Below are 64,194 nucleotides of genomic sequence, written 5' to 3' on the forward strand. Positions count from 1 at the left end.
GTGAGATTTACAAGGAGTGAAAACAGTACACCTCTCTGAACAGTGTCTGGGAGGCTGTGGTTGCTGCTGCACGCAATGTTGATGGTGAACAGATCAAAACACTGACAGAATCCATGGATGGCAGGCTTTTGAGTGTCCTTGCAAAGAAAGGTGACTATATTGGTCGCTGATTTGTTTTTGTTTTGTTTTTGAATGTCAGAAATGTATATTTGTGAATGTGGAGATGTTATATTGGTTTCACTGGTAAAAATAAATAATTGAAATGGGTATACATTTGTTTTTTGTTAAGTTGCCTAATAATTATGCACAGTAATAGTCACCTGCACACACAGATATCCCCCTAAAATAGCTAAAACTAAAAACAAACTAAAAACTACTTCCAAAAACATTCAGCTTTGATATTAATGAGTTTTTTGGGTTCATTGAGAACATGGTTGTTGTTCAATAATAAAATTATTCCTCAAAAATACAACTTGCCTAATAATTCTGCACTCCCTGTGTAACCTTCTCATTTGTCATTATTGCCCCAGAATTCTGAGTAATTTTGATGTTAGTCCTGAGAACTAATCCTGATAATGCTGAACTGTTTATTAACTTACATTAGCTAGTTAACTGGCAACTTTGGCCTGAAAATGAAGAAATTCCTCATCCACGTTACTGACACATCCTGATGTGATACATATAACTGCATATACTTTTGTACACTTTGATGACAGAGTAACCGGAGAGACTTTAAAAGATGTGGCATATATAAACATCGCCAAAGTGGAAATCTGGCAGGCATGTCACTGTTTTTAGTGGTTAAAATACTGCAACAGTCCCAGAGGTGAATTTACAAGTGAATATTGTCAGTGTGCAATTAATAAACTCTATAAAGAATTTGCAGTTTGTTCTCACATATGTGTTGGAACAGTGGATTGCCCACCAGGGCTCCGCACTGGAACTGCAGTTGTGACTTTAAAATAACCTTGTATGATGTCACAGTGGCTTCATCCACCACTTTAATACTATACTCATATTCACAGCCTTCACTGTATCCATTGTATATGTATACATATATTGGCAGATCACTGGTAAAGTTATTGTCTCATCAAGAATGTGGTTTTGGCATCATCCCATAAAACCCAGTATTGTACGGTGGATAACTGCCACAAACTGGTGCTGTAGTAATGTGCACTCCTGTATTAACAGTGTGCTTGTCACTCATTGCACATCAGAAGAAAGGTTATACTTAAATGTACACATCAAATAAATAAATTCAATATTTATTTCATTTTCTAAGTTTTGAAATAATAACTAGCAAAATGTTTAATCGCTAAAAGACAGCCTCGGTATAACTCCACTCAAAGTTATTTGCTTTTTGGACCCTGCAGCTCTGCAAAATGAAAAAAGACCCCTCACAATGAACTGCTGTTTCTGCCTCACTATTTTTTCCTGTACCAACAAATACCACTTGATGTTGCTGAGCAACTAATGCCAGAAAAGAGGAAGCAAGCATATGAAAAAGGAATAGCACAGCAGAGGGAATGACAGTAAAAGGATAGCAAAGCAATAGCATATAAGGTTTTTAGATGAGCACAGCAAAAGGAATGCAATTCCTGCAAAATGGTAGGGTGAGAACAGAAGAAAGGGGAAATAGAGGAAGGAGTAAAAGAACAATTTGGGGAAAAAAAGGATATTGGTCTATTAAGCTTTGGCATGAAAAACACAATTCACATGCATACTCACTTTTTGTAGCTTTCAGAGCTATGGATGGTGCACTAATGTCTGCCTGTGTGATGTTTCTGGTAAGAAAAGAAGAGAGTCTTGACAAACTGAAGAGGATGTAAGAAGCATTGTAAGTTTTAATGCTTTTCTCAAATAGGGTATAGAGCACCAAATGCTAAACATGCAGTGCTGAGCAAGTCTTGAGCTAACCTATTTTCTTTATATTTTTATAGAGTTTGCATGTTTTATAATGAGCTTGAAAGTCAACTTTCTTCTTCAACACATCCTGGATTCTCCTAGGCAAGCTTTCTTGTACTCTCTTTAAGTAGTCTTCAGGAATAGCTCTCCAACATAGAAGGACAACCGAACCTCTTTTGTGCCTTTTGTTCTATTCTCTGTCGAGATTATCCCACATTGCTTCAACAATTACAAGATCCAGGCTCAAGTTTTCAGGTTATGGGTCTTCAGGAATTACCTTGTTGGCGAAAAACTGCTATTTTATGCCTGTTAACTGTGTTAGTTTTGATATATTTCATATATATCTAACATATATTAGTATTAACTGTACACACACTTAAGTAGCATCTTTATTGTGGAAAGTTATTTAAAGAAAATCAGTTTATTCCTTATTTCCTCTGATTGGAGATAAACACCTTTAATCAGCTTACAGTGTTTATGCTTGTGTGACATCAATCATGTTACAGAAAAGAACCCCGGTGACTCAGATGTCCCCCTGATTTGTACAAGTGCTGCTCTTGTGTTACCTTTCACTAAAAGAACACAAGACCCCTATAGATAGAGTTGGATGTCTCGAGACCAGTCTTGGTCTCGGTCTTGGTCTCGGTCTCGTCTCGACTTGGTCTTGGTCTTGTCTTGGTCTCGATACCCTCTGGTCTTGGTCTTGTCTTGGTCTCGATACCCTCTGGTCTTGGTCTTGTCTTGGTCTCGGATTAGGCGGTCTTGACTACAAGTCTACCTATAGCTCTATGAGATATCTCGAAACATTTTTATTTTTCATTAATGTGAACAAACACTTTTTTCTGACAGACACTTGTCATGGACAGGCTGTCTACGTCTTTTAAACCAGACTGGAGAAATCCATGGAGGCACATTGTTTTTATGGTATAAATTGGATGCAAAGCACTTTTTTTCAAATATTATGTCACTGTTGCCACTATGATGACAACAAGTTAAAATGTTGCATTGCACAGTAGAACTCTATAACTCCTTTGCATGAAGCAGCACATCATGCTTCGTGGTATGCTTCATCTCTCATGGGTGACTCAGTTTAACAACCACTCATTGATTTCTTGAAAACACATTCACAGGTTCACAGGTGATGAATCCTACAGCCTTTACTGCTCTGCTGACCTTTCCTTTGGCTTCACCATGAGCTTTATGTTATCAGTGGATTAAAGTTACTTATTTCAATTATTAGTCATGTTCATATGGAATCCACACATCGCTTTTGGTGCTTTTTTCAAACTTTTTGTATAAACTGTAATGAAACTTGCCTTGATGAGTAACGAACCTATCTCAAACATATCTTTCACAATTCTTTCACTGCAGTAGAGATCTGGTGCCATGAAATATCAGACACAAAGGATCTATAAAACTGCGGCTCTTATTGTCTGTGTACCATTATATACTTTACATGCCCCGATCATACCGCTGTGCCCTGCTTTGGAGTGTCTGATTTTTGGAAGTGAGACTGGCAGCTTCAGCTTGAACAAGGTAAGTACTAAACAGTTAAAAACACCGTCGACATCAGTGTTTAACTAACAGCCATGCTGCTACTTCAAATATCTGGAGGCTTTACAGATACCTAGTACCTCAGAAAAAACAGTCCATGCTGGAGTGAAAACGTGCCCATACTAAGATGTGTCCATGTGAAGTGCTCACACTTCCTTTGGACTTGGTGTGTTCTTATCATCCACGGCTTAACTATCTTTAAAAGTCGGCCCTTCCATGCTGAGCTAAAGCTCAAGAGTCCCCTTCTGAACAAAACCACTGGGAAAACAAAACAAAAAAACCCACTGTGGCTGCTGGTAAATCTTGTTTACTGAGACTCTGACTGGCCAGCTCCCCAGACTACTTATTAGATGCCCTACAAAGAAAACTAATGTAGATGAACATACACACACACACACACGCATTCACACACAAACATTTATCCCTCAGTGATGCATTAACCTTTAACCTCAGCTTACATCTGGTAAGCACACAGACATATGTGCAAACATTTCAGCTAATGTGAAATAACACTAATGGTGTCTCATACACCAGCTAAACGGCTGATACATTATGGACGTCTGTACTTCTGTGTTTTGCTGATGACCTTTGATAAGTCCAAAATAGAACTGAAGACCACAGGGAGATGAGAAGCAAAGAGAGTGTGAGACTGAGCTGTTTCAAGGTGTAAAAAACAGCGATCGGATGGAAGCTTTGAATTAGCAAAACAAATAGCACTATTCAGAGATGGAGCAATGAATGACGCAAAAGCATTGTACATAGATGTGTGTTAACAGCTTTGCACATGACAAACAGCAGAGCCTGGAGTTCCCAAACACAATCTTCTTAAAGAATATAGAAATAAGCCCATTGCTCTCCGAGCAGTAGCAGGTCTGTTTAATTTTAATTACTCGAACTTAACCGTCTGAACCGGCTCTGTTCTTGCTCCATTAAGACTCCATTATACTGGTGGGAACAGGCATCGCATCACTTCTGGTATTTCTTTTCTGTTCAACTACAGATTTAATTCCTTTAATTGTCCCAGGAAAAAAAAACTAGAGGTCGCATTTAATTAAGATGCAAACACGGATGCAAGCTGCTTTTCCTTTCACTGTCAGTGTTTCTTCATTTAAAAAAGAAGGGCTGAGAAAGTCTTTGTGGGGCTCATTGGTAAGCAGTGTTTATGGTGGTGTAGAGAAAACTGCTTCACTCCCCATTGCTGTAAAACTATGACCAACATTTCTGTCTGCTACTGAAGAAACACTGTGCTGCAGTCTGAATACAGCAAACCACCGGGAACAGCAGACTGCTGAAAAACATCCTTTAAGGAACTCTAAGGAATTAGAAGTAAAATATGAGGGGGTGAATAAGCAAAGGCCACAAAGCACAATGCTAATCTGATCTCACCTGGTGTAATCTAATTGGTTTGGTGGGGAAAACATGATCCAGACTTGTTCATGGTAAAGGTTTTACACATTTATTCTAAGAGCATTTGGGGGCATCACGAGTGAACCAGACACAAGCTTAGTGTCCACCTATGGTGTGTCCTAACTGTTTTGTTTTAAAAGCTTTATAAAGAGTCAATTAATATTTAACCTTTCATATTCCCGATGTTTGCACTTGATGAAGGTGGTTTCAGTTAGTATGGACTTCTCACTTCTTTGAACTACCTTCAAACTACCCTCAAATTACTATATTCCCCTGGAGATCTCAATGCTTTATTGCCTTTTTACCTTTTTTGGGTGCTATCTGTTTAAGTTGTCCTGTTGCTTTTGTCTGCTCAGTGTGTTTTATAAAGGTTTTTCTTTCTTTCTTTCTTTCAGGTAAAACTTCTGAAAACTAGAGTTTAATTTTAATGACACTGCCTCAGAGTATAAAAATGTAATATTTACAGCTTAAAATTAGATTTTTTGTTTTGTCTTGTCTTTTAAGCACGTTTAATAATATAATTCAGAAGTAAAACTATTTTTTCTGGTATTTTTGAAATCTCACTTTGGCATGAGGATAAGGAAACTAAAGTGTGTCTTATTCAGAGAGCTCAAGATTTTGCTTGAATGTTACTGTTGACTAAATCTGGGGGTGTTTTTTCCAGGTGAAAATAACAATAATAACTTTTTTAAGGCTTAGAGCTTGGGAAGTGAATGAAGAATGTTTTCTTCTTTTTATAGACCTCCTTCTATATATGTAAATACATATTAAGATGGGTGAAAGAAAGATAAGGTTGAATTGCATGTCTGTTTGATCTGTGTAGCAAATGAATCAAAATGACCTTATTTTAATCATCATGTACATTAGCCATAATCCTCTGCACAATTCTACTTAGCTACCCCGTAATTTGTAGCAGCATGAATAATAATAACACGATATTGGATGTGGCTTATTTGAATGAATTTCAGAATTAAACATTTCATCAGCTACACCAGCATCTACTGAACTGCATTCTGAGTAGGACAAACTGGAGATTTAAGTTAATTTTTTAAGGATTGACTGACCTTGTACGGATGAAGAGGAAAGGTGACCAATCAAAGTTGGCTGGGATCAACATTTCTAGCACAGAAATAATGTTGAGGCATCAACCAATCATAAGTCCCTGTGTTTACACAGTGTAACACTGCGCATCATTGCACAGTGGCAACAGTGTCACTGGTGACACTTTGTCTTTACTGTATGTCACTTTTTCTATTGTGCTTTCATCCTGGCGGCTCTTTGATGCTCAAAGCGAGCATGTCAGCATGCTTATGTTACATCATCTCTAATTTATATAGATAGCTATAAGATTATATCCCATTATATTTATCATCCCACTTTCGAGTGTTAGCACACCAAGAGGAGTCAATTACCTCTAATTACATAGTGATGTGAATGCCATTTTTATGCCATAAAACTGTGATGCTGCTAATAATTATACATGGCTGAAGTTATTACAATTTTTCTAGAGGCAATATGCAAATTCTGTGTGAATGCAATGTAATGCTTTTCTAGTCTTACTCTCTATTCAAATTGTTTTAGATCACAAGTCTAGACGCTATACACTAGGACTTTATCCACCTCTCATCCATTACCTAACAGGAGTCACTGTTTACCCTTTCCGTGTCTTTGGACTGTAGGAGGAAACCCATATAAACAACTAGAAACAGGTAGAAAATGCTGACTACACACAGAGAGGACAATTGAAACTGGAAGCTCATTGCTATGAGGTCAAAGTGCTAACCACTGCACCACCGTTACAATGCCCAGAAGTCTGTAATACTTTGTCTAATCTAAAGATAACATGGACGTGAAGGTTAAACCAAAGCAAAAGCCAGGCTATCACTAAAGTATTTAGCATTCATCACATGTGGACCATGAATGTTTGTGCAAGATTTCATGGAAATCCATCCACGAAATACGTATTAAGATCGGTCTAAGAAAGATAAGGTTGAATTGCATGTCTGTTTGATCTGTGTTGCAGCTGAATCAAAATAACCTTATTTTAATCATCATGTGCATGTACATTAGCCATAATCCTCCTTATTTAAAGGTTAAAGTTTGTACAAGTTCAAGTACAAATGTATTAAAGCATCGAACTGATGACCCTGTGAAGAACATTTTACTGATTTATGCTTTTAGTTTGCTTCAAAGTATGCTTCAGCATTCTCACCATGATCTCCAATTCATAAAATAGCAAGGATGAACTTTTCACTTTTAGTGCTTTGCTTTTTGAAATATTTATCTTAACGTGGGGAGCTGCAAACGTAGAAAGTGAGTGTGTGTAGCTGCTTCAATAAAAAAATAAGAAATTTAGAAATTTGAGAACAGAGCTCAAAAGCTTTCAAACATCCTGAAGAATAAAGGATGCTCGTAACAACCGGCTTGTTGTCTAGAAACATAGATCAGTGTAAGACAGTGAAGAGCGAGAGAAGCAGTCTGGATAGACTGAGACTGACAGAACTCAACGAGAACCCCCAACACAGTGTCACAAACCAGATGACCAGATCATCAACAGCCCTGCTGACTACCACTGCCAGCATGGCATTATATTGCTGCTTTCCTCTCATCACTGTACCCTGCACCAGCATCTCATCTCCCTACTGCTGCTTCAGTTATGAATATCTCAGACATGATATATTCGTGGAACTATATGAATGTAACCACAGAGCTGTGCAGTAACCAACTTTGTAAATAAAAATCTCTCAGCCCAGGTTTTAAATAAGAGTCATAAAGAAACAGTGGCCCTCATCTTCTCAAGAAAATGTAAGGAACCACAGTCTATTCTCAATGATGGCTTTTTATTATTACAAAGCCTGTTTTGCATCTGCTATTTCCTCCCCTAAAGTTTAGTATATCATATAAATGCATGAGGTGGGAGAAAAACACCTTCTTAGGCCGGAAAAGCTATTTTGCATCAAGTAGATATACTCTTTTAGCAAAGTCTGAGCCACAGTCTTACAGCCAACACAATACATATCTATTCCAGCATGATTTTTTATACATATATTTTAAGTGTGTGAGTCCCAGCTCTCAAGTATGATACCTGAACCAAAAGAACAGAAGTAGACAGTATGGACCAATACTAAGCTTCTCTTTATATATAAAAATAATTTGCATTATTATTTGTCCTGATGGCATTTAGGTAACCAGTATGGAGACATACTGGTGATACTGGTTAGTACTCATAAACAAATTCTCTGATGTTAGGTAAAATGAGTGTTTCAAAAAACTGTTTCTCTTTCTTTTTTTTTTCTTTTTTTCTCAAAAAAAAAAACTGTTTCTCTTAAAACACTGTTTCAAGTCAAATTAAATGGGTATTTTCTCATTGAAATCGCTCTTGCTCAAGAGCTATTTTCTAGTAAATCTCCCATTTTACTTTTCTAGTAAAGTGGGAATTTGTTATTTGAACATACAGTTATGTGAAAAAGAAAGTTTTCACAGGAGTTTTATGCATTATTGTGAAAAAGTAAATGCACCCTTGCTCTTTCCATAGTAATTAAAAGTCGCATCAAGTTGCAACCAGGTTCTGTTAATTAAATGCATTTGATTATTTGATCATCAGCAAGTGTGAGCACCTTTTGTTCGTTGGTCTGGAGCATGGAGTGTGTTAAAACAACACCACAATGTTCCCAGGAGTGGACATGCCAGCAATTCTAGCCCAAAGTCAGACCGTGTAGTGTTCTAAATTCAAGAGCTACAGCTCAGATGCTACAGGCATCAGTTAGCATGTTAAACATTAAAGATCATGACAAAAATATTAGAAAAAGACTGAATGGCTTGCTTAGGAGGGTTTCCATGTGAAAGCTTCTTCTTTCTAACAAGAGGATTGTAGGTTTGCAAAGTTACATCTGAACAACCCACAAAAGAATGACCTTTGGACAGACCAGACCAAAGCAGAGATGTTTAGCCGTAATGCATAGCACCATAATTACATATTACACAAACACCCAGCACCAAGTGCCACACACCAGGTAAAGGGTTGATCATTTGGGTGTGTTTTTGCAGCTGCAGGACCCAGGTACTCTGCAGCCATTGAGTTGACCAGAAACTTCTTTTTATGTCAAAGTATTCTAGTGTCAAATGTGAAGCCATCTGTCCAACAGCTAAAGCTTAGCCCAAATTGGGTCATGCTACAGGAAAATGATTCCAAGCACAGTATCTACACAAAAATGGCTGCAAAGGAGAACTGAGGTGCTGCAATGTCCCAATGCTCAATAATGTTGTAAAGAACAGTGGACCAAAATTCCCCCACAATGATGATATAGACAATGATTACTTAAAGCTGTTGTTGCTATGAGTGATTCTAAATCATGGGGTGTACTTAGATTCTCACAGGACTTCACGGAGTCCAGTAAAAACTTTCTTTTTCACTCATAATCCTCCATCCACTATATCCACAGATCTCTAGCTGAACCACATGTGTACAGATTCAGTGCACTGTATCTGAAATATTTAGATATTCAACATGGACAGATTTCTCCATTTACTGTTAAAGCTTCTCTCTCTGTCTCATCAGTTCAGTCGTGCATCTGCACTGCTTTCCTCAGCTTTTTATTTTTATTTAATTTCGCGTTTTTCCTTTCAACAAGTGCGCTGTGCACCACAACTGCATTTCCATATATATTTCCTACTGAACAATCATTCCCCCATCATTACTAAACTGATAAACCATTACCTCTTCAGCATTTGGATAATGATGTCACACCTGAAGCCCCCTGTCCCACAATGGCCTCATTAGCCATTTAAGACATTATCTGCGTGAAGGTTGTGTAAATGAAAAATGTGGTCGCTTTTCACAAGGCATTCAGCACAGGCAGATAGATAGAAGTGCAGTCACATGGTTGGAGCGCCTCCCCTGCAGCTTGCTGGAACTGAAATATTTGAATATTTCCCCCTGTCTCAAAACTTTTTTTTTCCTCGGCACTGCCCTCAGTCGGAGCGCTGTGTGTGATGTCGCTGAACGCGTGGTTGCAGTGCCGCGGTCGGAGCGCTCTCTCTGCGGTTCCACAGCAATAAAAAAAAGAAAGAAAAACGCGTGAGGTGAACAAAAGGACAGGAGCTCCATGATAAAGGACTGTATCTTGGAGAAAAGTGGCTGGCCGGAGCCCGTCAGCATGCGGGTCCTGTTGAGCGTCCTGTACCCGGTCCTTTCCCTCACCATCTTCGGATTGTATCCCTCTATGGTGAGTTTGATTTTTTGACACTTGTTCCGTTACAGAGCGAGGATGTCGTTTTCCGCGCACTAGCCTGCTAAGGGGTGAGGATGCACAACCTGTAGTTTCTCCACAGTAACGCTCGCACTGATAGATGCCACAGTTTGTTCTACGATGGTATGCCCAACTTCGCTCTAAAGTCGCAGTGCTTTAACGGGATTTAATGAGGTTCACGAATGTGCAGGAAGTACAGCACGTCGGTTTGGGTTTGGTGCGCATAGCTGCCCTTATTTCCATGAAAACTTTGAATAAATATAATGCCTGGAGCCATTCTCTAAAATGTAAACTGAAGCCGTCCCACATTTTTTCTAAATGCAGTGCTAGTTAGTAGAAAATGCGTATGGCTTATTACCAAATACACCGTGCGTTCTTTTCTTTCTTTTTTTAAATTCACCTGGGTCTGTTTTCCCAATAAGCCAAAAAAACGGCCACTTAGTTAATTTGTTCAATTTCTTTATGAAAATAAAAGGAAATCATTCTTTTGTGAATAATACATTTTGGTTCGTCACCCATCTTGGCCACTTGTGGATGTCATTTCGTTTGAAAGCTGAACAGGTTGTAATGCAGTTGTGAGAGAAGGTGCACAGCATTTCACCGTAAGCTATGGGCTGTTTCCTGTCTAATAGATGTGAAGCTTCAGCCCTAAGCCACCATCCGTGCCCTATATGGTGAATACTTCAGCAGCAAAATCTTCCACAAAGGAGCGTCTCGCTCTTTTGTCAGTGACGCTGTTTCTGTCAGGATTTGTTGGTTTGTCTTTGCGTTTAACCTTCAGAAAATTGGAGGAAAGTAGAATTTCAAGTGTAGTTTTTTTGCTCAAAAATTCAAGTCTGAAGCTCAGTTTATCGAGCTCAAGGTTTTCTGTGGAGCTGTCCACTCTGTGGTGCTGAAACTGTGGTTCTTCCCAACTGGAAAACCAGAAAATCGACTTCATCCAACATTTGTATGCAGTTTCCAAAAGCGCAATAAGAACACTCTATGCTTTATTCATAGGGGTGAGTTCCTTGATCCTTTACTAGTCTTGGAACAATTAGGTGATTAATCAATTAGCGCACAGACAGAAAATGAATAGGTGGCAGTTTTTTTAATGAGTTCATTCTTTATGTCATCAAGATGACAGTGTCTCCTGCATATACGTCCTCAAAATACTGCCTCATTTTTCTCCTTCACATGATTTCATGATTCCTCTGTTCTTCATCTCTAACTTTTATCTGTATACTTTATAAGTTAATCAGTTGATTAGCTCATCCCTGCTATATACTGCATATGTTTTCATTATTTCATCACTAGTGAACTCTGTAAATCTGCTCGTTGGTATTCTCTCTATATTTTAGACGTTTTTTCTGCAAAGGCAGTTGTGGTTTCCTCTGACTATCATTCAGTTCGCTCTCTATCTTTTATCTCTTTGTGATTAAATCGATGAGTACACCGTTGCCATTGAGGAGATATTGTGCTTGATCAAGAGCTGCATGCAAATTGCTTGCATGGCCCCAAAGGCCTTTCAGCTTCAGTGTTTAAAAATGATCTGGAAAGGGAAACCTTTTATGGTATTACACTAAGCTGGAAATTATTAAGCTGTCACTCACATGCTTTCAGACCTTATACATAATGCTTTCTTCAGTGTAGTAAGTGGTGGCAGCTGTTACTTCTTGGCATTTAAGTTTATTTGTTCATTCTGCCTTCATTACCCCTCAAATGTTCAGTTGGGCAACTTGAAAATAACCTTTTACAAACCAGACCTTGGACAAAGAGGCTAGAACTAAGGCTAATGGTATGAATTTTCCTTTGTTGCGGAGTGGCACAATCTGGTTTGGCAGATATTACCTCTGCAGTGTAGACAATGGATCCCTAAAGAGCTTTTGTGAGAAAATGAAATATTTGCATAGTGTAGTTTTCCCTTATGGTCTGTGCCAGCCGGGTAATTACACAGTGGCTGCTAACGGCACAGTGTTACTCTCATTATGATCAAAATGATGACTGGGATTTGTGTTTTATGATTACACGTGATAGTCTGCACCCAGAGGACGTATCGATTGAAGAAGAACGAGAGACGTAATTGACCTGAAGAGTCTGACATCAGTCCTGATACCAAAAATTAAACTGCCCACTTCAAATTCAACACCCATATCTTTCCTCATAGTCCAAGCTAATAGCAGCAATTTTGTCTATAAATAATCACACAGTGCTTTTATGTAAGGTGTTACGTGTTAACATGTTTTAGCGAGTGCTTAACACGATAGGCTTTTTTTTTCATGGCGAGGCTTAAAGTAATCAATGACTGACATGTCTTTTGCGACAAAAGGGGCAATGCTGTTTCCTGTGGAAAGTTTTTTCTTGGTGAGACAAAAACAGCAAATCCCTGTCAGTTTCCTTAGAATAATTAATTCTTCTTTGGATATAAATGACAAATGATGTGCACGACTGCACAAAACATAACTGGTGTGAATAATGTGAATTTTTCTGGGGATTTTGTTACAACACCAGTGGGATGGAGCTTTGTGTAGGCACTTGCCCTCTCTGGTAGCCATTGTGAGTAGGTGGCAGGCAGGAGTACACAACCTGCAGGAACGCACACACACACACACACACACACACACACACACACACACACACACACACACACACACACACACACACACACACACACACACACACACACAGAGTCCAAATAGTCCCTTTTATTAATATAAATGCCAGGTTTGTCAGTTTACAGAGATGCTGTTTTCAGCCTCAGTTTTGGCTGAAATGTTTCAGGTCACTTAATCAGGTTTTGATCACATATGAATAATATGAAATGAAAAATGATCATGGGTGCATGGGAGAGCATACTGTGACTGATCCAACACTGATCATTAATCATCTTAAACACAGAAAGGCATTTATGTAGCTATTGTTTTGCGGGGCTGAAGGAGGCTATCTGTCAGGAACTGATGTTGTCTCTTGCTTGTTTGAAATCAGTTTTTCAGCTTGGATTAGCATTTATATGGATGATACACTCCGGGAAATTTGTTGAGCACAGATGCCATATCAAAAGATGAGAGGTGCCATAGGCACACACCTACTCATATCCACACAGTGGTTAAACAATGGAGGTTTTACACTTCACATGACTATTTCCACCAGGAGCTAAATTAAAAATGACATCTTCTAACTATGTGTCAACATAAACCAACCAAACTGTTAGCCACAAGTCGGCACGCAAAGTCATTAGTCTGATGCTGCTTGTTTCATGATGGAAGCAGGAAGGAGGTTGTCAGGGCTCTTGGACTGGAAATAAAGAAAGCAAGTCACCGATGATGGATGGGGACAGTTTGTGCAAACAGCAGGATAAATATGAGGCACTTTTTGGACTAAGAGATGTTAGACCCTTTGAGTCACTGAGAGGTTGTAATGACTTTTCTGTCAGTTTTTAAAAAAAAATAAATAGTTTTGTACCTGTCTGTTGAGAAGTATGTGGCAGGCTGACGGAAGAATTCAGTTGACCTTGTGTTTGTAGCGGTTGAATTCATCCTTTTGTTTAGCAGCACGGTGTCTAAATACAGACAACTATAGACACCCACAAACAAGCCCTGAAGAAGTTTTTACTTTTGCACCTTTGCTTCTCCCTTTTCTGGCGACTGGCCATCATATTCACTCAAAAACAGATACTTACCAAGAGATTGCAGTTATGTGGGCAATTATCAATCGCTTAAAGTTTCCATCTTTTTTTATATAGGTGATGATTATAACTCTTGAAGTGACATTTCCTCGTTTTATTTTACTTGTAGTTTTTTTCCCCTCTCATCTGAGTGACTGCAGCTTAGTTAATAATAAGTCTAAGCATAATTACAGGAGTTGAAACATGATGTTGAAACTACCAGGGGCATAGTTACAGCCCTCTCACTGTTCCCCTTTTGATTACTATAATTACAGCCCAAGCGGTCTGTATATCAGCTGCATATTACTGGATAAGAGCTGAAAGGCTTAACATGAGAGGACTGGAAGACCTTTTTAGCCTGGAAAAATGGATCTTATACTTTCAGAGGTATTTAGAGCCAGATAAAGACAATAATTCCTGATGTCTTACTTAGATGCTGACAAACTGGAGCAGAGTTGAGTTTTTAGACTGATGTCAATAATTTAAATAGTCATTAGAGTCAAAGTAAACATGCATCAGAATGCATGAATTTCTTTCTAAGCGGTGTTTACCAGATGTGTTTCTAAAATGGGCCAATAATAGGATTGTTCTTAGTAGAGATAGGCATGTCTCCAAAAAGAACATTTTTGAAAGAGCAGGTTTGAAAGGTTGCCTCTGAACAAACCACAAGATATTTCAAAAGACATTTGGAACAACATCCTTGGGCAGAAAAGAGCAAAGTGGAGATGTTTTAATGTGCACCACCTCATACCAGCTGTCAAGCACCGTGGTGGAGGAGTAATGATTTGATGAGAATCTGGGCATATTGCAGTCGGTGACTAAGCCTTGAACTCCTCTGTATACCAGAATACCAATGCTACAGCCAACTGTGAGGCCATCTGTGACAGTTAAGGCGTGATCTAGAGTGGGTCTTGGAGGAAGACAGTGATCCCAAGCACAGCAGCAAAAATCCAACAGCATGGCTGAAAAAGAGAAGAATCAAAGTGTTGCAATGACCCAGTCAAAGTCCAAACCTCAACCAAACTGAAATGCTATGGTGGGACCTCGAGAGAGCTATGTGCAAACAAAAGCCCTTAAACCTCAATGAACTCAAGCATCCATCCATTCGCTTCCGCTTATCCTTTTCAGGATCGCAGAGGATGCTGGAGCCTATCCCAGCTGTCATAGGGCGAGAGGCGGGGTACACCCTGGACAGGTCGCCAGTCTGTCGCAGGGCCAACACACAGAGACAGACAACCATTCGCTCTCACATTCACTTCCACTTTCACACCTATGGGCAATTTAGGTTGATCAATTAACCTAACCCCACTAATTGCATGTCTTTGGACTGTGGGAGGAAGCCAGACTCAAGCACTCAAGCAATGCTGTAAAAAAAAAAAAACAGTCACAACAATCACTTTTAGTTTTTGCTGTTACGTTTAACAGGGTTCTACTAGCTTTTGAGTCAGGGCTTTATTTGGCTTAATATGTTTTCATATGACTGTTGCCTGCTACAACACAGCTGAAACTTTCATGGACCTCAAATGTGCATCATTATAAAGCCACTCATGTGCTTTACTGTCAGTGTTTATTTAATACACTTGTTCACAAGCGTTTTGCCCAGTACATAGGCACTGGAGCAGGAGGAATAAATGTGCCGTGAAATTGGTCTTTATATTTTTGGAACTTGAACTTGAACGGGTGCTAATGTTGGAATCCAACTGGGGACCTTTTGCTTTTTAGGTAGAGATGTAAACTACCTTACAGCCTTTTGTTCAAAGTGCAAAAGAGCTGCAAGATCAGTAACATTACAACAATGAATCTGTACATTCTTTAGTACTGAACAGAAAAGATAACAATCGTTTAAAAGGTATTTCCCCATTCATCAGGTATACGAGTTTGCTCTTGGTGCAGATGCTGTAACATCTAGAATCCAGAATGATGACTCCTTATGCACGAATGGGTCACACAGCAGGTTTCTGTAGTTGCTGTGGTGGTTTGAGTGCAGTTCCAGCTCCAGCATCAAAGATGGAGAAGTGAGGGTCACCGTTGAAGCCTCTAGGTGCCACCTTGTCTTCTGTGTATCAGAGGATTCCTTTCATGGGTTCCTCAGCAGCAGCCTCAGCAGCATTCTTAATGTTGCTGTACTTAGCGGGCTTTTCCAGATAGTGTGGTTGATGACAGACCCTTTGGGAAAAGATACATGGGAATTCATATCAGTCAGTTAACATTCAGCTTGTAGATAACCTTGCCAACAGCTTTGGTGGCTTCAGTGGAGGTGGGAATGATTTTATCGGAGACCGTCTCTCTGTATTTTACCAGATGAAGTTAAATTCCAAGCCTGATTCAGCATGTTTGTTATAGTCTGCAACCAATGTTGTGCATGTAACTGATAACAGATGTTGTAGAGCGCATTACAGCAGACAGGCACACAATCAGTGTTACATGCTTGCTCTTATAATATAATTCCAGAAACTCTTCAATATCAGTGACTGATCTTAGTACAGTTCAGTGTACTCATTTTTAACATGCAACAAAATACAGAGTTTAACAGGTTACGCTATAATAGGACAAAGATTGTTTAGGGTTAAGGTTAAGCAAAGAGTCATTTGAATTAATTGTGTACAAAATAGATCAGTACAAGTCCAAAGTCTGAAGTTTAACCATCAGGTATTGCTTTTTTTCTTCAAAATCATTTCTTTCTTCTTCCACTCGTCAGCACACACACCCAGCTTTCATAAGAGAGAATCTCACCAATTCCTTCATTGGCAGTGGCCTCAGACAACCTTAAAGAGTTTAAAAAGTATTTACCAAGCTACATACTGCTATACACTGGCAGTACTGTCCATATCTATATATGCTGCTTTATTGGAGCCAACTAGTATAAGCATATTCCCAAAAAGTTGTTAAGAGACATTTTAAGGAACTCATTAACTGAAGTAGAAATGTTGGAGTTCAGTTTAAGGAAAGTAGTTAGAGCAAATAAATTGCAACACAACTTCAAAGAACCGCCTGAAATGCACTGAACATACTAATATGATGGTTTTTGTGGGTAAAAGGCAGTTTTTAGACTTCGTGCTCTCTTGCTTTTACATCAGGATTTGGACCAGAGGCGGACATTTCTCTTCCCAAGGGGTCACATGAGAAACTGGGAGTGTTATGATGGGCTGCATCAATAAGCTGAACTCAGTTCTGCTCAATGTTAATTTTATCTCTTTATAAACAGTTACTGGTGAGAGTAGATGTTACAATAAGCAAATAAAAATATGAACTAAGCAAAATGTTCAAAATTTTGAAGACTTTTAACTTTATCCAGTGTGCTATTGCTATAGTTCTTGTAGTTTAATTACTTCATCTGCTGTTTTTCAGTTCCCTTTCCTTTGTTACTGAGTAAAATACAGTCTTTTTTGGGACTGAAAAGTTCATTGTCTGAACAATATCTGCCTTCCATTCTGCATCTGAGAGCTCTGGAAATCCATAATTTCTTTCTCACAAAACTGAGGTCCTATGCTCTTTTTAGTACTTTGCCCATCCTGAGCTACCTGACAGATATGTGGTGGCCTATGTCACCATGTTCAATCTCGTAGTGCAACAAAGTATTTGTGATTCTCTTGCCCTGATTAAGTTAATTTGTTAACATCAGCGACATGCACGACACATCCTGGTGTATAATAGAATTAAACAATACCAATTTCAGGGTTCACTTCAGTCCTTTTATCTTCTATTGTATCTGCTTCAAAAGTCCTACATTTTCCAGTCAGATTCAGACACCCAGCAGTTGTAAAACCTACTAGTTTGTCCCATTTCAGCCCAAGCCTGTCCATGCATGCAGTTGAACAAATTACTCCCTGTCCTATTCTCTTTCACTGATCACACTGCTGCTAGCTCTTCCTAAAATCAAATGTTTTATTCTCCTATGTACGAAGATGAGTAACTGGGTTGTGTAATGGACACTACATCACAGCTTTCATCCAGAGACGAGAAGAAAAAGACAACATTTTCAGCTAAAGCTCCTTGGACCACCTTGTTACGCTTTGCCTGGAGAGGCAAATACATTAGAAATTCTTCTTTTTTTTCTATTAGCACATCAGAGTCCACCAAATACTCTTTGATAAATTGACCGCTACATCCCTGCAGTGCAAAGCTTGGTAAAAAAAAAAAAATAGTGCTTGCTGCTTTTACAGTTTTGCTAGCAAAGATTCAGATCTCTATTTTTGCTCTACATTATTGGTCAACTTATTCTGCTTCTCTGTCTTTAGTCTTGTAATGGAGATCCAGATTGTAAAATCCTTAAACACACAATCACACAGCGTTACCTCTTGCTTCTTTGAGTGAGTACTTAGGCCAGTGTTTCTCAACCACTATCACATAGGTGTGCCATAAGAAATGATCAGGTGTGCCGATGAAGATTGTCTGGTTCCAGCGGTTAGTACTCTAAGCGACCAGTGTGGGTAGCGGGAGAACAATTACATTCTCTACCACTAGAGGGCAGTACAACTACCTGCTCTAATTCAAGGGGATGCCAACTGCCACTAAAACAGAAGAAGAAGAAGAAGAAGAAGACGATATTACATAATTGTCATCCTGTGAGTGAGAAAATACATTATAGCAATAGATAAATATTTGAGAAGAAAAATTAGTCAATATGACCTGGATGACCTGGAAGAAAATTCCGACCCAGATGAAGGCCCGAGCTTGAGTAGTGGTCAGCAGAAAGCAAAAAAGGTACACTGGGGACAAACCGAGCCAATTCCGCTATGCCTGGTGCACGTGGTTTATCAGTATGCTTTTTGTGACATTTTTGTTTGGTGGTGTGTTTTACAAAAAAAGCAGAAAAAAATAGTAAAGCATGTTATTGTTTTGATAAATATGCAAAATTACAGTTATTTGCTTGCATTCCTGATCAGAACCATTTGGGTTAGTGGTTGAATATTAAGCTTGATTAATTTCTGACTTTTTACAGGAATCCAGTGTGGCTGCTCAAATGTTGGTATGAAAACGTAGTTCAGTGAATTCACTTTTTTGTACGTTTTAAATATATTTCAAAATGATTTGAAATCATATAAATTTCTAAAGCACAGTATGGCGAGCTCTCACCTTCAAAATAAAAGCAACATAACCATATTGTGATTGGGATTTTCCACAAAACTGCAAATAACAGTATAGGCATTCTCTGATGGGGAGTTTTTAAAAGAGTGTTTGTTGACTGAAATGGGACAAACTGCTTGATGTATACTTATTTACATTTTAATCCTAATTTTCCTGACTACACACCGACTGGTTATGGAGAATCAGAAGACCAGATGTGGTCTAGGGGCTGCACAGCACCCAGGTCTAAATTTGTACTAGAAGAATCTGTGTTGTAGCTTCAGCATCCTACCCATCCTACTGACACCACCACCACCGTAGAGCATAATTAGGAGGCGAGAATTCAAAGGGTACTAAAGAGCAAGAATTCGTAAAATGTGACCATCTACAGATTCTGTGACATTAATATGGCAGCAGTGTCCTTTTTCAAAGATTCAACCTTCTTATGTAATACTAATGAGCATGCTCTCATTTTTACCCTTAGAAGCTGCCAAGACATGTAATTGCTAATGACACAGATTTGATTTGAACATCAATTAAATGGAGATTCTTTTTGTGGCAGACTGCTTTACAAGATTTACTACACATTAACTTTAAAATAATCCTCGTTGGGTCCTGAGACTGGATGTGAGTGGCATTTCAAAAAGGCTCCATAGCTTTAGCTCTTATGAATCAGCTGAATGTGGACACTCCTGACAAAGACCGAAAGAACAAAGATTCTAGTCTTGGCACCCAGCATCCGCATGCTTTTCTCAGCGTATCCCAAAATAAATTTACATGGGAGATCTCCTTAGTATTCTGCTTGTGTATGCATGTGCCATTCACAGTGGCCTGAAGCTGTCCACTGGCCTTACTTCACTGATAATGTTTGATGACCGTTTCATTATCATCCTCCGTGGTGCCTATGACTGACATGTCATCATATTCAGTAAGAAGACTCATCGAAGTACCCCCCCGGAGAAGAAGCACAGGCGTGTGAACAAGATAATGCTGTGGTTCATTCAGAGACTGTCTAGGGCAAAATGTGCAGAGCGCCTGCAAAATTATCTATTCAATCGTCTCTTCACTGGGGTCAGAAAAGGCAAGAAGGTAGCACGCCTCTAGAAAAAATAATCTCGCTGCCTTTCACTATAGTCACATCTGAGAGAAAAGATGGCTTTTGCTTTTTGCTGCGTCTTCTTTTCCTCCCTTTTTTACTCCACAGTATGCGGCATCTCTTTGTCACTATCTTTCCGAAACCCTTTTTTGGTTTTAGGATTATTGCTGCTCTTTCTCCTGTGTTTTGGGGCGTCACCATTTGTCAGCGCTGTTTTGGATGTCTGCATTAGACTGCTTACAGACTGCACATGCAAGTTCATCTTCCCGTGCCATTAGAGTTAAAATGTTAAGTCATTTAAGCCGTATGATCATCAGTTACAGCACCGACATGCGCATTCCACTCCACTTGCCTCCAATACCCTGGTGGCTTTTTGTTTGGACAGGCTGATAGATGACTGGAGAGATAGCATCTGTTTAGGTCTCTGTCTTGTCGCAGGCAGAACGGCAGCCTTATTGTGATATGAGATTTAGCTTTGCCGGTATCACTGGCAGCTAGATTTGTTTCTATACATATTTACGGGTCTTTTAATGTCACACAATGCCAGCTTTAATCTGAGTTTAAAGACAGGAAATGCAAAGAATATGGGAAACTTTTCAAACATGTATGTTTGCCGTAACTTCGTGGAATTCAAATGTTCGACAACATAATGGACAAAGACGAGCTGTAGTGACAACTAGTAAAGTTAAGGTGTGTGACAGTGAAGGGATTTCCAGTCTGTCACCTTCTTCTGTCAAGACTTCACACTGTGGAGATGGAAGTGCCACTTCAGACATTACCATCTGAGAATGAACCTCATATAGTCATAACTCCATATTTTACAGTACTGTGACAAACAAGTGATGACAGCTTATCAGAATTAGACTATTTGTGGCTTTTCTGCAGCTCTGACTGATACTGTTGAGGGAGTCAGTTACCTTGCTATTAATCTGTATTTATAACGCATTGATTTCTGCTGCTGTCAATGACAAGCTTTTAATTTTTTCAGCCCCAGCATCTCACCTGGTTTATTCCTCTGAGGGGTTGCTCACAGACTCATACTGCTAGAGCGTAGCAAATAGAATAAGCCATCATGAAAATGGCTAAAGAAATTATATCAAGAGACCAAAGCGATACACAGCAGGGGGAAGGGGGGTTCATTTAGTGCAGACAGTCAGCTATGGTATATAGACTTGCTGTGAATCTTGGCAGCGGCTAATACAGATCTACTCAGCACTGAACAAAATCATTCCGCTGCTAGAGCCCAGCTAGTTTTGCACACAAGGGTGCACTTGAAAAAGAGCTACAGTATCCTCTATCAAGTTATACCTGCTGTGACTTTATAGAAATGCTTGCAAAGAAAAAAAAAGTCCAGAATTCAACGTGCAAATTTATCCGGATAAACTGATCACAACTCACAAACAAGGGGAAAAATTTTTTAAATGCAAAAGAAAAGTGCAAGAGGGCAGAGACCAGATCAGGACAGAAATGCAATCATTAATGGAAGTGATTGAAATCTAATGACTCTAGCTAAGTCTCCCAAATCTTTTGAATTAAAAAGGTTAATGAAGAAACAGTTAAAGGCAAATGAGTAGTAGCCAAGGTGGAGGTTCAGTTAGGTGTGAAGCTGGCAGAATGTATGATTACACTATTCATGGTTATACCAACTAAACTCAAGATGAACTCTGTTAAGATGGAATCAGTTTTGCTCAAAATTATTTGATCTCTTTAAGTTTATTGGTCCAACCACAACAGTCCCAGTTTCCCATATGGCACTTGTTCATCCATGACTTGATATATTTACAGCACAAAGGGAGCAAGACAGAAACATTCACAGACAATGCAGAAAATACTTCAAGTAAGACAGGACTATCTACACTGAAGGCTAAATTGAGAAGAGGATATGGGGAATGCAATCAATAAAGTCCAACAGGGAGGTGTGTGGATCTGTCAGTTACCCATATACAGGGGTTAAGGTTAGAGGGTTAGGGAAAAGTGTGGACCGGCTCTCTATTTAAAGGGAATTTCTGATTCCAAGGGGTGTTCTTCCTTGGCAGGCCATGCAGAAACTGGTTAAAGCCAGTGCTAAGGTGAGTCTACCTCTGACAGTCTACCTCTGGATGCTGACCCCGCTAATCTTTTGGCGAAACTCTCCCAGAGTAGCCTTGCTGGTGAAGTCCAATGCATCAGTTCCTCTCCATGGCTGCAGCTCAGGAGGTAGAGCAGCTCTTTCACTATTTGACAGGTTGATAGTTCAATCCCTGGCTGCTCCAGTCTGCATCCTAGATCCTTGCACAATACTGAACTTCTACTGCTCTCTGTTATGTGTATCAGGGTATGAATGTTAGGAAGCAAGTACTTGGGCATTGAAAAAACTGCTTGCATAAATGGGGGGCAATGAAGTATGTTGTATTGAGTGCTTTTTGTAGGATAGAAACGCACAATACTATATGAGAACCAGTGTATTTGGCTAGCTTATTACTTTAGTGGCCAGGAAAAGAATAAGCCCCAGGGATCTGTTTCTTTTTAAAGGGAATCTATAAAGACCATTGAAGATATGTCATAATTATTTGGAATCATTTAACCTTAAAGGGTATCCAAAAGCAAAATGCAAGAGAATACTAAATATTAAAGGAAAACAGGGAGCATTAAACTAGTACTCAAGCAAAAAGTCACAAATGCTAAAAATGAATGGGGAACTCGTTATAAAGACAAAACAGAAGAGAAGCACGTAAAACCAGTCTAACGTAACCTTCGTAATCATAAAGTAATCAAGCAGGAAATAAACAAAAGATAACTGACACCAGAGGCTAACCTAAGAGTGATAACAGACAGTGTCGCACAGAAGACACAAACAGACAAACGAGGCCGAGGAAACACAAATAGGGAGATCTCACAAGGCTCAAATGACAACAAGAAGCCAAACAAACATCAGAACTCAATAATTTCACAAGAACTAAGACTCAGAATCACTAAAGTCAAAAATCATCATTAGAATGACAAACTAAAGCAAGAATCAAAATTCTAAAACTATTTGAAACACTAAATCCACAACTGAGAACCAAACAGAAACCCAAAACTCGAATACAGTGTATTAACCAAGAATCCAACAGCAAAGCCCTTGGACCATGAAAGGACAATACAATTACGCATTTCAACATACAAACTTGATTCTGGTGGTGCAAGGCAACAAACAGGCAATTACTTTTTTTCTCTTTGTGATTTCTCGTGAATTCCCCATGAGGTGTAGAACAAACTGTATGCACTAATGTGAGATGTGACTGGAGGTTTGTGTTGAATCATCTCCTTGTTTACTCACTCACTGTTCTGTATATAATGGACACACATTGGTTCACTCAGCAGCGACAAGTAAATTGAGATGTATTAACCATGATTAGTTTATATCATTACTGTTTGCAATTTGGTGGTCGCGTTGAGCTTTTGTAAAGCACAGTGTATTGTACTGAGGTATTTTAGGCAGATGACACTGACCTGCTTTTTCTGTGTATACATTAACCAATTACTATAAATATAAAGAATCATATTAGAAGGTTGTTGACCAGCATATGTTCAGCCTTTACTGAAAGCCTTGTTTTTCTCAAACTCACAAATGTCAGTCCCACAGTAAGAAAAGGGCAGGGGATCATTAACGTAATAACTAAGATTCATAATCTACATTACATTTTAAGAAATCCCACCATTCTTCCATGAGATTGTGAGATGTTTTGTGCTGAAATTATCAAACCATTGTAATTTCACAGCCCCTTGCATGAGCAGCAAGCTTTGTTTCAGCAGAAGATGCAGCTGTTCAGGACCGCTGGGCAAAAATAAATATTGGTAGCAATATAAGTGATAAACAAGCAGTTACAGTAAACTAGTCAATAAACCATAAAAACAACAGACAAAACAATCAACATGAAGCTGGTGAAATGACATCAGTATTGCATGTCATATTATGTGAGGGGTGCCTCCATTCTTTTCCTGTCATCGGCTTATTGCTTGTTGGCCTGATGACGGATCCAGTACTGTAAATGTCACTCTGGAATTCACTAAGACATAAAAGGTTTAGGGGCAAATTCACTGTTCATTCAGGCAGCCTGACACAAGTCCAACAATAAAGAGGACCAGAAGTGAGACTGATTTTGTGGGCGGCAATAAAAGCAACGAAAACAATTCATTCATTACTTAGGTGTTGTGTAATCTTTGAGTCAGTAAATCAAGACCAGCAAACATTGTTTACATCTATGTTGAATGAACACATTTGTAATAAAAGTTAAAATATTACGAGTTTTGATGATTGCTGATCTGACTTGGAGACAGGTACATAGTTGTTAAATGGGTCCAGTAAAGGTTTGTTCTTTCATTTCACTGTGTTATTATGTCATGATGTGTTTTCTGCATTGAAACACTCTTCTACATGTTGTGTTTTAGTGCAGAAACTTCCAAATCTCCCAGGAAGCAGGAAGCTGTAGTAAACAGTCTAAATCTGTCAGTAGACACAATAAAATGTCAAAAGGGGCTTTCTTTCAAATGACATGAACCGAGATTTGCTATTTATTAAGGACTTTCTTTGGATTTGTGAGGTCACTCAGAGAGTAGGAGGCTATAGAGACAGTTTCATATTGAAACATATTATTTAAAAGCTCAGATATTATTGAAAATCCTCAATCTTAGTCACATAGAAAAATAAATGTTTATAACAGGTTTGTTAAAAATTGAGTGCTTTCACAAAATCGTCTGTGCCTATGTTAGCATGTGTCATAGGTTTTTACTCCGGTTTGTTATAAATCATGGAGAAATAACAAACTCTGGGCTTGCTTGCTGGTTTCGACTGTAAACATATTGAAAGCTGGCACAAAATAGTGTCTGTTGGCAACCTAACTCCAGAAATATTGATGACTGCTGTAAATCATCCTTTCAAAAATCCATGAGTCAAACCTTGGCAAAGACACATAGGGAGATCAAGTATGAGAACAACTGCAGGAAACAGTTGTTCTCATACTGTGTCTTGTGTGCGTGTTAAATACTGCATGTGACCACTCATGCAATTCTGCGCTCATGTCTATGATTCCTGCAAGGAGAGCGATACCTCGCTGGATGAGCGGGCAGAGCTTTCGGCTGCTGGATGCTGTTTTGTAAGGATGATAAATGACTGAGCTTTGGTGTGCAGAGCTGTGAAACCCCATGTAGCCTTGGAGCAAGATCTTCTTGTATTTAGTGTTTTGGAGGAAGAATATATCGGAAAATTAGTGTTTGCCTCATCGGCTACACGGCAGCACAAGTAAAACACAATGTCACTGTGCTGAACAAGCTAAAAACATCGTCCCTTATTAATGATACGGCACCCCTGGTGTCGTTGCCCACCTCTCAATTTTAAATACACGTAGACGTTGAGGCCTATCAGGAGGGGCTATGCGCTTACCTGCTGCTCTCTGGCAGGTAGCTCCATGCGCTCCTGGGTTTTAAATGCACCTTAGAACACACATGCATCAACACTACAATGAGCGGGTGGAGGGAGGTTTGGAGTCTTCACACACTCCCATTCTCTGCGGCCTGCTGGAGCGGGGGGGCTGGGAGGAGGAGTTGGCCATCCAACTGGGATCTGGAGTGTGGGGCCTCCCTGCTGCTGCGGAGTCGGGGCGGTCTGCCTCTCCCCACTGCAGGGAAAAGGGTAACACCACCTGGGTCTGGGTGCAGTTCCCCCCTCCAGGGGCAAGGGTACCTAGACCCGGTTTGTAGAGTACGCTTGGGGAGTGTGATCGTGTGTACAGCGTCTCTTTATGTCTGTCTCCACGTTGGTTGAGTGTGGAGTAAGTGCATATGAGAGCATGAGGGTGGGAATGGATGTTTGTATCTGTGTGTGCCTGTATGTCTGTGTCTATATGTCAGGTTGGGTATCAGACGCCACCTCTCTGGGGACATCTCAGGCCCTCCAAGGTATGGAGGCCTATCTCCCCCCACCACCACTTCCCCTGCCGGTGGCAGACGCCCTCAGACATCAGTGCATTGGTGGTTCTTGGTGTCCGGGGATGGGCGTCCACAGGTGTACACACAGGGGACTCACACACACATACACCCTTTTGGGCTCCTTCCTCAAAGCACACTGTGCACTGTCGATCTTACGTGCTGCACAATAATGTTTATTATTTAGTATTTACTGTTATATTCCCATAAATCATCATGATGTTGTTTATTGTATTGCTCTCGTTTTCTTCTGCTTGTTTTCTTTTTTCTTTCTCAACAGGTGATCCAGGTGATTGATATATGTATTTTTTTCTCAGCTTATTCTGTTGGTTTTTGTTTTTTGCCCTTTATCCCCGTCCCTCTTCTCCGCAGTTTTTCCCCCTCTTCCTTTCTCCCCTTTCTTTTCCTCATTCAAGTCTGTCCCGTATCTAGCAAGTGAAAATAAAAAATAAATAAAATAAACAAATCAAATAGAATCAAATAGACCATCCCAGGCTGGGATGGTCAATTTGGTAAAGTAAATAAAGTAAATCCGTTGGGCATCTTTCTTTGCCTTTAGACAATAATTCTGATGGCAAAAGAACCAAACGGGACAGGCAAAAAAAACCCAACATTTTAATGATACGGCAGTAGCTCGCCAGGTTTAGATATGTACATCGTGTTGGACGTTACTGTAAAAGATTTGTCTTGCATTAGTAGGCAGCTTTAATAAATCAATATTTAGCAATCAATAGTTAAGCATCAGTGAGATGGACTGCACTGCCCTAGTTTTTTAATGTTTTTGCTTTTGCAACTTTTTGCAATTTTCTTTCATTTTTCCTCAGTACATTTTGAATGCCTACCTGTTTATTCCTCATCTCAGCATTTTGTGCTTACTGTACAAAGTACTTCTTTGTCAGCAATGTTCTGTTTTCTTTCCCTTTTTCAGATGTTGTTTACCTACATAACCACCTCTTCAACTCTTCTGTCTATTCATATCCCTCCTCTTCCCATTTTTTTTTCTTCAGATGTCAGATTACAGTGAATGAGAAGGTTTACAAGCACATAAATATTTATATCATTACAAATGCATCTTCTGGCTCCTCTGTCTGTTTGCTTTACTGGAGAGTCAGCTAAATCTCTATAGCTAGAGAGTGCATGGCCCCGAGTCCTATGAATAATTGAAAAAAGGTACTTGAAGCTACGTAAGTTACACACAGTTCAAAGCTGTCAGAGTTTCATAGATGACTTTTAGATCTGTTGTGTTACTTTATTAAGAGTATTTGATTCTGGTCATATATTATGCATTATACTGAGATATTCCCATAGTTTAAACATGATAACATAACAGTTCAGTAAAAACTTACTTAAAAGTTGGGGAATAGTGTCAAAAAATGTATCCACGCAGAGATTAAACAAGAAAAGACCGAAGGGATTGCTGACAAATCGATGTGTTAGAAGCTATTCTGACAGATGTGGTGAAAAGTATTGCACTCAACACAGGTTAATTGACATCCTTGAATTGCCTTATCCAATCATGGCAAGCATGACAGCAGGCTAGTAAGGGCTTAAGTTTCTCCACACATTGATGTTGACGTGTGCACAGGCGCAGGAGCAATACTCTGAATACTGTACTGTGTGTATAGGAACCTTGCAGAATAGAGGCCTTTCTTGACCTTTCCAAAAAAACAGAGTTGCTATGTGTGCTCTAAATGTAAGTTACTAATGTTTAGCAGTTTTATTTACTAGCTTACTGCTACCAATAGTGACCAAACCCAGTATCAAGATTAATTCCAAAGCTAAACAGCATTTCTTTTTGATTTTCAGGTGTTATTAAATTCAGAGTGGATTACTATACTACACACCAGCGTAGCCAACACAAGCTTTAGGTGTGCGACACCTGCTCAGACTGGCCAGACAAACTGCACATCCCCAAAAAATAAAAGTCACAAATCTGATTACTGATATTGGTCCATAAAATCACAGAAAGTGCAAAAGACTGATTTAGCAGCTTTAGTTGATGAAGCAATGGACACATGCCTCTTAAACTACCTCTTGTAAAATTATAAAGTAATATTTAATATTTTTAGGCTTTCTCTCATTCCCTTTCATTCTACAACTACCTGCACTTGATTACAAACTTACATTTCTATAAATGTTCGTAAAAATCAAGCTGAGCGTCACTTCGGGCAAGTCATGTAGTCATGTATCATATACTGCATGGGACATAGGTAGTTACAACAAGTGAAGGATGTCAGACCTTAGTCTATACATATTCCATATATATACTAGAGTATATGTAATATATTATCCATCCTTAGACTCTACATATATTTGTTGGGTCTTACAGACTATCGGTCCAAAGGAGGGCTGGCAGGTGTACAGCTCAGCCCAGGATGCTGATGGGCGCTGCATCTGCACAGTGGTGGCACCAGAACAAAGCCTGTGCTCTAGAGACGCCAAGAGCAGACAGCTCCGCCAGCTACTAGAGAAGGTAAACACACGATTTTACCACACACCTGCACACACACGTTGTTTTATAAAGGATAGGAATAAAGACGTAACAAGTCTCTATAAGCTTTATTTTCCTTTCATCTCCCGATACAAGGTATTTTATTGTGAAATTTAACTGAAGTGGGGTGCTGCTAGGCCTTTCCAGGATTTTTTTTTCTCTTTTCAACAATAGCCCATTACAAATTTCAGGCACACACAGGCTCACCAGGGAAACCCATCAAAGTGCCTTTCAGTTAGCTGCGCTGGCTGGAAAGAAGGAAAGAACAGAAGACGTCATATATTTACTTTACAACCATATCATGGACTGTAGCTAGCGTCTCAGTTTGTGCATTGGAACCCCCGTTCCAGTTTTAACGTGGCTTCTTTTATTCTAGGTGCAGAACATGTCTCAGTCCATTGAGGTGCTGAACCTGCGCACTCAGAGGGATTTCCAGTATGTCATGAAGATGGAAAACCAGATGAAGGGTCTGAGAACCAAGTTCAGACAGATTGAGGATGACAGGAAATCCATCATAGCCAGAAATTTCCAGGTGTTTTATTTTTACCTGGTTAATGTTCAGTGGATCTTTGTGTTTTGTTTTCATTTATGTGAATTAGTTGTTTTTATGCCTTTCTGTACCATGAATCTGTTAAAGTGTAAACAGGCTCAGTATCTTTTCTCATGCAAGTCTTTACATAAGTTCAATCTAACAGTTCTTTTAACTTAATATATTTCAAAGAAGAGAAAACCAAGAAATACTAAGTCATGAAAGGGTTTACTAATTGAGTTAATTGACACTGTGAATAGAAAGCCACTGTTGTCCGAGGCTTAATTTAGTGCAGTTGGCTAATAACTACCCTACAGATTCCCTTGAATTTTCACCATAATAATAAAAATGTATAGCATATTTACCACAAACCCTTCAGAAATCATTCAGAAAGGGTTCAAATCTTAGATTTCTTTTCGCTGCTGTCACTGCCCCGTGTGGATTGTACTGGACAGCTGGTAGGGGAGTAGGATTATTTCTGGTGTGGCAAATTGTCTGACACCAAATGAACTGAAAGATTCGCAACAAGCAGCTGGAAAATCAGAAATTGAGCTGTTGGTTGACCACCAACAAATTCCAATGTCATTGTATCATTGCAAATAGGAAATTGGTCCATTTCCTTGTGTTTAATAGTACTAGATGTCAGTGCTAGCATTACTTTATTCTTTCATGTAAGGCTGACTGTTCTACTACAGTACAATAAAACTCTACCATGGACATTTCCTGACATACAGTAATTTCGTTTCTTCCTAACTTTTGCACCTATCCGCGATCTCCCACCTCTTCCCCTTTGTTTCTCATCTCTGCTGCTGTCATTTCTGTAGGAGCTTAAGGACAAGATGGACGAGCTGAAGCCGTTGATCCCTGTGTTGGAGCAGTATAAGATGGATGCTGCACTCATCTCTCAGTTCAAGGATGAGATCAGAAACCTGTCTGCGGTGTTGACAGGCATACAGGAGGAACTTGGGGCGTATGACTACGATGATCTTTATCAGCGAGTCCTGCGACTAGACAGTCGGCTCCGCAGCTGTATGGGCAAGCTGAGTGAGTAGTGTGCACTGCATTTTGCTGATAGTACAAAAAGTTTGAATTCTTCTTGTTATCACAATAAACTAAAATAAGAAGCCACATGTGTACTGAGAAAACTGTGCTCATCTAAAAATAATACTACTGTGTGTGGTAAAAACAATGGCATTAGTATGTTGTAACAAGTTCACATAGGAGTATTGATGTTATAGGTGTTGCCATTAGGGCTGCCACAAACGATTATTTTGATAGTCGACTAGTCACCGATTATTTTTGCGATTAGTCGACTAATCAGATCATCATCCATTGGACGTACAGCGTACAGCTTATTGCACCAGCAGCATCTGGTCTTATATAACTATCATTAGCTTACAGCTTGAAGTGTTTGTGCTAACTAAAAATAAAGACAAGATGGTAGTTTATTAATTTTTAATGAAATTTGCAGATTGTTTCGGTGAAGTTTAATAAACTCCTTGCTTTCTAAAATATAACAGGACACCAGAGTATATTCTCCAGCGTCTCACACTTCTGATAATCAGCTGTCTGCTTGACAGTTTTAGCTGTGCAAAAACTATAACTTTAATCTCAGCCAAACCGATTTACTCAGGAACAAATAAAATACTAAAAGCCAAACAATAACATTTTTAAGTTATCTAAGTGACTTATATATATGTTTAACCTGACTAGCGAAAGACGGCGGTGGGTTTGAAAACGATTTGCCGGGAGTCCGGTGTTCTCACGGCTCTAGTTAGCCTTGCCCCCGCCTAGCTAACGAGCTAGTGGGTAACAGACGTCTCCGAAAACGTCGGAGTGCTTTTGAAAATATGTGGTGTCTTGATAAACTGAGCAGATATTTGAGGTTTACACAGCTACATTCAAGCCTGAAAATATGTTAAACGTTTATTTTGTGACCCAGAAAGAATAATAAGAGTAAAGTTAAAACTAACTAGCTGCCGCCATTGTTGACAACTGCGCTGGGCTGCGCTATGAATTCTGGGACACAGCTTCTTCTTCTTCGGGGTTTAACGGCAGCTGGCATCCTTGTACATGCAGTGCTGCCATCTTCTGTTTCAGTCCGTTATTACACTCTTAAATCCTACTACCGGTACTCATTCCTGCGTCCTTTGTGATCTTACAAAGCTTCAAACGATGCGTCGACTATTAAATTAGTCGTCGACGATTTTAATAGTCGACATAATCGTGACTAGTCGACTAATCGTGGCAGCCCTAGTTGCCATCATGGTGTACTTGTGAGTAATCCTGCTAAAGAAATTAACCACCTAGGGAAATGCACAGTGCTGTGCTTAAGTCTAGAGCCATCGCTCATTTCTGTGTATGTTGCTAGGACAACAGGAAAATAGTGCAGCAACTTATTCAAACATGTGGAAAACAAAAGTAACTAGTTCTATTTGGTATGACCACCTTCATTTTTCATCACAGTCTGAACTGTCTTAGACAAGTTTTATTGTAACTTCTTTAAGTAGTCTTCTTGAACTAATACTGTTACTGTTTATGAGAAAGACCCGAGATGCAAGCACAGGCTGTGATGCGAGTGAACTTTATTCCAAAAGGTGAAAATGCAAGCAGAAGCAGAGAATGTCCAGGACAGAACTAAGAACACAGCCCATTCTCACTCCTGACGCATAATATACCAACGATTTGTCACATTCCAAGGCGTTCCATGGAAATGCGAAAGGTGACCTTCTGTGTTCCTATGCTACGCGCTGGATTGTGGATGAAATCGAACAGAATGACACTCCCGCAGTAAAACACGTTCCAGCCGTGTAACCCTAACCATAACCTTATCCCTAATCTTAACCACCACATTAATCGTGTTAGATAGTGTTTTCCAAAGTGATTTAAGTAACAGAAACGTAAATGTGTAGATTCATTTCTCTCATGTTTCCTCATTTTTCCGAACTCGTAAAATAGGGACCTGTTGGGTGACCGTAAGCGCAATATACCGATGATTTGTCACCTAGCGTAAAATGTTACGCTTTGGGAGTGAGAACGTGTTGACAGACTGACAGAAATCAGAGACAAGATACTGACAGGGAACAGAGGGAACATACGGGCAGGGATGACTAGACTAGACTAAAGAGAAGAAGCTCAGAACCAAAACCGAAGAACTAGGAAAATTTTACCAGAATACATAACCAGAATAAACAAGAACATAAGATAATGTTAATTAATACAAAACACACAGTTACATTGTGTGTTTTCTTATGCAGACATGCTTTTACAGCAGTTTTAGAATCACTGTCATGTTGAAAAATGAAGCCTTTACCATTTAGATGTTTTCCAGATGGATCAAAATCCAGCATCACTTGCCTGCATCAATGATTGCATCAGTTCTGAAAAAATCCCCAAGACCACTGAAATGCAGCCCAAATGACAGAGCCCCCACGGTGTTTTACAGATAGCTGTACCTCTCTTCTGATCTCCTCCATATATATTGACAACATATTGAACCAAAAATGTGGATTCATCACTCCATCACCTGTTGCGTGAGATTTTCAGTCCAGTTTTTGTGTAACGTGGCATACTGCATTTTCCTTCATTAAGAAAGGCAGTCACTCTTCCACTGAGACCATTGGTGATGAGGCTTCACCAAACAGTAGATGGATCAGCTGAACTGCCAGACGCAACTTGAGGGTTGTATCCTGAAACCCTAGAAAATCAGTGAGGTGCAGGAAATGGACTGAAAATGAGTGGGGGGAAAAAACAGCCAATGTCCAAAGAAAACCTCCCGAAGGCTTTAAGAGAATCTGGATTAAATTGTTCAAGATCACTTAAAAATGACACAAACATCTGGCTCTTTGGAAGCAAAATATATAAAAAATGAGCAGTGGCTTTACACTTGCACACAGTTTCACAAAGTACCTTAATATAATATAATTAATATAACCAAAGCTTCAAAATCTTTGAATGTCCAACTTCAGATACTTTTACTTTTCTTTGCTTATTTCTTGTTACATCTCAGAGTGACAAATGTTGCTCTGAGATATAACAACTGTGAGAAATAAAAAACCTTGTGAATGTCAGTGTGTTTCATCTAGAATTCATGCTGGTGAAAGACATTTTTTAAGGACTGCTGTAATGTTTGGCCTTTAACATTAAATGTTCTAAAATCTCTAACTGAGGGAAGTGAGAGTAATGTGCCATGCCTAATTTCTTCCTAATGGGCCAAAAAGGAAGCACTTTGTGCCTTTAATATCTACAAGCACAGTTTCTCCCGGGAAGTTAAGCTATTAATTAGTGCAGTAGGCAACATTCAAATTACATGGTGACTTTCAGGGATCTGTTTTCTTATGCTTTGAGTGGGGGGGCAAAGTGAACAAGCAGAAGATGGATTTCTTAATATGATGGCAATTTTAATGACACTTGTTCCGTACTTGAAGATCAACCATCCATTACTAATTGTGCTTAAATCAAGCCTGTTATAACTTACCAAAATAACAGGTGGAGGAGGTCTGCATAGAGAAAGAGATGTGTACATTTTTAATCTTCAGATACTCTAAAGAACTGTGCACTAGACATAAGTTGAGTTTCCTTTAGCTACAAACATCAGTTGTGTAATTCTGTTTTAAGTTAAATTAAGCATCTTGCTTCCACTGCTACCTTAGTATGCACGGAGGGCACACTCTGTGGTGGAACAGGCATGAAATTGGCTTCAGAAATCTAGTTAGAGACAAAAAGCACCACAGCACATCTTATCGCTGCATTTCTTTATTAACAGCGTGTGGGAAATTAATGAAAATCACTGGACCTGTTACAATAAAGACATCTGGAACCCGGTTTGGGGCATGGATGACTGATCCTCTCGCATCAACCAGAAACAACAGGGTGAGTTATGAGAGCATGAGGGTGCGATGCATTTAATATCAGCGATGTGCTCTGTTGTTAAAGTGGGCAGAATATCACAGCAATTTAAGAAGAGGCTTGCATTTATAGATGGGGTTTTGATTTATTTATTTATTTTTGGGAGGGGTGATTTTAAAAAGATGTACGATGTGGGTTTTTTTAATAATATCAAGAATGATTCAGATTTGATTTTGTATTGCTGATGGCTGATTCTAACCATCTGTCCTCTCCATCATCTCTTGTTAGGTTTGGTATATGGACAGCTACAGCAATAGCAAGATTGTACGTGAATACAAGACAATGGAAGACTTTGTAGCAGGGGTGGTTTCTCGAACCTACAGCCTCCCCTTTAAATGGGAGGGAACAAATCACATGGTCTACAATGGATCGCTTTATTACAACAAGTACCAGAGCAACATCATTGTCAAGTATAACTTCGAGACGGGCAGCGTGCTGGCCCAGCGAGCTTTGGAATTTGCCGGCTTCTACAACATGTACCCATATACGTGGGGGGGATACTCTGACATCGACGTCATGGCTGATGAACTGGGAATGTGGGTTGTGTACGCAACCAATCAAAATGCTGGAAATGTTGTCATCTCTCAGATCGACCCTGACACTCTGCAGGTCCTAAAGACTTGGACCACCGAATATTCCAAAAGGAACGCAGGTGAATCTTTCATGATCTGCGGGACACTTTATATTACTAATTCTCACCTGTCGGGAGCAAAGGTTTACTACGCTTACTCTACCAAGACTTCAACCTATGAATACATAGACATTCCTTTCCACAACCAGTACTTTCACATCTCCATGCTCGACTACAATGCCAGAGAGAGGGCGCTGTACGCTTGGAATAATGGGCATCAGGTAATATTTAATGTGACCCTTTTTCATGTCATAAAAACTGATGATGATTCTTAAGTGTGATACTTTTCAACTACAACTACAGCACCATCGTTTGTGATACAAGGACCTCCTTATTGACCATGTTTTCTTCTATTTGAAATGGACTGTGGTTTCTTTACTTCGCATTACTTGAACTTTTCTAATTTTTGCCTCTGGATTCTTGGCTGACTTGAGCATGGACTTTAATGCTTTACTGAAAAACATGCTATACAGTTTATACACATTTCCGTTGCTGCTGATCAGACTAGTATGCCTTATTTGCTAAGTGTCAGGTCTGCCAGCACAAGACGCTTTTGCATGAATGTTAACATTTTGTCCACAGTGATTTGCTATGACATGACTGTGTTTTGTTGCAAAATTGTTACTTGCTTTACATACAGTGTTTGCTTTCTTTGTCTTATTAAAATTCTATTTAAAAGTATTTAAACCTTGAAAGTAACGTATTAATGATTGTAAAATGTAGTTGCCATTCTTTTAAAGATGGCCCTGTAAGATATTATTGTTATGTATGTCTCTGTGGAAGAACATTTGTAGTTTTTATAAAACCAAAACCATGAGACGATATCGGCGCATTTTCATTAAAACGAATTATTGTACATTTCATTCAAATTATTTTGTCTGCTAAAAATGAATATCGCCCCTGATCTGATGAAGAAGCAGTCAGCACCCTAGTCTAGTCATTCGGCTTATTCCAATCAGGAAACGATGCATCCCACAGTGGAAGCCATTTGCCTTGTTTGGTTTGTGTCCATCATAGGCATGCAGTATTCATATTAGCATATGAGCACTCATCTAAAAGAGTTTGAGGTATGCTGCAGATGACTCTCCCTTTTGAAACCCAACCTGTATCATCTTAAACAGGACAATTTGATCAAATGACTTCTCCTAAAAGGTGATGGAAAAATAGAAGTATAGTACTGCACACAAGTCTTAACCTTCCTGCCTTCTTGGGACCTTTTTGTGCCACTGCTATGTGTTAAATGGCTGCCATTTCCACTGTGTTCAGTGGAATATAACCAAACTTGCCACAGGATAGTTTTTACCTGTCAATGTTAATATTCCAGTGTGAATTCCTTAAATCAGCCTAAAATGGCTGAGCAGCAGAAATCCCCACACCCATCACCCTGGGGACCATTTTCTGCCCATTGACTTCCATTATAAACGCTATTTTTCAACCCCAAATTATCATCATATGATTTTATTTTTTCTTCTTTTCTTGGATGTCAATGAAGACTCAGGGCCTTGAAGTTTTAATTTTTAAATTGCAAAAAAAATGCAAAAAAAATAATGGCAGGTCAAAATGTATGTTGGTGCCAATCTTTGGTCCATCTAAAGGCCTACTTATAATGACAATCACATATTACTTCAACTGGTTTTTTGTGGAAATATTTAGTTTCGTTTTTTGGTTTTTGGGGCTTATAACACAGGGCGCTCATGTAATAACACTGGGATTTGAAGGGTTAAAACAACGAAAATATAATTAAAACTTTACATGAATATTTCAGGGAGAAGTAGTTTTACAAGGTTGGCTAATTTAAAGTGGAATAAAATATGGATATATGGTCTTTTTATGGCGTGGCTGAGAATGGTCCCTAGGGTGATGGGTGTGAGTTTTTTAAAGGATGGCAGGAGGGTTAAGCCGTACCTCATTTCTTTATACTGTATTTTTTAAATATACATGGAAATACAGAGTATAAGGCAAAAACAGTTTGTACAATTCTTAAAACCTTGAAATTCAACGACCATCTTTATTCTTTATATTCTGAACTTTCTTAGTCTGCTTTCTTGTTATTTCTTTAAGTAGTCTTCAGAAACAGTTCTCCAAGCTTCTTGAAGGACATTCAAAGCTTTCCTTTGGATGTTGGTTCCCTTCTGTTCCTTTCTATGTCAAAATGATCCCACACTACTTCAATAAAGTTGAGATCCAGGCTATGGGGAGGCCAATCCATGACTCTATTGTGTGTTTTTCTAACCAGGTATGTTTTGTTATCAGCAGTGTGTTTGGGATCATTGTCATGACTAGAAGAGTAGAATTTTCAAGTATCTGCGCTTTATTTGAGTAGTTTTTCTCTGACAACTTTTTACTTTCACTCCCTAAATTTTTAAACAAATATCTGTACTTTCTACTCCTTATATTTTCAAAATGAGCTAGTTACTTTTGGTTTAACAAATTTGCAGGGAGTTATTGTTTCACATCACTGAGAGCCTTCAAACATGAAACCGATTTGAGCCTAAACAGAAACACATGAAAGGTAGTCCTGTTTGTATATTAATCACCAGGGTATGTCACATAAAGACAAATGACGTGTTGATAAACTGGAAATGTAAAGCTTACATGTAAGTCCTCATGGTTTTAACTCAGATATTGAGTCTGTAAATTTGAACCTAGTTTTTCATATTGTGAAACATGCTGCAAAGCAAACTGAGGTAGATCAACTGTGTGCAGGTTAGTGCAGGATAAACAGGGTAGTTTGCTGTACTGTGATGGATTTAAAGTAAAGAACAGTGTGTGACTGAACAGCTGCCTCTTCTTCTCTCATTCTCCCCCCTCCCTCTCCTGTTGCTACTTCAATCGTGAAACTGATCAATGATCAGCTGATCGGCTTTTCTCTCTTGTTTGTTTATCGCCTACTTTGCGCCAGAAAGAAGAAACCAGCGGATGTCGCGCTAAACAACAGCAGCATGTTTAAGCTTGATCAGCTGTTGTTAGAATTTATTTAATCTTACTTTCTAGTATCAGCTGATGTTTGTTGGAGCCACAGCTGTAAAAGCTGCTGGTCATGATGTCGGTTTGGTTATCTGGTGAGAGGGAAACATGAAGATGAAACCAGGAGATGTCCTTACTGAATCAGAGCTGTGATGGAGAAACAGGTTTACCTTTTGGGTGACATGAATGAGTTGAAGGGAAGTTATGAACTGTTTCTGAGAGACAAATAACACCAGGATCCTTTTTCTATGTAGCTGACAGCTTGTAACTGTGCAGGGGCGGGTCTAGCAAAGTGTTGCCAGGGGGGCAGGTAGGGCATTAACAGGGAGAGGGGGCACAAAGTACTTTTCTTTCTTATTCTCATTTAAAATGTCTCGCTTTTAAAAAATAATTGAATCTTACAACAAACGATTGATAGATTGATACATATATACCATCAAAACAGTGTACATCACTGTCACAACAGCGTTTGTTTTCATTCAAAGGCTTTATGATTTTTCCTATAATGGTGGGCCAGTCTCTAGTAAAAATGCCTGGGCCAACTTTTTGTCCCACTCCAGCCATGTAAGCAGCTCATCTGCAGTCTGGTGTTGCCTACATCTTCCTATTCAGAAGGCAGAATTTTTGAGTTCCGAGTACAATCGAAAGCACCACGACTGCAGTTTTCGTGTTGGATGTAAAAAGCGCACATGACGCTATGACGTAGGCTAGAATCATGGCGGCGGTCAATGGCGGTCTAGGCGTGGGATTTCTCTTGTGGAAATATGCAGATTATTTTTTCCTTTCTATTGGTAGGTGGCACAGTGCACTTGTGGCAAGTAAGCAAGCTAGAAGACTGGCAATCTTGCTGGGTATCCAGTTAAAGAAGCAACACATTAACAAGAGAATTCTGAGTAAAACCAAAGTTACTTTCCCTAGTAACTAGTTACTTTGAAAGTAACAAGTAACTTGAAGTAACTGAGTTACTTTTGATAGAACTAGTAATGTAACTAAGTTACTAATTTAAAAGTAACTTACCCAACACTAACGGTTTTACTTCTCTCCTAACCTCCCTCCATATATATTGAAGTCTAATAAGGGTTTGGCAAACACTAAATGGATCAGCTGACAGGCTGCATGCATCTCTTAGCTCCTGTATCAGGCCTTTGCTGGATTTCTTTTCAATTTCTTAAGGACTTGACTTTCAGATTGTCAGGGGGCCGAGTGGCCTGTACTGAACAGGACTCAGGTGCAGAAACCCAGAGCAGAGACAGCAGATGATGTAACAATTTATTAGGCTTAAGTGCAAAAAAAGAAAACGTAGCAAAGACAAAAAAACAATAAGACGTGGAGTTTGACGAGGCGTGGCCTTGGGAACGTGGCTAGGGCGAGGGAATGAGGCCTGAGATGCAGAGTGGAGCTGAGCAGGGAACAGTCACGCTTAAGAGAGAAGATAGAGGAGTTAGGGAGGTAGTGGAGGCAGCTCTGAAGTGGCCAGTTGTAAGAGTAGCAATTCTTACTTGCAGTAGGGGACATGGAGTGTTGAGAGGGGGGTGATGAGAATCCAGGGGAAGCGGAGTGGCGTGGAAAGGCTGGCCTGAGATCCGGGGCTTCAGATGGAGTGTGATGGCAGGAGGGCAAGCAGGTGAGGCACAGAGAGATTTTCAAAATGATTGCTTGGTATCCTGAGTCCAGAGGTGGAGCATGAGCCAAGGTGAATACAGCAACTGCAGCACAAGAGAGTCTTGTTAACAAGATAGAGCACAGCAAGAACTTGAAGTATAAGGCCTGTTACCAACATGTGTTGATGACAAACTGGCAGTGAATGAACATAAATGTGTGGTTTAAATCCCTCTGGCTTGATTGCCTGCAATAGGCTCCAGGTGTGCAGGAGCTGGAGTTGGCCCTGCCCAGGGGCGGATCCCAGGTCAGTTCAGGAGCCTTATGGAAATTCCAGCCACCCACCGCAGACCATGACACAGATACTGTTCAGTTGCTGTAGATAGTTTTTTAAGCCTGCCACTTCTTCTTTTCTTTTTTTTGACCTTTTACAGTTTTTTATTGACAGATACTGTAAAGAAACAACAAGAAAGCAGAGGGAGAAAGAGAGAGGGGAAGATATGCGGCAAAGGGCCATGTGTTGGACTCAAACCCAGGTTGGCCACTCCCAGCCATATGGCATGTAGTTGAATTCAACCAGCGCCCCCTGCCACTTCTACTTTTGTCCTCGTTTCAGTTTCCTCAAATATTTTTAGAACACACTGTACACCATGTTGAGATACTATATGACAAGTTTTCAGCTAATAACTAACTACTACTTTATGCCTGTCAGACTTCATTATCTTTGCCATTTGTATTACTTAACTATAGAAATAGGAATAAATTAAGTAATTTTGCAACAGAACACCAGCAACAACCTGCCTGAAGAGGCAATTTAAAATTTGCTCTTTGCTAAGTTGTCTGTTACATGTGGAAACAAGACTGGTTTATTGCTTGTGTTTGTTGCCTTTTTGTGCGATTCATAAGTCAGTATTAAATGGCTTAACAAGCAAAAATAACTAAATAAAACAAACATTCCTCTGAAAATGGTCCGGTAAAAGAGCTGGACTGACAATGAGTGACAAGCAGCCAAACCTACAAAAGACCTTCAGAATGCCTGGAGAAGTATTGCTGAATACTTCTCCAACAAATGAAAAGAAAATCTGGCTCCTTGGAAGCAAAATATGAAGAAATGAGGAGTGGGTCGAGACTTTAGCACAATACTTTGGATTTTAGTAGCGAGGGAAGGAATTGTTTGCACTTGAAGATAACCTAAACTAGAGTATTTCAGATTGTGTTATAGCTTAAGTGCTTCTAATAGAATATATAAAGTAGCTAAATATGCTTAGCTATTTTACAGAGACACTTGCAGCATACCATTAACTCGTGTGGATCCCACTTCAGGAAAGGAATTGATGGAAGCTGCAAGGTATTGTGGGGCTTAACGTAACATAAAAAGACTCCTTCTTTTCATTCATTATAATGAGGGGTAAAGATGAATAGATATGATGATGCTGGTAATGACAGCATCTCTCAGTAAGAGGGAAGAGGATATTCATGCACTCAACATTAGACTTTCTAATGGCTTAAGAGTTATCCTTTGGCATTTCAAGCAGCATAAAAAGGCAATGAGCTGCTGGGATGTTCACTATCATTTCCTTCTCCTTACCACTGTGTCTCTATCTTCAGTAACAAAGAATATGTTTACTTTACAGTCCCCAATGGTGAGTTTTGAATATGTCACAGTGTGGTCTATCTCTTTTTAATGGGTAAACAAACAGTCATGTTTTCATGCACACATAATGAAACAAGCCTGAGGCAAAATACATTTGCACTGGCACACATAAACAAACACAGACACATGCTTGGGGGTGGACTGCAATCAGTTAATTTCATCAGCAGCCATCAGAAATCACAGGCATCACTGTCATCTGCCTGACACGACCTACAAGAGCCACTGTGTAAGCAGTATGTTTGGACACTACAGGTAATCCATTGTCGCTGTATTGTACAGCTCTGCAATTCACTTCTTGGGTTTTAAAGTGCTGCAATTTAGCTCGAACGTGAGACACAAGAGTCACTCTATATATTACAGCTGGGTCATTAAGGTCTTGAACAATGAAACATGTTTTGTAATTTCACCCCTGTACACCACCAGAGTTAAATCAAACATCAAGATCTGCTTCAAGTGCAGACTTTCACATTTAATTCAAGTGATTTAACACTTTCCCACACCAGAGTAATATTTTGAGCTTATCAGTGACTCATAAATCATCATTGATGGTATATATTCAAAGAGCAGAAAGTTAGATTTCTAACACTACATCACCACCTGAAAACACTGATTGCTGGACTATTTCATCATTGCCCGGGATAGTGTTAAAAAAGCATTGCTTGAAGTCTTTTAGAATTACATTACACATTGTTATCAATGGTCTCCCATATTCAAAGCCTCACAATGAACTGAAAAAATGAACATTGTTATAAGTAAGAAGATTGATTTCAATATTTGGATGAAAATCTGTTGCTCTCTATAACTGTCTAAAGTCTAGAATTCATGGACATCACTGAATGCTATGTTTCTCTCCCAGAGATGCTCTGCTATCCCTTCACTTGAGCCACTTTCGGTTGTTGCTGTTTGAGGTGCTCACTGCATTCAGTTTTATCTCTAGTAACTAGAAACTCTGCTCTGTTAGGCTGAGATCAAGTGACTGAGTTGGCCATTGAAGAATATCCCATTTCTTTGCCTTGAGAAATTGGATATTCAAAAGCAACCCATGGCTAGTATATTGGGTTGCTTTTGCAGTGCATTATCCCTTTTCACAGTGAAGCAGCATCTAATCATTTTGGCAGGATTAGTCTGAATCCAAGCAGGGAGGATAGACCTATACACTTCAGATTTCATTCTGCTACTTGAATCAGCAGTGAACTGAATCAGTTGGCAGGAATACACACCCATACCATTACACACTCAGCACTGCGCTGTTTGGCTGATGATGTGATGCGCTTTGGATTATGAGCATTTCTTTTCCTTCCTCAAACTTTCTTCTTCATTTTGGTTTCATCTCTCCAAAGAAAAGGTTGGTTTTTTTGCTGGAGGCAGTGGGGGGGCTGACTCTTTAGGAATTTGACTGTTTGTAGAAAAACATTAGCAGTGTGGTTGATTAATCGTTTCATGCTTTCATGTTCGGAAACATTAATCATCAATAATCACATACAGAGCAAGCACTAGTTTCTGCCTTCTATCTTGCCTGTTCTGTGTGCACAACCTCTAGTTGCTGCATGTAAATATCCATATAAGTATTTTGCAGAAAGCTTTATGATTCTGCGATAATTGTAGAAACCCTGAGCAAATTTAAAAAGCATGAATATTCAGTTTAACAATCATTAAATGAAGCTTTCTTTGTCACTACTCCTTCTGGTGCATACACAAGGCATTACCACCAGTTTTCCTAAATGCTGTTTGGGGTGTTGCTATTCGAGGTGATAATGACCACATCACAGGCAGGGGATCTCGTTACGGTTAAGGACCGTCCAAGGATCAGCCAGGGATTAGGTGACTGGATTGGTGTAGTGAGGCAAATTTACAATATATGTCATGGATGGATATAACTGTATATGTACCTTGCAATATGTAACTCACAGTGTATGTATTTAACTACATTACAGAACTATGTGATTGGGTTTTTAATAGCTCTCACCACTGCCTTTCCTCATTTATTGACTGCCCGTCAGGGGTTTGAGGCGAGTGCCACTTAAAAAGAGTGAATGAATCATCATTGTCTACTCAAGTTTACCAATAACAGCAAAGAAAAAAAAGACCAAAAACTTCCCATCAGCGTTTTTTAATTGAATCAAAAATGGCTCATGCAGAGAACTCAATTAGTATTGATCTTCCCACTGTTCCTCGCTGTATACACCATGTGACTGCTTGGACAGCTAGCTGCTTATTCAGAGAGGTACAAACATCAGATCCAAATCTGTATGTTTTACCACACACATCTTTTTCTGTGCTCAGCGGCTGTTACAGGGTACAGGGCACAGAAAGGTCCAGAGGCTGTCATATCAAAGTATATCACAACAAGTCTTCTTTAGCTTCAGACTAGCAGACTGACCGGCGGCGTGTTTTTGATTCTTTTATGGTAAGTAAGTAAGTAAGTAAGTAAGTAAGTAAGTAAGTAAGTAAGTAAGTAAGTAAGTAAGAAAGAAAGAAAGAAAGAAAGAAAGAAAGAAAGAAAGAAAGAAAGAAAGAAAGAAAGAAAGAAAGAAAGAAAGAAAGAAAGAAAGAAAGAAAGAAAGATTTGATTTTTAAAAACACATTTATTCACTCAATAGTGAACCATACAAACAGTCAGCTCAAACCAACACATTGCTAAATACAAGTTCAGAGTTATTTAAAGTAAACAGACTACCTTTACAATCCCAAAGATTTTGAAAAACATCCAGTCCATTCATATTGAAACAATATTTATACTCTAACATCACTCTTGCTCTCGACATACTTTTGAAGAGCTCAACACAATCAGTATTTCGTCCATTATCAATCTTGTACTTTCTACTCAAGTAGTTGTAGAAAGTAGTCCCTTTTTCTTCTTCCCTTAGTCATATGAAAAACCAAAAATAAAACACTGTTGTGTAAAACAATGAAAAATAGTTTCTCTCATTGAACAAAAAGGACATGCATCTGAAGACCCAGGCTTAATTATGGACACAAAAGCATTTACCGCAATGATACCATGTAAAATCCGCCACTGTAAATCACCAGCTTTCTTGGTCAATGGTGGCTTGTACAGCGACCCCCATACAGGGCCCACATCAAAACCAACCTTAAAATGTTCTCTCCAAGGCGTATCAGTTTTACCATTTAACTTTGTTTTGTTTATTGCCTTAACACAGCTTTTATACAACACCTTCCCAGTCACCGAATCCAGTGGTGTCCAGCGGTACTTCTCCTTCTCCAAATAAGGACCAGGGCTGTCAAAGTCCTTGAGCTGCTGTCTATAGCACAGGCCAAAGAAACTGTCCGTTTTATCAGGAATCTTTTATCATCATCTGAGAGTGCCTGCTTGAATCTTGTCAACATCAAGCCCACAATTCGGAGAGAGCGAACCTCAAGTTTTCTTGCCAAGGACACAGCATCTTCCATTTTGGCTCCAGCAAGTTCAAGCAAAAGCCTTACCGTTGTAACTCCCCTTCTCTTCAGTAGCTCTGACATCATTGCTGCATCATCCCAGGATGAACCCAAACGAGACCCTTTGAGAATAGGTTCCATTAAAGCCAATGCAAAGATGTAGACTTCCACCGTCGTTCTGTTTCCATCAGCCCCCAAGCCTTTAGCACACTAACATAGAAAGGTGACAAACACTTTACACCATACCTTGAGTGATTGCAAACAAAGTCTTACCAAACCCCAAATTGCCAACTTTAGAAAATAAGTGTTCTGTAACCTGCCTCCACAAAACATTTTGATCCCCATACAAAAAACTCTGTAAAAACTGTAACCTAAAAGCTGCTTTCCGACTTTCGAGATGAATCAAACCCTGCCCTCCTTCCTCCTTTGACAGGAACAAAACGCTTTGAGGTATCCAATGAAGCCTGTCCCGAAAAAAGTTCAAAATAATAGTTTGTAATTTGGCCAACAGGTTAGGTGGAGGTTCCAAAATTGATAGATGGTGCCGATAGATAGATTATTAATAATAAGTACGCGACCCCTGTAAGACATTCGTGGTAAAAGCCAATGCCATTTCTGTAACCTACCCTCTACCAGTTCAACAAACCCTTCCCCATTTTTCATGACCTCCATGTTATCCCCTAAATAAACACCCAAATATTTTAAACCAGTTTTTGTCCATTGTAGGTCATCAGGTAAATTGGGTCCTGCTCTTGTCCATTTACGTACTAACAAAGCTTTACTCTTACTCCAATTAACTTTAGAGGATGAAATTTTACCAAAACATTCAATGAGTCGTGTTAAAGCAAGTACATCTGACTCTCCCGTTATAGCCACAATAATATCATCCGCATATGCAGAAAGTTGAAAAGGTAAAGAAATGCCATTCAGTTTTATCCCATGCAGGTTATAATAAAGGTTCAATGCTTAAAGAGTACAACATACACAGACATTGCACAACCTTGTCGAACACCTCTCTTTACATTAAAGGGAGCACTTAAACTACCATTGACCTTCAAAACACTTTCAATGTCACAATAGAGGGTCTTAATCATGGCAATGAAACCAGAGGAGAAACCAAAAGCCTTCAAAACATTCCAAAGATATTGGAGCTCCACCCGATCAAAAGCCTTTTCTTGGTCGAGGGAAATCAGACCAAAGTTCAAGCCCGATAAATTAGAGACATCCAAATAATCCCGAATTAGTGCTACATTGTTTCCTATTGATCTGCCAGGAATACAATAGGATTGATCCGCATGCACAACTTGATCAATCACTTTCTATAACCTGCATGCCAGTGCTTTTGAGATGATCTTATAGTCAGCACACAAGAGGCTGACTGGTCTCCAGTTCTTTATTTCATAAAGATCCCCCTTCTTGGGAAGAAGAGTGAGCACAGCTCTGCGACAGCTTAAGGGGAGCTTTCACCTAGCCACACTGTCATTAAGAACCTCCAACAAATCACCAGCCAACACAGACCAGTATGATTTATAAAATTCCACAGGCAAGCCATCTATTCCTGGATCTTTACCATTTTCCATACTTGACAATGCATCCTGCAGTTTTTGCAGAGTTAAGGCAAGCTCCAAGATGATATTGTCTTGCTCTGAGACCTCTGGCAAGTTACTGAGAAACTCAGCACCTGCCACGAAGTCTTCTCTAAACTCGCTGACATACAGCTTTGAAAAGTAGTCAACAGCCCTTTTTCGTTTATGCAGTGGGTCAGAGAGAGAGAAAGAAAGAAAGACAGACAGATGTTTTATGTTGCTCCTTTTCATCGATTCAAATGTAGCTTAGCAATCCTGCTGCATGCTGTTTTATTTAAGCTAAATTAATGGAAGTTGCCTGAGAAAAGTCATTTTGTTCACATAGTTAAATGAATATATAGGTGGTGTCTGTCAATAACCCCACTGGGCTAATAATTAATTTTAAATTCACCTCATCATGGAGTACGCCTACAAACCCGGGTGCTTTGACATTTCCTCTATGATTGTCCTGTAATGGTTCTGTGAAGGTGTCTATTCACATGTTTCAGTTTTGTGCTTCGCTTTGTATTCTGTGTCATCTGCCCACATTCGATTGCTCCGGGCTGTTTGATTTATGCCAATTCCCTTAGAAGCCAGGATATAAAAGTTGGTGTGAGCCACAGTTTTGCCTGACTATAGTTTCCATGAAGTCAAGGAATGATGGTGGGCCTCCTGCCAGGAATAGTTTATGTTCACATAACAGGATGCAACCTCTATGTAGGCTGGCACATCAACAGGAGAGGCTAAACCATCTTAGATAAATTCTAATTGCATCGCAAAATCCCACCTGTTATCTTCTCAAAGCCCAGAAGTAATATAGATTTTATGAGAGACATCCACAACTACTTCAGCCAAGTGAGTTTAGTCACAGTGCCGTGGAAATCGCATGCTAATTTTTGTCTCGTGGATTCTTTCTCTGTCTTGGCATGCCTTGAGATGGAGTGATGATACCATTCCCCAAAGGTGGCAGAAAGTAAATAGGTAAAACAGCTAAAAAATGCTTATTACACTGGTTTCAAAAACAAGCTGTTTAATCACTGATAGCCTGGAGGTGTTTGAAACAGGATTTTGAGTCACAATTGTTTAATATTTAAGAGGAAAAAGAAGTTGAAGACTGATTTATATTTCCCCGGCTGAACCTACAAATCCATTGTGAATTTCCATAAATGTAACATTCCCCCTCGCTCTCTAAAATTCATTCTTATCAACAGCAGGAACATTCATTCATGTACAAGACAAGAAGGCGTAGGGATGGATGACAAATTCAAGGAAATGTGAACCTGACTGTTACAGCGAGACTGATGGGAGTGGTACCTTCCAGGATGACATCACCCTAAATCTCACACAGATACACATAATGTTGTAATGTTGTGATTTTTATACAGTAAATAAAACTGAATTGAATTGAACAATCTATCTAAGAGTAGTTTCTCAAGCCAACAAAGGAAAAGAAAGAGTAAAGCTCATACTCGTGGATAATATAAAACATGGAAGGTTGGAAAAATGAAAACACTGTAGATAAATCTGTGGTCTTGGACAGGAGACACACAGGAAATCAACATGCTAACCACACGGCCGTTGGCTCTACTTTCACAGCTAACATCTGCGTCTTCATCTTTCTCTCTTTTTTAGAACTGTCCAAAGAAGAAAACTCCATTAAACACTGTCAACAACCCCTTAAACAGGATGCATTACATTGTAACTGTCTTCTAATATTGTGTGATTGCATTGGGTCAGTCAAACACAGGTGATTTGTATAATAATGCTTCTTACGACTGTCTTTTCTTTCCTTTAATTTGTCACTCAGCCTCAGCTGACCTCAGCTGTGACACAAGCTTTTATCAAGAATCCTTTGGTCTTGTAAATTGGCTTTCTGAAAGCATTCATCAGAATCCCCTAATGATCTAATGCATCGAGTCCTTTGGGAATGAAGCAGTGTGTCTCAAAGGATGCATCAAAGTTTATGTTGGCCTTGAAACTACAGCCACAAGGTTGAAGAAGATACGTCAGCTGACTCCTAGTTTATTACCGTTCGCTCTGAAGATTAAATAAACAAGCTTGTTTTGAAACCCACAATAGCCAAGTTTAACTGAGCGCCATTAATCTCGCTGGCACATTTGGATCTGGATGCCAAATGAGTTTTAAAAAGCTCATTCAGTGGAAGAAAAAAATACAATGTTTCTTCTTTATTCTTTAGACAGCAAACTCTTTGAAAGCAGTTAACACTAAAATAAAAGAGGCAACATTTGTTTGAAAGGCAGCATGCTGCTCTATTAGCACCCTTTGCAAAAACACGGCTGGTGAAATGAATAAAACAAGGTGGGAGATATTTCTACCTTTCATGATTTCTCTCGTCCCAACACTAGAAAGGGAAAGTGTGATTGAGCCCTACCTAACAAAAACAAAGTAATTGAAATCTCATATCAGCACCGAGATTCCATTTTTGTTGCATAGTCTAGGTCTTGTGCTGATTTCCATATAAATCATAGAGAAACTTGGTTATCTTGCTCTTGCGGTTGGCCTGTGCAGACATCTGCTGGTCTTAGTGCAGTATCTCTGTTTGCACACATTGTGGACTTTGGGGATTGAACTTGTCCATATTAAAGGATGCTGTGTGTGTACACTGTAAGGGCAAGGAACACATTTGTTGGAAAAATATGAAGAGTTCGAGTAACCCATACAAACATCTTGAAGGAAGCCTTGTCCCTGGGGAGCAGTCGGATCACTGTCATAGACTGATTTTTAATTAGGCTCTGGAACATTAAGCTGTCTGTGATTCTGTTGCAGCATCCTAAGTGGTGTAAACAAGTTTCTGAGTAGGTGCCAAATGAAGGGCTAGTAAAAAGACAGGGGAAAAGACACAGCTATGTGTTAAATTACTGATGAACAGGTTTAAGCTCAAAGTTGTAGGTAACATTTACAAAGGTAACATGGTTTGGCACTTCATTTTACCTGTCAGAGTATGTTTCTAGCTGTTATTCACAAAGGTAGGATGGTTCGCCACTGAATTTTAGCTGTGAAAATATGCTTCTAGCTCAGATTAACAAAGGTAGGATGATTTGCCACTAAATTTTAGCTGTTAGCATGCTTGTATGTCACATTCACAAAGGTAGTAGGGTTCTCCACTTAATTTCGTGTTGTGCGCATGCGCAGAAACAACGGATAGGATGGATTCCCAGAACACCGGCGTTACGTATTTAAAATACAAAATATGAGTAACTGTATTCTGTTATAGTTACCATTTTAAAAGGTGGTATTCAGAATACAGTTACTTTGTTGAAATAAATGGATTACAAGGCGGTCTTTTCCTGTTTCATATGTTAGGCTATGCCATCTCTATTTTTGGTAATTCCACGCTGGTGGAAACCCAAACAAAACACGCATTAAGAGGCTCCAATGCCTGTGTTTCAACCTCTAACCTATTTGTGGCCCGCATAATGACGTGAAGGAATCGTTTTTCAAATTATTGTTCAAAAAATTATTTAATATAAAGGCAATAGGCAGAGTGTTACAGGCATAGACCTAAAGAATGTAGCCTCACGGGCAGTGTAGCCCAGTTGTAAGTAAGCTATTAAGACTCAACTGTACACTGTGTTCGTGTTTTCCTCCGAAACAAGAAGTTCAGTTGGAGCAGCCTTTCAACGCCTCTCTCTTTCTCTCGCTAGCAAAGTTGACCCACACAACAACAAAGTAAAGCTAGTTTTCGGCTATAAGCCCGACACAGAACCCGACGTATTAGCCAGAGGTCCCTTTACTACGGTTTGGAGCCGCGGACCTGTTTTATATACGTGCAGAATAGTTTTGTGCAGCCTTACCTAATGTCCACCTTGTTACTCATTTTATATTAAGATTTAAACATCTAGTTGGTATTGGTATGGCGAGTAACCTTCAGTAATAGTAATAAATCACACAGCAATAGTACATTCATGTAGTTGTAAAAAGCATGATAATACATTAAGTAATCCAAAGTATTCAGAATACGTTACTCTCATTGAGTAATGTAATGGAATACGTTACAAAATACATTTTGGGGCATGTATTCTGTAATCTGTAGTGGAATACATTTTAAAAGTAACCTTCCCAACACTGATAAAGAGTAAAGAGTGGACCATTCCAAATGCCATTTCAGTGGTGTGATTGTGCAGAGTGAGTACTTGCATTCATTAAAGTGCCTGTGAGCTGGTCATACTGGTAAATAAGAGTTCAAGTGCTCTGAAAGACTATCCATGTCAATAAACCCTTCAGCATGGAGAATAAGTGTGTTTACTTCCGTTTTTGTCAACATGTCCTTTTAGGACACTGAACCAGTGTAGCTGATTCAATTTTTCCCCAATATTAGTAAACTAGTAAAACTGTAAAGGTTTACACTCTCACTTCCAAGACCAAGACAGACAGCATAAACCTACTGTAACTGTGTGTGAACATCTACACATCCGTTTTCAGGGCCTACAGCCTAACCCAGCCGACACTGGGCAAAACACACAGCTAGTCCATCACAGGGATTTATCACATCTATGGCAAAAGTACGTTTAATCACCTGTTAACTTAACACAGCTATCTTCAGAAGGTAAGAGAAAATCGGATCACCCCAGGAAAATCCACGCAGGCACATAGAGAACATGTTAATGCATTATCCATACTTGTCCTGGACACAGGTACACCACGGGGATATGTGCTCAGCCCAGCCCTCTTCACTCTATTCACACATGGCTCTACTGCCTTCTACTCTTCTAATACCCTTTAGGTATTCAGACTTAGTGGGTCTCATATCACTACAGGGAAGAGATCCAGCACCGGACCCAATGGTGTTCAGAAAACAGCCTGATCCTGAACAGCAGTACGACCGAGAAGGTCGATATGGACCACAGAAGTCCGGGGAAAAGACGACATGGAGGAGATACAAAGCCCAGAAAAGGCTCTTTTTCCACAGGAAGCCTTAAAGGGCTGGGCTCTCCTCTGCAAACATCTACAGAACTGCAATTGAAAGCATCATCTGTCTCAACATGACAGCTTGGGATGGCAGCTGTATGAAACAGGACAGAAAGGACTCGGTGCAGTTAAAACAGGAGAGGGGATTTTGGGAAGTCCTCTCCCAAATCTGTATGCTGACTGTTTTTCCCCAGAGCTATTAACTCTATCACCTCGCTCCATAGACAACAGTCTTTTAAGGCATGACATGTGTATGCGTGTGTGTTTGAGGCATGCACAGGACAGCTGCACTTTACAAAAATATACTTAATACTACTTTTTAAATTGTCTCCCTATTGTGTATATTTTCCTGTCTTTGTTTTAAATACTTTCTGGTTTTCAGCTGAAAACTACCACTCAGTTTCATTATCTGACTGTATAATTACATGTTTTAATATGTAAACAGCTGAAACATGTCAGGGTTTTTTTAGCGTTAGCATTAATCAATGGATTTTCTAGTTACTGAACTTTGAACAAAGCCGTTACTAATTTCTCATCAGAAGCCGAAAAGTTAAAATTTACTACTCAAATCCAAAGAGCCTCCTTAGCAGGTGCAAGTTGTCACTCTAAAACCACAGGCATGTGACTTGAACATAGCATTAAGACGATATTGAAATGATATTGGACAGTTTAATGATTCAGTCACACTGAGGAAATTAATCTTTCACAGGCTTTGTAATCATCAGTTTCTTGTGATTCTCAGAAAATGACTTTATGCTCTCCCATAATTCATTTCGCAAGGGTAACTCCAGATATTTCACCTTCATTGCATCAGCAGCTCAATCTTTGTTCCTCGATGTTTTCCTGGAATACCGATTGACAAATATTAATATAACTGTCCCAAGTAATAACTTTAATCCACAATTCCACTGTTTCATGTACTGCTGTCTTTCCAATCCACATTGCTTGTGGTGCTTTTATTATTAGCTTATCCAACCTCACCTGTTGTTGCCTGGATCAGGTGATAAATGGCTTTCATATGGTTAGTAGCACAGCAAGATATACAGCGAGTAATAAGATGTGCATCTCTCTGGAGCAAAAGGAGGGAAATTAATTAGCAAAAACAACCATGGACACAAATCACTCTACCAGCAGCCGTGGAATTATTTTTCTACATTTCAGTTCCATAAAAAATAAGCAGCTGTCATTGCAAACATTGATTTATTCCCACAGGTGTGCATTAGTTTCAGAGCCAGTACTTCTTCATGGCAAGCTGCCAGAGATTAACCACAGCACATCAATATCCTTCGTATAGAGACATCCTCATTGGATTTCTTCTTACTTTGCTGTCTCAGCTACGGCTCTGCTTTCGTTATGTTCATTTCTACTGGCTTTGTGGAAGGGTAAGCCTGCAGTCAATGTCACTGTCACTTACTGTAGCTTAACTTTGTCAGTCACAGAGTTGGAAATTAATCTGTAAACCTAAATCCAGACGGAATTACATGGAAACATGGATGATAACGTTTTGGAAGAGTTAGTTTTTTCTGTGTTACTCACTGGTGCAGATCCACTGAGTGTGTGCTTTCTGTGAGCAATAAAGTCACTTATAATTACTCGTTTTAGTAAAATGTCAAACTCAGCCATCCACCATTTTAATCAAATCGCTTAAATTTAATCTCTATTTTTTAAATATCTTAACATAGAAATTTAGTCATAGCTGAAAAGGGTTAAGACAACAAAACAGTGCATTTTAAAGACAGCACTTTGGTTATTTTGTAAAATAATGAAGGCCCAAACAGAAAATCCAAAAATGTCCTGCATGTCCTGTGTCACAGTCAGTCGAAGCAGACTATGTGGAGTGAGGAGGGGGACCCAAATGCAGACATGCAAAACTAAAACTTGATTCTTAACTGAAAGCGAGCCGTTTATTGTGGATGATTTAAAAAACAATTCAACGCTGCGCAAAAACCTAAACTGGGTAGACTAGAAAGAAAACATGAAAGATCCTAAACATGAAAACCTGGTATGGAACATGAAAACTTGACGAGAACATAACAGACAGCCAGACACTGAACAGAGGGAGACAGAGGAGGAGGGAGCAGAGCTCATGAGCACGTCACTATAGCCCACTGTGGCTTCTGCACCGTGGCTGCTGGGTGACCCCACGTCTGGGGCTTTCCTCAGTTCTTTCCAGGAGGGTGGCATGGTTGCCCCTCCGATGGTGCTCCTTGGGCTCTCGCACTCTGGGGGCCTCTGGATTTTCTGGGGCCAGGATCTCCTCCATGCCTGCCTCATGCCCTGGGGGACAGGCCTATGGCTCCCCACACCCTCTAGCAGATCATTACATGGAGAAACCTTTTGAATACAAGCACACTCATCCACACAGGTGTTCGCAGATACAGACTACACCTTTCTTGACTGCTACCTCAAAGCACGTTGTGTGCTGTCGGTCTTGCGTGCTGCATATTTACTGTTACTTACATTTATTTAGGTTATTGCAATGATGTTGTGTGTGTTGTGTTGCTCTCTTTTTGCTTGTTTTCTATTTTTTTCCCCTCTCAACAGGTGATCCAGGTAATTTTTTTTAAGTGTCCTCTCTCCCTCTTTCACTCTATTTTTCTTTCCCTCCCTCTCGTTCTTTCTTTCTCTCTTCCCTATCCCCCAGTCATGTCTGTCCCGTCTGTAATAACTTAAAATCAAATCAAATAAACTCTCATAGATGAGCTGCTCGTTACTAGTCAGGATATTTTGCAGTATGATTGACATCATATCATCTGCAAATGAAATGAAACCCAGCGGAGCCTCTGTGGTAGGAATCAGGTTTTGGACCACCTTCAAGGGCAGAAAGCAACAACAGGGAATTGGGCATGAAATTAATAACGCTTCTGAGAGAGGAAAAAACCCCAAGACGGTTGCCTGGGATGTGATTAAAAATAACAAATAGCTTAATAACTATGACAGTTATGCTAATTAAATGTTTTCTTGAACCTGTCTTAACACAGACACGTCTGGCTGCACACAACATTTAAAGTCTGATGTCGTGTGACCCAGTGTTTGATTTTCATTGTGTTTTGTTTTCTATTCGTGTTCTGGTTTGAGTTTAGTTTACCTTATTAAGTGCTACAATGCCTAGATTGCTGCGTTAGTCATTTGCTTTGCAGATCCTTTTGCGTCTTGTCCCCTGTTCTAAGTCTCCCAGCTTCATGTCTACCCGTCATGCTTTATGTCTCTGTGGTGCTGGTTAAATTTATGTCACGTCTGTGTCTCGTAATGTTTCCTGCTTACTAAGTCTTGTTTCCATGTTCTATGTACTTAGCTTTCGCTTCCACTGTGGCGCCATTATGTTCATTCCAGTCAGCTGTTTTCCTCATGTTTTCCCCTGATCGCCTCACCCTCAGTCTTCCTGTGTTCAGTGTGGTTTCGTCTGTGTTCCCTTCCCCATGTCTGGTTTAGACTTCATAGTGTCCCTTCATGGTTTATAGTATTTTCAGCGTTCATAGCTTTCACAGTCTCTCTAGTCTTGTAATAGTTTATACATGTTTTTTTTAATCTGGTCTCAACCAGTTTGTTTAATTTTTGTATGCTCTCTTATCAGCCACAAATAAAGGCTTGTTTTTCGTTAAAGTAATTTCGTCTCCTCATCAGTGTCCACACCTGAGTCCTCCACTCATTCTCCATCGAGACTGTGACATCTGATCATTGTAAGAAAGAACAAAAAAAAACAACTGCATTGTCTTGTTATGATAGATTACAGTTCAAAGTTATGTCTGACCTGTTATCTTTCAGCCTGTATGTCTCAGCCCAATCTAACAGCAAAATGCGCACAAGCTAGATCAACAATACACAGCATAGCATTTTCAATTTTACAAGCTGTAAATTATGAGCTGGCTACATTTCTTAGGAGTTTGTATAGAAACAGACCCATCTTTATGAGTTAACCCTTGTATGGTGTTCGGGTCTGTGAGACCCGTTTTCACTTTTTTTCAAAAGAAAAATGAAACAATTAATTATTTTTTCAACCTGAAATTCATTGGCTTTGGCTTATTTTCTGTGAAGAACATAAATCCGAACTAATTTTCAATGACCTCATACTGTACCTCCCCCCACGCATTTACATTACATACAAGGTGTTCGGGTCCACTGGACCCAGGTCTAATAAAAGTGTTGAAAGTGAAGGTCCTGTGTTCCCACACTCTGTCTTCCTCCTTTCTGGTGCTGCTGATAGTGTTTTCTTCCCCTCCTGCTCTCGCACAAAGTTGCAACATTGTTGAAAATTCAACTATCAACACCGTCTGCTCTTACATTCCCGCACATTTTACCCTCTTTCTTGAGGGATCCAAATTTTATTTTCTCATTCCCTGTCCCTCCTGCTAATTAAGGGCATAATACTATAAATAAGACTTTGCCAGTGTGGTTCTTTATCACAACTGATCAAGATGGCAAAAGATTATCTGCTGCGAGGGCCATCCAATTGATTTTGGAAGAGAGAGGAGCTTCGGATGTTGACAAAGAGGTTTCAGAATATTTCACATTTCTGAAAATTCAGAGTCTGACAGTGACTTTGAAGAAGAGGATGAGGTTGAGCACCATTTAGTAACAAAATGAAGACGAGTACCCCATCTGCAGCCAGCTCCAGGACCAGAACAAGCCCACCAGTCAGCAAGTGAAGAAATATGGATGTCAATAAGATAAGATAAGATAAGATAACCTTTATTAGTCCCACACGTGGGAAATTTGTTTTGTCACAGCAGGAAGTGGACAGTGCAAAAGTTATGAGGCAAAAATTAGAATACAATAAGAATAAATACAGTACACAACTGTACAGAATAGAATAAAATACTATATACAGTAGAATAAAATAAAATAAATATACAATAAGATAAAAATAGAATACAAATACAAATACTATATACAACTGAGTAAAAATACAACGATGACAGAAAGGATTATTGCACTTAGTATTATTGCATATGTATGGATGTGTGTGCTTGATCAGTTAAAGTCTTTATTATGGAGTCTGACAGCAGAATTTTGAGAAAAGTAACTCAAAATTTTGAGTTATATTTCTCGAAATTTCGAGTTATGGATACTAGCTTTTTTGTTTTTATTTAGTGGCGGAAACGGGCTTCCATAGGGAACACACTCTTTAGCCTCATTTGGAAATTCTCTGCCAGTGTACTAGAAAGAAGAGTCCATCTATTAGTCATCCCCATTGTTGTGGACAATTTAAACCCTGTGCAGTTGCACTGAAAGTTTGGGTCACATGGGTGTGGGTAACTCTGCTAGAGTTGGCCTTTGTCACTGATTCTAGTTATATTTTTACAAGCAGAATTTCTAGGCCTACCCAAGCAGTAGAGGGTTTTTGTTATGGTGGGCTCAAACACTCATCTCTGCTTTTTGCAAATGATGTGGTACTGTTGGTACAGTTACTAACCTCCAGCTTGCACTGGAGTGGTTCACAGCTTATTTGAAGTGGCAGGAATGAAAATCAACACTGATGGATTGACTGGTGTGTCGTCCCCAGTGGTGCAGATGCTGTACTGGTCTGCTGTGGTGAACAGAATGAAAAAGATGAAAGAAAAGTTGTCAGTTTACTAGTCGATCAATATCCCCACCCTTAGCTATAACCACAAGAGATGACCTAAGAATGAGATTATAAATACAAGCAGCAGACATCAGTTTTCCTCATAGGTAAGGTGAGGAGCTCGTCATTCAGATTTAAAGTCACCACTGCGCTACTCCTCTACAGTTAATGTGCACCAGGCATAAATACTTTTTTAAAACTCCTGCCCTCATTTTGTCAGTGTTTTTATAGTTACACAGTGCAATTGCCCACACTAATGTAATTTAGCCATCTGATTACAAAGCATGGCATTGCAGAAGAGCACTGGATGAGTTCAGCAACCTTGTGGCTGGTCTTTATCGCACTATAATAACAGAGGAGAGAGTAATTCCACTGATAATGAAAAGTGACTCAATATATTCACCATGCTACTTGCCATTCTGTGCACACTCTGCTCCGTGTGTCACTTTTTGGAGTAAATTAATCATTCCAGCTGTTATTTACATCCAGTGTGTCCACTTTTGTATCAGCCAAATTATTGTCATAAATCTCACTAATTCTGGAAACTCTCCAGCTTGGAGAAGTCATGGGTCTGCATGAGCCCAACCTCATCAAAACTTCCAAGTCTAGAGATGTTTTCTCTTCCTGTTTGCCTTGATAAAAGCCAACAGTATTGATATAAGGCTTTACATGAGTTTAATGAGCCCTTTGTTCCTGTGAAATATCCCTGATGATTAAGCACACAACTAAATAAGCTTACAGAAACACTATAAATGCAAATTTGGGTGGCAACAATGCAAATAGTGTTCATTTCCTCGTGTAGAAAGCCATATCCTAACTTGTTTCTTTCTTAATTAGAAGAGAAGCTTGATATTTTTCTTTTCTAATTGATAGAAGCAAACAAAAGTTGCGAGTTGAGAACACAGGAAAGGCTCCCTGACAAACATGTCTTACATTAGACACATGGCCTACTTGCTTACTGCATATACCAGGCTGGGGCAGGTAGTACAGGTCTCCAGCTTCTATTCTTCTGAGCAAACCTTAATATTTTGTACACGTTAAAGAAATATTTAGTACCAGATTTAAATGCATCCAACCTACTGCTGCAATCTGCATGTAATTAGTATAAAATTTACTCAGGCAGCAGCCAAATTCACAGTCGGCCACTGGGACTGCCCTCTAGATGCATTCTTAGTGAAGGAGAGCTCAAATGATGCCGATTAGTGCTGGGATTTGACTGAGATCAACAATGTCAGAAAAAATGATAATGGTGGTGATTCACAGTGATAGTGATGAAATGAAATTAACAAGTTTTCAAATTCTTTAAAAACGTGACCTTTTTCCTTCTGTGTTGTGTTTATAGAAGGATACTTTAAAAAGCATTAAAAAAGTCAATAAGCATCAAGTTTTAAATAGATTTCGTTTAAACTGTTTTGATGTCAAAGCTGATCCAAGCAGCTAAAATATATCTTTAAAATGTAAGAAGAATCTTTGGATTCTAGAAATCTTAATTTCACAGTCATCTAATGCCCAATAAAAAGACATTGATGTAGCTTTGAGCTAATGTTAACACCCCCCATATGAATAAGAAACAGGGAAAAAAAAGGTTTTAAAGTTGATATTATGATGCATTTTATAGTAATGGTTAAAATAAAAAATGCATCATCTGTCAGTTTCAAGGATTTACAATTCATGACATAATAACAACAACACTTAACATATTGCACTGTGTCATTATTTATTTAACAAAAATTAAGCCAAAAGGCAAAAGCTGTGTGTGAAAAATACATTACATGCCATTGTGCAGTAGCTTGTAGAACCACTTTTAACAGCAATAACTCAAAGTAATTATTTATCAGCTTCTCTCTTCATTGTGGAGGAATCCTGGCCCTTCTTCTTTACAGAATTGCTTTAGTTCACCGAGGTTTGCAGTCCACAGCTCACAAGGTCCCTCCACAGGATTTAAGCAGATTTGAGGTCTGGACTTTTCCTTTTCAGGCTTTCTGTTGTAGATTTGTTGCTGTGCTTGGGATCACTGTCCTGTTGCATGACCCCAGTGTCAGCCACACTTTAGCTGGCAGACAGACAGTCTCACATTAGAGTCTAGAATATTTTGATATACAGAGGAGTTCATTGTTGAATCAATAACTGCAAAATATCCAGATCCTGTAACTGCAAAACATATACAAGTCATCTGTCATTTACCACCATGCTTATCAGGTGTTTACAAAGATATCCTGTGTTGGGTATTCAACAAACATGGTGTTGTGCATTATGGCAACACATCTCTACTGTAGCCTGTCCAAAGGGCATTGTTCCAGAAGTCTTGTGGTCTGTTCAGATCCAACTTGTCACGGTCTGGAGGGCAGACCGTGGGGGATGTAGGAGAAAGGACCCAAAATGCAGACTTAATGGAATGAACCGTGGGTTTATTTACAATGAGGTAATTGTACACCACACATTAAATCTCCAAAAGTGCTCCCTCGACTCCCGTGACGTGTCTTCTCCCAAGTGCTGGTATCCCGTGCTCTCTGCCCCTGTGCCTTCACACACCCCGTGTGTCTTGCAGTCCTGTGTTCCGCTGTCCTCATGGAGTCTCCTGCGCCGGAGGAAGCTCCATCGCTCTGTTAAGTAGCTCCCCCGACGATCCTGATCAGAAGCAGGTGTGTGGTAAGCTAGGCGTGACCAGCAGCTGGCAGGGCCACACCCATCAGGCCTGCAGGTGGCTGTCCTTCATCCTCCAGCCTCACACACACACACACACACCAGCATGGAACACAAGAGCACAGTGCAGCAAACATACATCCAATACACTAATAACAATAAAGGTCCACACTGTTCACGAACCCCGAGTCCCCGGCACCGGGTCCGTGACACAACTTTGCAAATCTAAGACGTGCTGCCATCTTTCTTTTAGAGAAAATAGGCTTTCTCTTGGTAACCCTTCAATTCAATTTTATTTTATTATTATAGCACCAAATCACAACAATGTGCTTTGTATTGTAAGGTAAAGAACCTGCAATAACAGAGTAACAACAGAGGAGAAAACTCCAATAATCAGATGACCTCCTATGAACAAGCATTTCGTGACAGTTTGAAGGAAAAACTTACATTTAACAAGAAGAAACCTTCGGCAGAATCACGGCCAGTATTCAGTCACCTGATCCAGCCCTAACTATAAGCTTTATCTAAGAGGAAAGTTTTAACCCTAATTTTAAAAGTAGAGAGGGTGTCTTTGTCCTGAATCCCAACTGGGAGTTGGTTCCAAAGAAGATGGCCCAGTAAGCTGAAGACACTGCCTCTAATAGTACTGACTTACTTTTACCTGAGGAACCAGAAGTAGGTGAAGAGGTGACACGACACTAAATGAGCCATTTTCCAAATAAGCCATACTTTTCAATATCTTTTTCTAATTGTACTGGCAAGAATTTTAACATTCTAACTGAGGTTTGTAGAGTTTGAGATTTAAATCTTTTTGGTTCTTTCCAGTTTGTCATTGCATGGTCTACCCTGAGGGTGAATTGTTCTCCGATCTTTGCTAATGTCAGTCATCACTGGCATTGTGTTAACACGCACCTGAATGCTCCAGAAGAAGAAACTGCAAACTTTTATTGTTGGTACCTTTGATCAACTTTAAAGACCTGCAAAGCCCAAGTTAGGAGGTTTGATGGGTATCAAGAGTCAGTCAAGAGACCATGGTTTGTCCCATGCTCTGTTTTACATTGAGATTTTGCTCGGTTCTGCTCCCTGATTCATTTTATTTCCACTTACTCTTGATTTTGCTTCTACCAGCTACTTTGGTTTAAGCACTAAAGAGTACCTGGTTAGAGTGTGAGAGAGAGAGAGAAAGATTTGATTTGAATTCACACTAGAAACCTTTTAGCATATCTCTCTCTATAGATATAGATATAGATAGAGAGAGGGGGAGAGAGAGATTAAAAACACTCACACACACAATACTTTTTTCCCTGAAAACTTTTCTGCATGCATCAACTCAAAATGGTATACAATATTGCTGGACTACCTAACATGCTGAAGCATTACATCTCCCTATAGGCTGTAATGCTGTCATTGTGAATTTAATCCAATGATCCAATAAATGTGAATTCAAAGTCCATAACTGTATTTATTTGTGGAAATCAACTTGAAACTTTGTATGCATGCGTGTAACTTTCCTGTATCAGTACTGGACTTGGACACCATGGCCCAATGGCATCCTGTGCTAATTCTTTAAAGTCCTTATATGCCGAGAGGCTCGTTAAATGCTTTGACTTTTCACCTGAGAAGCCTGTTGAAGGCATTTTTCTACACCAGCCCCACAATCTGTCAGGAGCATGTAGGGAAACACTCTATCTTCCCGTGTCCTCTGTCTCCCACAAAAAGCACTTGTCCACAGTTAGAACCACAGTAGAACAAAGTGCACATCGAGGCTATTTGAGTTATTCTTACACATCTTACCCACTACCCCTGATAAATACTAGAGTTTAACATTCAGTGCATGACTAAGTCACGGTGTTGTGAATCCTCTTTATTCAGAAACCTATCTCATTTATTCTGCCAGCACCACACATCAGCCAGAGCTTGATGATAACAATTTCAGTGACAAAGCCCCATTATTAAGATCCCCACAGGTATGCAAATAAGACAGAACAATAGCACATGTGAAACAAAGAATAAAGTTCAAAAGGCAACATGCTGCACTGGACATAACATTCTGCATGGTGCAAAAGTCCAAAAAGCAATCATAGCTTCTTCAGCTGAAACCACTATTGTATTAAGTCACTGTCATCACAATTTTGGCAAAAGAAAGTAAAGGAGATTCATTTTGTGGTTTGAGTTCAGGGGCTAATGTGCAATGAGCTCACTGAATCAGATCAAATCAACAGAGTGACCCAGTGTAAGTTTCTGAAATGCAAAAACTGTCGTAATGAAAAAGCATAAAAGATTTTTGCCACAGTCACATTTTTGCTGTTATTTAGAAAAATGCCAAAATCTGGGTGTACAAATAGTCGTGCAAAATTGCATCATATAATGAAGATAGCTGCTAGCCTTTCTATGATCAATGTTTAAAGTTGCAATGGTTTTGATTGGAGACTTGGGGAAGCTGTAGCACAAGCACTAATAAAACATCCACAGTTCCAGCTGTATGTTTTGTTCTTGTGGCATGTTTCTCATGTATATTCTGGGTTTTTAAGATCAAAATCACTTGGCTTTGGGTCCCTGTATTGTAGCATTTCTTTTTCTTCAGCCTGCTCCTCCCACATACAGTACAGAAATAGTGAAGGGTTCTAGAAATCACTTGCTCTCCTGCTCCGATTTGTTTAGAGCAAGGCTTCCTCCCAAACCGCAACCACTTCGATTACACTAACCTCTGATTTAGCAGCTTTGACCTCAGTAAATGTTATGACAGCTAGGGTTGCTGTATTCAGTACGAGCAGGCAAAGTTGGAAAGCTTTGCCCACAATGTGAAAATACTAAACTGAACCTCTGTGCAGAGACGATGGCAACAAAAAAACATCGTCCAAGTATTTGGACTTGATCTGTGTCGTATTAAAAGAGATAAATAGGCTCAAAACATACAGATTCTGACACTAGAGGGTTTTTTAATAATTAAATAATAAATGCGATGCGTCTTTACAGTTTGTGCTGCAGATATTAGAAAAAAGCTGCAAATGAATAAGCTGTGGAAACATAGAAACGCAAAGAAGACTGTCCGTGAAAACATGGAAAAGGGTGAGTTTGTCCATTTTTAATAGGTCTGTTCATTCGCTTACTAGTATACAACATGATGCGGTGGGCTGTATAATTTTCTTGTTGCAAACGCCTGTGTTTTCAGCGAGCTCATTTGCATTCATGTGTGCTACAGCAACAAGCTATGGTTTACCAAAGAGCTCAGACAAGAGAAGACACACTGAGGGAGCTCACAAGGCAGAAAATTGAGAGGAATATAGAGCAGCAAGCATCCAGTTCAACAAGGAAATAAGAATACAAGGACTCTTCTCTACCCAAATCAAACCACAGACGCTATCTGCAGGATGCACTTTAAGGTTCACACTCCCTTGTTACCTCCCAGAGTCCTCGAAGAGACAAAAGACTCTTCCTGTGGAGTTGTCTGCTTCCCCCCAACTTCCTTACTACACCCCCACCATCTGTCTTACTGTATGAGTGTGAGACATGTTTAAATCCAGTGGCACCAAGGTATCATACAATAAAATAATCTGATTAATACATAAGTAAAAGAAATTCCTATACATGCCCCTTCCTGATTTCTTATGTTTTAACATGTTTGTTACACTTACATGTTTCCAGTTTCAAATGTTAACACAGATGTTCAGAGTAAATACAGATTGTAGTTTTTTAAATGATGATTTCATTTAGTTTGGGGAAACAGCTCCAACTTTACCTCATGTAGAAAAAGTCATTTCCTTCTAAACCTAATAAGTGGTTTTGTCATCTAGCAAGAACTGCGATCAAGCATTTGCAATAACTAATAAAAAAGCACTTGGGACAATTGTGTTGGTGACAGCTTTTGTTATAATATCAATAATATTCATATGAATATGGGATACTGTTACATGTTTGCATAGACTTTTGTGGAATATGGAGACACTCCTGGCATTATATGAGCAAAGTGAAACTCAATTTTTAGGGTTCATGGAGATGAGTGTGAAGATCCAAACAATCCCTGTCAGTGATGGAGAAGCTTTGATGAAAATATTTGGTAAAAAGTTCACCAGCATGAAGGAAATGAAGTTTCAAACTTTCCTTAGGAGGAGCCCAGCACGCCTGCTTAAAGAAAAGTGAGTGTGGCGATGTGGATGCTTGCAGCGACTGCTGTATAGAGGCCATCCTGCTACACATGAAACACATCAGAGTCATAATTGTTATTTTAGTCACGTTGTTTATTATCCTTATTGTTTTATCTGGGACTGTTTGCAGACATCTCAGAGAGAGGAGACACCAGCATCTGAACAGAGACTCAAACCAGCAACCTGCAGCTCCCTGCTTGGCTGCTCCAGTTTTCTCCTCACTCATGTTGCCCACCAGTGATTTCTAGCTGCCCACCCACACAGCAGGCTAGAATATGTGCTGAGCCTCAGCACCCAATACTTGGACATGTTTTCTTTATTAAATAATGAACCAGACCCCAAAAGTAAACAGCTGTTATTGCTAGGCAACGGGAGCAGCATTTGGTCATGCAGCACCTGACATTCCTGACCATGTGGGCGGAGCATGCATGAAATGGAATGTTCAGTAGAACTGTGCAACACAAGAACTTAGTTCCAGCATGTTTCATTGTATCCAGACACAGCTAGAGACACATCTACAGCAGCATCTCTGTGCAGGACAAACGACAGTTGACGAAGAAACATCGAAAACTTCACTTCACTCCTCTACAAAACGTTGGTTCCTTTGTTTAAAAGGCCAAAATGAATCAGGGGAGAACGAGAAGAGGATCGGCGAGTGCTTCACCTCACAATTCAGTACAGCTGATTAACCTGCAAGAAGAACTTCAAATGATACAGGCTGAAAATGTCAAATTAAAAGAAGAGGCAGAAAAATCAAGAGGAGAAGCTAAAAATTCACAGTTTGAAACTGAAGTAGTATTGCAGGAATTACTGCATGTGGGCCTCAAACTTAAAGGAGAGAAGATGGGAAAACAACAGGCAGAAAAGGAGAATGAAAAGATGAAGAAAGAACTGTTGGAAGCTCAAAAAGCATTGGAGGAAGAGAAAAGCACAGCACAAGAAGCCAAAAGTAAATATCAAACTGCAAAGAAGGAGGCAGGAAATGTGATGCAGGAATTACAGGAGGTGCAGGAAGCTTTTGAAGAGGAAAGAAGGAAAATGCAGTTGGCAACTCAAGAAGCTGCAAATGTAACGGCTGAAGCTGAAACACTAAGAAAGGAATTACTGCATGTGAAGCAACAACTTGAAGAGGAGAAAAAACGTAAACACGAGGCAGAAAATGAGATTGAAAATATGAAGAAAGAATTGTTGGAAGCTCAAAAAGTGTTGGAGGAAGAGAAAATGAAAATAGAGGAAGCAAAGAAAGAAATGGAAGATACAAAGAGTCACAATGAAAACATGAAGAAGGAACTGATGAAAGTGCAAGAAGA

General features: G+C 39.5%; 1 protein-coding gene and 1 long non-coding RNA gene across 2 annotated transcripts; one reads left to right on the forward strand and one right to left on the reverse strand.

Moving 5' to 3' along the window:
• Nucleotides 1-9,456: 9,456 nt before the first annotated feature.
• Nucleotides 9,457-36,627, forward strand: olfm3a (olfactomedin 3a). Its single transcript, XM_026180760.2, has 6 exons — nucleotides 9,457-10,091; nucleotides 28,194-28,337; nucleotides 28,732-28,887; nucleotides 29,709-29,928; nucleotides 33,650-33,756; nucleotides 34,021-36,627. The coding sequence occupies exons 1-6, from the start codon at nucleotides 9,972-9,974 to the stop codon at nucleotides 34,696-34,698; spliced, it is 1,425 nt and encodes a 474-aa protein (XP_026036545.1). The 5' UTR covers nucleotides 9,457-9,971; the 3' UTR covers nucleotides 34,699-36,627.
• A 2,018-nt stretch (nucleotides 36,628-38,645) lies between these two features.
• Nucleotides 38,646-39,096, reverse strand: LOC145430915 (uncharacterized). The gene is made up of 2 exons (XR_013911257.1): nucleotides 38,890-39,096; nucleotides 38,646-38,809 (listed from the first exon to the last, which is right to left on the reverse strand). It is a non-coding gene; the product is annotated as an uncharacterized LOC145430915 (long non-coding RNA).
• Between the last annotated feature and the right edge of the window lie 25,098 nt (nucleotides 39,097-64,194).

The sequence above is a fragment of the Astatotilapia calliptera genome, chromosome 9 (assembly GCF_964374335.1).
Source record: "Astatotilapia calliptera chromosome 9, fAstCal68.1, whole genome shotgun sequence".
NCBI classification, from domain to species: Eukaryota; Metazoa; Chordata; class Actinopteri; order Cichliformes; family Cichlidae; genus Astatotilapia; species Astatotilapia calliptera.

Coding starts and splice junctions, on each gene's coding strand:
- olfm3a (XM_026180760.2), top strand. CDS start 9,972: ATGATAAAGGACTGTATCTTGGAGAAAAGTGGCTGGCCGGAGCCCGTC. Junction 10,092..28,193: donor TCGGATTGTATCCCTCTATG/GTGAGTTTGATT, acceptor TGGGTCTTACAG/ACTATCGGTCCAAAGGAGGG. Junction 29,929..33,649: donor CAGCTGTATGGGCAAGCTGA/GTGAGTAGTGTG, acceptor CTTTATTAACAG/CGTGTGGGAAATTAATGAAA.